This window comes from Lonchura striata, chromosome 26, assembly GCF_050655825.1.
Source record: "Lonchura striata isolate lonStrDom1 chromosome 26, ASM5065582v1, whole genome shotgun sequence".
NCBI lineage: Eukaryota > Metazoa > Chordata > Aves > Passeriformes > Estrildidae > Lonchura > Lonchura striata.
Genome location: NC_140728.1, coordinates 4,655,558 through 4,712,780, shown reverse-complemented (window position 1 = coordinate 4,712,780; position 57,223 = coordinate 4,655,558). Strand labels below are relative to the sequence as shown.

Below are 57,223 nucleotides of genomic sequence, written 5' to 3'. Positions count from 1 at the left end.
CTGGGTGCCACATTTCTCTGTGCACAGGGGCTCTGGGAGTCCCCTGTCCCTGGTTCCTGTGTCACAGGGGTCCTGGGTGTCCCCATTCCTGTGTTCCAGGATCTCTGGCTGTCCCCATTCCTGTGTCCCAGGATGTCCCAGGATCTCTGGCTGTCCCCTGTCCCCTGTCCCCTGTGTCCCAGGATCTCTGGCTGTCCCCATTCCTGTGTCCCAGGATGTCCCACGATCTCTGGCTGTCCCCATTCCCTGTGTCCCAGGATCTCTGGCTGTCCCCTGTCCCCATTCCTGTGTCCCAGGATGTCCCAGGATGTCCCAGGATCTCTGGCTGTCCCCGTTCCTGTGTCCCAGGATGTCCCAGGATCTCTGGCTGTCCCCATTCCCTGTGTCCCAGGATCTCTGGCTGTCCCCTGTCCCCATTCCTGTGTCCCAGGATGTCCCAGGATGTCCCGGATCTCTGGCTGTCCCCATTCCCTGTGTCCCAGGATCTCTGGCTGTCCCCTGTCCCCATTCCTGTGTCCCAGGATGTCCCAGGATGTCCCAGGATCTCTGGCTGTCCTGTCCCCGTTGCTGCTCACAGCTCCGAGCGCTCCCTCTCCCCGCTCCCAGGAGACGCTGCCTGTTCCCCGGCGCCACCTGACGGCCTCAGCTCCAGGAAGGATTTACTTGTTGGACAACATTCCCCAGCCACGGAGGCAGGAATCATCTCCGGGGGTGGAAATGGGGACACCGGGAGCAGCCCTGACCAGCACCTGCCCCGTGCCCACCCGGGACAACGCCGAGCCCAGGGGGTGCCCAGCCGGCTCCTCTCTCCTTCCCAGGACCACAAAAACCCTTCCCAGCCCCGGGGCGGGGGCAGACCCTGCTGTCCCTGCCTGGAGGATCCCCACAGTCATTTCCCCGTGACAGACCTGAGATAAAACCCCAAAACCCCGGGAGCAGCAAGCCCGGGACACCTCCCACGGGGAAATGCTCCCACTTGGCTCTGCCACCAGACCGGGGCTTTGCCACACCGGTGCCACCTCACCTCCCTCCGGTGCCTCCCAGCTGCGTGTGGGGACTCTCCCAGCAGGGGCTGGGTCTCTCCGGACGGACGAGAGGATGTCCTGCAGCACAGCCAGGAGCACAGCCGGGAGCACAGCCGGGCCTCCCCTCTCCCCGAAGGGCAGGGGACACAGGTGACATCGGCCAGCGCTGGGTCAGGCTCCTCTTCCAGCACAAAACCCGTGCAGAGGGGACTTTAACTCTGCCATGGCCCCGTTTCACCGCTGCCCCTCCCCGGGGAGTGCCGGGGGCCAGACTCTCCCAGGGAGAGCCCCTGGATCCTCCCGTGAGCTGACCAGGGATCCCCGGGGGTGGATTTATGACCTGGGATCCCTGGAATGAGGGACCAACCAACCTGGTCATGCCTGGCTCTCCAGAGATGGATTTAGCAGCCAGGATCCCTGGAATGAGCCAGCCTGGCTGTGTCTGGCTGCCTGGGGATGGATTTTCTACCTGGGATCATTGGAATGAGCCAGCCTGGCCACGCCTGGCTCCCCTGGAATGGATTTACTACCTGGGATCCCTGGATTAAGCCAACCTGGCTCCTCAACCTAGCCAAACTTGGTTTCTCAAGGATGGATTTACCAGCTGGGATCCCTGGAATGAGCCAACCTGGCCACACCTGGCTCCTCAAGGATTTTCTACCTGGGATCCCTGGAATGAGGGATCAACCAACCTGGCCGTGCCTGGCTCCTCAAGGATGGATTTACGACCTGCGATCCCTGGAATGAGGGATCAACCAACCTGGCCCTGCCTGGCTCCCCGAGGATGGATTTATCAGCTGGGATCCCTGGATTAAGCCAACCTGGCTCCTCAACCTGGCTATACTTGGCTCCCCAAGGATGGATTTACCAGCTGGGATCCCTGGAATGAACCAACCTGGCCGTGCCTGGCTCCTCAAGGATGGATTTACGACCTGCGATCCCTGGAATGAGGGATCAACCAACCTGGCCCTGCCTGGCTCCCCGAGGATGGATTTATCAGCTGGGATCCCTGGATTAAGCCAACCTGGCTCCTCAACCTGGCTATACTTGGCTCCCCAAGGATGGATTTACCAGCTGGGATCCCTGGAATGAACCAACCTGGCCATGCCCAGGCTCCGGAGCCCACCCAACCCACAGGGACCACCCTGTCCTGCTGCTCTCTCGCTCGCGGAGCACCAAAACCCCCCAAAACGAAGGTGGAGAGGCTGCAGCAAAGTGTCGGTGCTGGGAGGGACGGGGACAGCACGCAGGGGGAGGGGAGGTGGCGGCGCTGGGGAAGATGAATCATTCCGAGGGAGCCAGATTTCCGTATTCCCCCTGCTGGAAAATGCAAGTCTGCTCCGAGTTTGCATCCCGAGCGTGATTGCGCTCGGCTCCCTGCCTCGGCAGGCGCGTACCTGCCTCAGCAGCCGGCCTGGCGGGCTCGGGATCCTTGCTGGCTCCAGGCTCCGCCGTCTGTTCCCGCTGAGCAGCATCTCGGCTCTGCTCGGCCAGGGAGTTTGGAGCTGCAACTGAAGGGCTCGAGGGTGCGGGGGGAGATGGAGCGTGAGAAGCGGCCACCGGCTCTGCCGGGCCGGCTGCTCTGCCGCGGGGCTGGGCGGAACGCGCGGCGTCCTCCCCTCGGCTCCCCCCGGGGAGCAGCGGCCCGCCGGGCGGGCAGGAGGCGCGGGGTTGAAGGGGTTAACCCGGGAGAAGGAGGGCAGAGTTAACGGGTTAACCCGGGAGAAGGAGGCGCGGGGTGGAAGGGGTTAACCCGGGAGAAGGAGGCGCGGGTGGAAGGGGTTAACCCGGGAGAAGGAGGAGTGGGGTTGAGGGAGTTAACCCGGGAGAAAGAGGAGTGGGGTTGAGGTGGTTAACCCGGGAGAAGGAGGGCAGAGTTAAGGGGTTAACCCGGGAGAAACAGGAGCGGGCTTGAGGGGGTTAACCCGGGAGAAACAGGAGCGGGCTTGAGGGGGTTAACCCGGGAGAAGGAGGCGCGGGGTTGAAGGGGATAAATCCTGGGAAGGACTCGCATTATTGAGGGGGACAGCCCTGGGAAGGAGGGATGGACCTGAGTGGGATAACCCTGGGAAGGGGGCGCGGGGTTGAGGGGGGATAACCCTGGGAAGGGGGGGCGTTATCCCGGGGGATGAACCTCAGGGAAAGAGGCGCGTTTTCCTGGGGGATGAGCTCCGGGAAAGGATCCCTTTATCCCACTGGGATAACTCATGGGAGAACTCCCATTATCTCACTGGGATAACTCATGGAAGGACTCCTTCTATGCCGGTGGGATAACTCACAGGATTCCCTCTATCCCGGTGGGATAACTCACGGGAAGATTCCCTTTATCCCACTGGGATAACTCATGGGAATGGCTCCCTTTATCCCGGTGGGATGGGATAACTCACTGGAACATTCCCTTTACCCCGGTGGGATGGGATAACTCACGGGAACATTCTCTCCCGGTGGGATAACTCACGGGAACATTCCCTCTCTCCCGATGGGATAACTCACGGGAACATTCCCTTTATCCCATGGGATAACTCACGGGAACATTCCCTCTCTCCCGGTGGGATAACTCACGGGAACATTCCCTTTATCCCGGTGGGATAACTCACGGGAACATTCCCTCTCTCCCGGTGGGATAACTCACGGGAACATTCCCTTTATCCCGGTGGGATAACTCACGGGAACATTCCCTTTATCCCATGGGATAACTCACGGGAACATTCCCTCTCTCCCGATGGGATAACTCACGGGAACATTCCCTTTATCCCATGGGATAACTCCCGGGAACATTCCCTCTCTCCCGGTGGGATAACTCACGGGAACATTCCCTCTCTCCCGGTGGGATAACTCACGGGAACATTCCCTCTCTCCCGGGGCTGCCCCTCCGCAGCCCGCAGCGGCCCCGGGCAGTCGCGGACGCCGCTCCGCTCCCTCCCGGGGACACGGCGCGGCATATGGTGCCCGAGTTTTTCATTTCCTCGGCAGCGGCAGGCTCCTCACGGCGCTCCACAGGCCTCTGATTAACCCTGGCGTGCCAAGTGTCCGTATGGGCTGAGCAGAGCGCTTCCCATCCCTGCGCTCCCGGCTTCCTGCCCATCCGCGGGGAGCGCTCGGCTGGAGCCGCGGCCGGGAGAGCGGGAGCCGAGTCCTGCCCGCCCTGAGCGCTGCCTCTCCCCGCCTTGTGGCAGCTGAGATCGCGGGGAGAGGGGCCTGGCGAGCCCTCTTTTCAAGCCCTGTCAGGATTTGCCCCGTGAAACGTTTCAAGCAGCAGCGATGGGAGAATCCAGGTTTCCTCTGCAGGGCTGCCCTCCCTGCAAACACAGAGAGTTTCACTGGGAAAGCTTCCACTGCAGCCAAACCCATCATTCCTGAGAAATTTAAGATCCTTTATTCCATGGGAAATTGCAGAATTCACAGAATCACCAAGTTGGAACAGACCTGAAAGGTCATCGAGGCCAACCCAGTCCCAGCCCCTCAACTCAATCCTGGCACCCAGTGTCACATCCAGGATTTTTAATTTTTTTTTTTTTTTAATTAGTGCACCTCTCTGACATCTCCCTATGTGATTCCAAGGCACCACCACTTCCAACAACACAAACCGAGCTCACAGGGCTGCTCATCCCCCGGCGTTAATTCCCAGCTGCTGCTGTCTTTTATATGGTACATTACGTGTGACATGGTTACAGTTTTCCCCAATGCCTATTACCTATATTAAATGGTGATTTTCTATCTTTTATATGGTACATTACATGTTACATGGTTACAGTCTTCCCCAATGCCTATTACCTATATTAAATGGTGCTTTTCTATCTTTTATACGGTACATTACGTGTTACATGGTTACAGTTTTCCCCAATGCCTATTGCCTATATTAAATGGTAATTTTCTACTCTAAACCAATCTGTGAGTGCCAACATCACCAAGAACATGGAGGTGAGGAAGGAGAAAGAGGGAGGACAGGGCAGGCCCAGATCCCAAATCCATCTTAAACCCTCTGACCCCCATGGACAAAACCAAAACCCCCCTGTACAGCACTCAAAAATTCTTCCCTCTACTTTGTGACTACTTCTACTCTAATATCTAAACTTTTGTCACTTCTTGTTCTTCCTGCAAGGTTGGTAACTCATTCCATGGCTCAAACCCAAAATCACAGCTGTTTCCAGCTGTGCCAGGGTCTCAAATGCTTCTGACCGGGGCCTGGAACCTCCAAAAATGTCTGAGGGACGTTTTGGGTTCCAACAATCAGGAATCTCCCAGTGGAGCAGAGGAGCCTTTCCCAGCAGTTCTGGTGCACAATCAAGACAGGGACCCTCTGAGGGCTGTGATCCCCCTCCCTGCAGCATTCCTACGGGACAGGTGAAGCTCTGGATGCCACGAGGTGCCGGGTGCTTCCCAAAATGTTCCCGAGGCTTCTCCCTCTGTGCCCACCCCGCACGGGAGATGCTTCTGTCCCCTGGCAGCTCCGGCTGAGCTCTGCCAGCCCTCGTGTGCTGGGAGGACTGGGAGGACTGGGAGGACTGGGAGGACTGGGAGGACTGGGAGGACTGGGTTTAAGTGGCCATGGGCCCCTCCAGCTCCTCCTGAGCCCTAGGACAGCCCGGCTTACCCGGCGGGGCCGCAGCAGCCGGAGCCGGGCACCGGGCACCGAGCAGCCCTGGGCGAGGGCAGCAGGGCGAGCCGCGAGGGTGGCACGGCCGCTCTGGTGCCAGGCTGGGTTTCCCGGGAGCTCTCGGCCTCTCCCGGGCTCGCGTTTCTGCAGAGGACCACGAGGTGGAAGCATTTTCCAAAAACTGCCGCCATCCCCGCGGGCTGGGGACAAGGCTGGAGCAGGGGACAGGGCGGGGTGGCCGTGGCTGGGGAGGGATCCAGGAGGGACACGGGGGAAAAGCGCCTTCCCCAGGGAAAGGCCAGGGATGGGAACTGCCCCGGATCCAGGGAAAAATGTCCTGTGCCCGTGTGTCCCCGTGTCCGTGTGTCCCCATGTCTGTGTGTCCTGTGTTCTGTGTCTGTGTATCCTGTGCCTGTGTGTCCCTGTGTCCGTGTGTCCTGTGCCCTTGTGTCCCCCTGTATGTGTGTTCTGTGTCCTGTGTCTCATGTCCCTGTATCCCATGTCCTGTGTTCCTTTGTTCCTGTATCCCATGTCCCTGTGTCCCTGTGTCCCATGTCCTGTGTCCCTGTGTCCTGTGTCCTATCCCGTGTCCATCTCTGTGTCCCATGTCCTGTGTTCCTGTGCCCCTGTGTCCCTGTATCCCATGTCCTGTGTCCCTGTGTCCCTGTGTCCCTGTGTCCCTGTGTCCCTGTGTCCCCATATCCCTCTGTTCCATATCCCTGTGTCCCATGTCCCTGTCCCTGTGTCCCTGTGTCCCTGTGTCCCCATATCCCTCTGTTCCATATCCCTGTGTCCCATGTCCCTGTCCCTGTGTCCCTGTATCCCATGTCCTGTGTCCCTCATCACCACTCCAAACCAAGTCCAGCCACCCTGCGCGCTCCTTTCCCTCCCGGCCCATCCCGAGCAGCCCTGGGCCCGCTGCTGTCCCTGGGTGCCGAGGCTTTCCCGTGGGCAGCTGCCAGCCCTGCCAGGCGGTGCCAGCTCCCTCCCGCAGGAATTTCAGTGCCCACCGCCGCAGGGGAGGAGAGGACAAGCTCCTTGCCCGCCCCTGTACAGGTATTAAAAACCCCCCTGTACAGCACTCAAAAATTCTTCCCTCTACTTTGTGACTACTTCTACTCTAATATCTAAACTTTTGTCACTTCTTGTTCTTCCTGCAAGGTTGGTAACTCATTCCATGGCTCAAACCCAAAATCACAGCTGTTTCCAGCTGTGCCAGGGTCTCAAATGCTTCTGACCTGGGCCTGGAACCTCCAAAAATGTCTGAGGGATGTTTTGAGTTCCGACACTGGGGGGGTGAGTTTTGGTTCACAGGGAAAGGGAGCTCTGTTTTCAGGGCCTTGTGGCCTCCCGTGGCCTCCTGCCTCCTCACCTTCCAAACGTTGATGACACCAGAGCTGGGCTGGCACGGGAGTGAGGGTGGCACAGTGCCCACCCCACTCCCAGCTCGGCCCAGAGTTTTCCCAGCCCCATCCTTGCCATTCCTGCCCTCCCAGGGGTTCCTCCACCATTCCCATGTCCAGTCCTGCTGCCCCAACCCATCCTTGGCTCGCTTTTTTGGAAACGTTCTCACATCCAACATCCCTCCAATGCCTGCTGAAGTTTATGCCTGCACCAATATTTTGGGAAGCCGGAGCCGGGCTGGATTCCTCGTTTGGGCTGAAAATAGCTGAGCAGGCTGTGAGTCAAGCTGGCTGAGCATCCCGAGGCTGTGCGAGCCAGCAGTGAGGGGAGTCCCTTCCTGGTGCCACCCAAACTGCTCCTGCTGTGCAGTGCCAGCCTCTGCCACAGCTCCTCCTGCTCCTCCCATGCATCCCTGCAGCCAAAGGCTTGGAAAATCCTGATTACCTCCAGCCAGACCTCCTCCACCCCAGCATTGCCTCTTACGAACAGGGACTTGCTGTTTGGGGCTGGAAATCCCATTTGTGTGGGACTCAGATTCAGTCAAAGAAAGAAACTGAGAGTTTCTAGCCAGGAAAAAAGACTGGGAAAGAGCCGGAGAAGAATGTGAATAATTCTTTATCTCTCTTGTTATTGACATTGTTTATAGTTAAGTTCTATCGCTATGTGTCAAGCACTGTACACCAATGGTGTAGATTGCTTTCACTCCATTGGTCCTCATGGAGCTCTGTATAAAGAGTGGTGTATTTTGAATAAATCTGAGTTTTACTCTCAGTTGTTTTCCATTGGACCGATGAATTTGGTCCTCACAAAGCTCTGTATAAAGAGCGGTGTATTTTGAATAAACCAGAGTTTTACTCTCAGGCTTTTTTCCATTGGACCAATGGAGTTGGTCCTTACAAAGCTCTGTATAAAAGAGTGGTGTATTTTGAATAAATCAGAGTTTTACTCTCAGGTTTTTTTCCATTGGACCAATGGAGTTGGTCCTTACAAAGCTCTGTATAAAAGAGTGGTGTATTTTGAATAAATCAGAGTTTTACTCTCATGCAGCCTTCTGGTCAGTCTTCTCATTCCCGTCCTGCCTCGACAGGACACATTTGTGCTCTGTTCTCAAGGCCTGGGTGTTGCAGGTGCCAGTCCGAGCAGGAATTCCCAGTTTGTGCCAGCAGGAAAGCTCCAAGCCCTTTGCTGGCGTGTGCCCTGGCAGGGAGGAAGATCTGCTGGGTTTCTCAGACACATTTCCCTGCAGGACTTTAGCCCCGGTGCCCGTTCCTCCTGCGAGGGAGCAGCTCCGAGCCCTGGGTGTGCTCCCTCAGCGTTCCCCGCAGCGCTCAGCCCGTGACCCGCCTGGGAAGGGGAAGTTTGGCGGTGACTCAGTGGGAGAGATGGATCATTCCCCTGAAAAAACAGCTTATCTCCTCCCCACGCTCCAAGCAGGGTGACAGGGGACAAGGTTCACTGGCAGGAGCAAATCTGGTTCTTTCGAAACTGCGGAGGTGTTTAACCCCTGGGAAGCAGCTGCTGCAAACGCCTGGGACAGCCAAGCACAGCAGCTCCCGCAGGTGCCAGGGCTGGGGGGCAACCAGAGCTCCCGGGGGTGGCAGCTCCGGTCCTGTGAGCGCTGAGCTGCCCCTTTTCGGGAGGGGAGCCACGCAGTGAAACACCAAAACCAGAGGCCAAACCCTCCAGCGGCACCACAAGAGTGAAACGCGGATGAAAAATGAAACCCTACAATTCTAATAAAGACTTGTAGGGAATGGGTGTGTTTATTTGCAGTGCTGTGGATGCGTGTCAGGACTCATTGCTTTTTAATGTACATGTGTAATTCTGAGAACTCATGATCTTTCTTTATTACCTTTACTAATTTCTATATGTATAGAATTTTACAATAGGTTAATGTATATTTATTTTGCTGATTTTATATTATACTTATAGCTAGTTATATTTGTACTTAGTTTTTGTTAGAAGGTATAGAAAGGACTCTTGGGTTATTTTTCTCTATCTGTTTTAAAGTCTAAGGAGTCTTTTTTAGTTTTTATTTTTTAGTGTGGAAATTTGTATTCCTTTTCTTTAGCTGGGGTAGTTCTGCCAGACTAAACAGCAAATTTAAAGTCGCACATTTTACTTAAATCTAAATGTATTTTTACCCTGTTAACTTTTCACTCTGTCTCAAGAGAGGCTTTGGCACCTTCTGGGGCAGAACTTTTGGGATCTGTGGTGCTCTGGGCGTTTTCCTGGCTTTGCACACCCACAGCAGGACCATGCAGGAAGGACTTGGTACAGAATATTTTTTTTTTTTTTTTTTTTTTTTTTTTACTTTGTTTTGCAATTTGGCAGCTCCTGGTTGCTAAGGGCCTGGATCTCTGGTGTGGATTGGTGGAGCTGTTGTTATGGTGATGCTCCATGGGCGAAATTCAGAGGAGATGCTGCTGCAATCGGTGGTTTGCAGTCGGCCTCGTGGTCAGCAGTGCTGGGGACAGGATTTTGTGTCCCACAGCACTGAGAAAGTAAATTCTGGGATTTCCAGGGGTTTCAGGGCAGTTTGGGGTTCGCAGAGAGCCAAGAACAGTCTGCAGTGATCTCAGCTTAGAGATTGGCAGGGTGTGGGAATGCAGAGCTTCCCTCTGGCTGCCCTGGGACCCTGGCAGGGGTCAGGAACCCCCTGGACAGAGCCCCCAGAGACACTGGCTGTGATCTCTGCCCATGGAAAAGAGTTTTCAATCTTACAGGATCAATTACCAGCTCTGAGGGTTTGATATCAGTAATAATTAAGTGTGGCACAGGTGCAAAAGTGAAATTTTAGGATTCTAGATGAGGGGTCCAAAGGGGACAAGAGGGAGGAAATTGGGTGTGCCTTGTCCTTTTTCTCATTCTTCATGCCCTCCATGTCTCACTGTGGTGTTGGCATTTTTCTGTTGGTTCAGGCTGGGGACACACTGTCCAACGTGGGTGACAGATATTGGCACGTTATTGTAAATGCAGCCCAGGGAGTTTCTGGTATTTAATGTTTGTCACATCCCACTGAGGGCAGAGCCCCACACGCTGCCCTGCAGGACAGAGCTGGGCAGGGCAGCAGAACATGTGAGAGATCAACAGAATAAACAACCTGGAAACCAGCACAGACCAATTATGGCTTCTGCTTTGGCAGGGGGCTGACAGACAGCGACTTTTACAATCTCAGAATCATCAACACCTCAGATTCTGACAGCAGGGAGACCCTGAGGAGCTCCCTCAGCTTTGGGACAGACACAGGGATATCCAAACATCCCCATTTCTCTTGCTCCTCAATTCACCCGCTTTTATAACAATAATAACAATATTCCTTCTGTCCTTTCCCTTCTGGGAGTGACAGCACAAGGGGGAATGGGTTCAGACTGAAAGAGTGGAAGTTTAGGTTGGATAGATGGGAAAAATCCTTCCCTGGGAGGGTGGGGAGGTCCTGGCAGGGGCTGCCCCATCCCTGGAAGTGTCCGAGGCCAGGCTGGACAGGGCTTGGAGCAACCTGGAGCAAGTGGGAGGCGGAATTTTAGACCAGATGACCTTTAAGGTTCTTTCCAACCCAAACCATTTTATGAGCCACATTCCCCAAGCCCGTGAACCCACCAGAGGTGCGGCTGGGGGGGTTGCTGTTAAATCAGGGTGTCCCTGAGCACCTGCACAGCCACACCCCGGGCTGGGCCGTGCCACGGGGCTCATTTGCCCTCTCCAGCGAGGCTGGGCACTGGAGCATGGCCCCGTTTCCCAGTTCTCCTCAGTTTGCAGCCAGCTTTCCCCCAGCCCTGGGGCTGCTGCTGAAGCGCAGCGCTGCTCTCCAGGCAATGATTTCCACATGCCTGCATGTGCTTCACGGGGGGAGCAGCCAGGCCAGGGCAGCAGCAGCAGCAGGAGGAGGAAGAGATGGAGGAGGAGGAGGAGGAGGAGGAGGAGGAGGCATTGAACACATTTCTCTTTCCATGACTCGCTGCCCACGCTCCTGTGGAGTGGCAGGGCAGTGGGGAAGGGATGCAGCGAGTGTGAAATGTTCCCTGCAGAGCCCCGGAGCTCTCCTCGGGAGCTGCACACATGCCAGGCCATGTGAGCCCAGCGCCGGGGAAACGGGGGAACGGGGGCTGCCGAGGGCTCTGCATCCTCAGCCAGGAAAACAGGGGAATGTGACCCCCCTGAGCCCTCCAGGAGTAAAACAGGGGAACGTGACCCCCCTGAGCCCTCCAGGAGTAAAACAGGGGAATGTGACCCCCCTGAGCCTTCCAGGAGTAAAACAGGGGAATGTGACCCCCCTGAGCCCTCCAGGAGTAAAACAGGGGAATGTGACCCCCAAGAGCCATCCAGGAGTAAAACAGGTAAATGTGACCCCCCTGAGCCATGCAGGAGTAAAACAGGGGAATGTGACCCCCAAGAGCCATCCAGGAGTAAAACAGGTAAATGTGACCCCCCCTGAGCCATGCAGGAGTAAAACAGGGGAATGTGACCCCCAAGAGCCCTCAAGGAGTAAAACAGGGGAATGTGAACCCCCTGAGCCCTCCAGGAGTAAAACAGGGGAATGTGACCCCCAAGAGCCCTCAAGGAGTAAAACAGGGGAATGTGACACCCCCAGAGCCCTGCAGGAGTAAAGCAGGTGAATTGACCCCCCTGAGCCATGCAGCAATAAAAAAGATGAATGTGACCCCCCGCCCAGAGCCCTGCAGAAGGAAAATGGGTGAATGTGACCCCCCCAGGGCTGCCTGCAGGAGTCAGGCACATTCCTGTTGCCGTTTCTCCACAGCCTCAGTCGGAGCTGTCAGGTTTCATCGAGTTTCTGCATTTGCTGGCCATTGCCAGGGCTCTCCTGGGCTGCGGATCGAAGCTCTGGAGCTCTCCCCAGGGACACAGCGGTGCCTGCTGGGTACAGCTCGGTTTGGAGGTCGGGATTTTCTTTTCTGGTTCTTACTGGGCCGGGTGTGTCGCTGCTGGTGTGTTTGATCTCCCCCGTGTGTTGTGGGATGAGTCCCCCACTCTGGGGGCAGATATTCCACAGAGGCCAGCAGTGACAGCCAAAACTGGCTGTTCTTACACCAAAAATCGATGGTTTTACACCAAAGCACGCTTGGCATGGCTGTGGCAGGGCTGCTCCCTCCTGCTGTGACACATTTGGATGCTGCTGTCACCTCTGCTCACCCTGAGCTGCTGTGCTCTGCTCCTAAGGTGGCTTTGCCAGGATGTCCCTGCTCCTAAAATGGGTCTGCCAGGCTGTCCCTGTCCCCAGGTGGGTTTGCCAAGTTGTCTCTGCTCCCCAGGTGGCTTTGCCAGGTTGTCTCTGCTCCTAAAATGGGTCTGCCAGGCTGTCCCTGTCCCCAGGTGGGTTTGCCAAGTTGTCTCTGCTCCTAAGGTGGCTTTGTCAGGCTGTCGTCCCACTCCAAAGGTGGCTTTGCTAGATTGCCTCTGCTCCTAAAATGGGTCTGCCAGGTTGTGTCTGCTCCTGAAATGGGTGTGCCAGGCTGTCCCTGACCCCAGGTGGCTTTTCCAGGCTGTCCCTGCTCCCCTGGCTGCCCTGGGCTCTGTCCCTCTGTCCCTCTGTCCCCAGCACTGCCTGCAGTGTCCCCAGCGGGGCCTCTCCCCGTGAGGGACCCGCAGAGGATTTCACAGTCCTGGCCAGGAGCCAGCCTGGGGCGGGCACAGTTTCACAGGGCTGGGCTCCAGCTCCGTGCCAGCCCCTCAGAATTCCCAAATCCCTGTCCTCGGACTGCCTGGGACAGGGACAAGGGGCACAGAGTGAGTGAGGCCAGAGCTGGGGTTGCTGTGCTGTTCCTTTTGTCCCTCTCACATCCCTGCAGTGGGGTTTGCTGGCAGGGAAGGTTCTGGAGAGGAGAAGCCCTAGGAAATCCTGCAGGGATGTGGCTGGAATGCTGCTCAGGGTGCTGCAGCATTCCCTGGTGCTCCTGGAAGTTTCTCCTTCCCTGGATTTGGGAAGGAGCAACTCCTGGTGGGTGTCTGGGGGTGATCTTTGGGTGTGGGGAATAAACAGGATTGCTCCTTCCAGGAGGAAATCCCAGGACTGAGCCAAAGCCAGGAGGAGCCTGGAGCCGTCACAAAGGGTGATGTGGATCCCTGGACACGGCTCCCAGCCAGCCAAGCCCCTTCGGATATCAGCACCCAGGAGTCTGCCAGGACCTTGCAGCCCCTCCTCACCTCCCCACTGCAAAAACCAGGACCACACTCCCGGTACTAAAAGCGATTCCAGCATTTATTATAATTAAAAGAAAGGCCTAAAGCAAGGGGGCTTGTCCGGGATGAGCAGGAGCGATCCCATCAAGGATGCTGCGGTGCCGGCGCCGGTTCTGCTGAGCAGCGATGGCCACGATGTTCCAGGTGGAGCAGCATGGGTTCAGAGGGTCAGATTCCCCTTTTTATCCTGTTTATCATGTTTTTTGTCCCTGTGGATTGGTTTCTGTTTGGATCCCTCATTTGCATGAAGGTTTAAGTGCTTGATTAGCCTTAAGCCCAGCCGAGCCCCATCGGATATCAGCACCCGGTGTCTGCCAGCCCCTGCAGCTCCTCCCCTCCCCACTGTTAAAACCAGGACCACACTCCCAGTACTAAAAGCTATTCCAGCATTTATTATAATTAAAAGAAAGGCCTAAAGCAAGGGGGCTTGTCCGGGATGAGCAGGAGCAATCCCATCGAGGACGCTGCAATGCCGGCGCCGGCTCTGCTGAGCAGCGATGGCCACGACGTTCCAGGTGGAGCGGCACGGGTTCAGTGGCTCAGATCCCCCTTTTTATCCTGTTTTTTGTTCCTTTGGATTGGTTTCTGTTTGGATCCCTCATTTGCATGAAGTTTTAAGGGCTTGATTGGCCCATGACAGTTCTGAGCAGGCTGGCTTGTTTCGCTGGGGGTGGTGCACTTTACTTTAGGTGTATTATGGTATGTAGAGTACCACGTTTCTGACAACTCCCCCTTTAAACCTCTTTCTTTTTATTATAACAAATGCTGAAATTGCTTTTAGTACCGGGAGTGTGGTATTGTTAATGCAGGCAAACCCAATGGGAAGAAATGACGATGTTTGACTCAATTCAGAAAGCTGAATTATTCCTTTATTATATTATTCCTTTATTATAACTAAAATACATTAATACACTATATAAAAGGAGGATACTAAAATTACATACTACTTTCTCTGACTCTATCTCTAACTCTAACTCAACTCGTGACCCTCTCCTGAGAGTCCAGTCCCAGGTGGATTGGGTTGGATTGGATTGGATTGGATTGGATTGGCCACCAAGCTCAAACAATCCTCACCAGAATCCAACCCAGCAATCACCCCAGGTAAAAATTCTCCAAACACATTCCACATGGGAAAAGCAAGGAGCAGAAATATAAATTGTTTTCTCTTTCATTTCTGTCTGTGCACCTCCATGAAAACTCTGGGAGAGAGAGAAATGTGCTTGTCACTGTGTGGTCCCGGATTTAACATCCCCCCCGTGCCGGGACATCCATCACAGCCCGATCCCTCTGCTCCTCTCCTCTCTGGGCTCTCTCCCCCTCACACCCTCCTCCAGAGCCGGGGCTGTCAGGCTTTCGCAGCAATCCCTGGCATGCCCATGGCTGTAATTTGTGTTGATGAGGAATGTTCTGCACCACCGAGCAGCTGGGGTGACACAAGCACCGAGCTCATGGCTCTGTCCCCTAATTACTCTAACATTCCTGCCCTTTGCATGTTGCTTTCTCTCCGTGGTTTCTCTGAAGATCCAGTCTGGGGGCTTCAGCTTGATTTGCTGGAGCTTTTCCTGGGAATCTCATTTCCTTTCAGTTTCAAACTGGATTTACGGAGCTGTGGCGTGGGAGGTGTGGCAGCAGCTGTTGGAGCTGCAGTGAGCTGGGAATGACACAGAAGTGCTCCCGACATCTCCCCCAGGGTGACATCTCCCCTCTAAATGGAGGAGACGGGTGAATGTGGAAGTCAGAGCCGTGCCAGAGACTGGGATGTGGGGAAAAGCCACCCGAAGAGGCCATTTCTGCAGCCAGCAGCAGGAAGGGAGCGGGACGGGCACTCACAGGGCGCTGACTGTGCACCCACATGACCGGGTACTCATTGACCAGGGGTGACGGGAGGACAGGCGTCCACAGGAGCCAGGAGCCAGCCTGGATGTCACATACTGCCCTGGATGTCACACACAGCGCTGGGTGTCACAGACTGTCCTGGATGTCACACCACAGCCCTGCATGTCACACACAGCCCTGCATGTCACACAAGCCTGGATGTCACACACAGCCCTGGGTGTCACACACAGCCCTGGGTGTCACACCACAACTGTGAATGTCACACCACAGCCTTGGCTGTCACACTTAGCCCTGGATGTCACTCACAGCCCTGGATGTCACACCCCAACTGTGAATGTCACACCAGCCCTGGATGTCACACCCAGCTCTGGGTGTCACTCACAGCCCTGGATGTCACACCCAGCCCTGGATGTCACTCACAATCCTGGATGTCACACCCAGCCTGACACCGTGGCCACCACCCCACCCCTGGCCCCACCTTTGCTGCTCCTCCCTGAGCCCTGCAGAGCCGGGGGTGCCGATCCCCGTCAGACGCAGGTGACAAACGAGCTGCTCACCCTGCGTCACCAAGGACGGCGTCTCAGCCCTGCTGCAAAGCCACCACGTCCCCGCCGGGTCACTGTGCCTCAGTTTTGAACCCCCACCTGCTTCTGGACCCGGTTCAGAGCCCACTGGTTCAGCTCCTGCTGCCACCGAAGAGCTGCTGCTGAAGTTTTACCCCACACCCGGGCGCTCAGACATTGCTGAGGGCCTCAGGGAAGATGGCTTGGGCCAGGCTAAAGCGACCAGAGGAGATGGATCCTTCTAGAACATCCCTTCCCTCCATGGGGGCTCGGATTTGATGCTCCTGCGGTGCCATCTGGGAAGCATTTTCGCACTCCTCGAGGTGTCTCCCAGCCAGCCTGGTGGTTCTGAGATGAGAAATGAGAGTCAGCAAGTCCAGCGAGATTCCCTCCTTCGAAAGGAACGAGGGGAAAAGGAGTTCTGGCAGCAAAGCCCAAATTTGTGTCTCATGGACAGTTTTATTTGTGGAATATCCATGTCTGGAAAGAACACCCTAAATGCAGGATTTTCCCCCACAGAACTTGCATCCCCTTCCGTCCTCCTCGCCAGCCCTGCTGTGTCCTCCATGTTCCCACTCTCCACACTCTGTGGAGATGGATTTTGTGCCTCCCCTGCCCTTCCCCACCACCTTAAACCTCCTGCACATCCCTCAGATTTCGGCACTAATTACAACAACTCTGCTGACAGACAGGGCGGTGTGTGGAGGGAAAGCGAGGATTAATATAGGCGAGGATATAAAAAATTAATTACTTTCAGGCAGACAATGTTGGCACCTCCAGTCCGCCTGATTTATTTCCATGGCTGCTCTATTTTTGGCGAAGCCAGAATGTTTGACTAAATATAAGACAACAAGGAGCTGGAATGGGTGGGGGAGCCGCTGCTAAATCCACAACCCCGAGAGGCTGAAACCCCCACGGATGCCGGTGGCTCGGGCTGCTCCGGCTGTGCTCAGAGCCTCAAGGAGGAGCAGGAAGAGCCGCAGGAGGGAGCTCCCCTGACTCGAGTGCGAGGCCGGGATCGCTGCGTGCTCTTTGCGCCTTTCTGTGTTCTCCGTGCGCGGCTCCTGCCCGGGCCAGCGGGGCCGAGCGGGCTCCTTATCCCGGGGCTGCGGCGGGGAGGAGCCAGCGCCGCACGGAGCCGAGCGCCGGCAGCGCTCCCGCACCGCGCCGGGTCCCGCACCGCGCCCGCACCGGCCCCGGCGCCCCGTGCTCCGGCACCGCTCCGGCGCCCCGTGCTCCGGCACCGGCACCGGCACCGCTCCGGCACCGGCACCGGCACCGCTCCGGCTCCCCGTGCTCCGGCACCGGCACCGGCACCGCTCCGGCACCGGCACCGGCACCGCTCCGGCTCCCCGTGCTCCGGCACCGGCACCGGCACCGCTCCGGCTCCCCGTGCTCCGGCATAGCTTCGGCTCCCCGTGCTCCGGCACCGGCACCGGCACCGCTCCGGCTCCCCGTGCTCCGGCACCGGAACCGGCACCGCTCCGGCTCCCCGTGCTCCGGCACCGGCACCGGCACCGCTCCGGCTCCCCGTGCTCCGGCATAGCTTCGGCTCCCCGTGCTCCGGCACCGGCACCGGCACCGCTCCGGCTCCCCGTGCTCCGGCACCGGCACCGCTCCGGCTCCCCCGACACCGGCACCAGCTCCGCTCCCACTCGCCCTGCTCGGTATCGGTACCGGCGCCGGCTCCGCTCCAACTCCCCTCTGCTCAGTGCCGACACCGCTCACCCTCCCCCGGCACCGGCACCGCTCCAACCCTTTTCCTGCTCCGGCACCGGCACCGGAACCGGCACCGGCACCTGTCCAGCTCTCCCGTGCCCTGGCACCGACACCGCACCAACCCTCTTCTGCTCCGGTACCGGCTCCAGCATCCGCCCCGCTCGGGTACCGGCCCCGTTCCCGGCCGCTCTCCGGTGCCGGCCCCGCTCCGCTCGCAGCCCGGCCCCGTTCCCGGAGCGGCCCCGCGGCTCCCGCAGCACCGCCCCTGCTCTGCCCCGCAGGAAGGAGGAAGGGACACGGCAGGAGCGAGAGCGACCTGCTCGGCGGCCGGTGAGTGCCGGGGTGACCCCGCCACGGGCCGGGAGCGCTGCCCGCTCCCCCAGCCCCTCCGGGAGCGCTGCCCGCTCCCCCAGCCCCTCCGGAGTCCCTGCCTTCCCCCCAGCCCCTCCGGGAGCCCTGCCTTCCCCCCAGCCCCTCCGGGGTCCCTGCCCGCTCCCCCAGCCCCTCCGGGAGCGCTGCCCGCTCCCCCAGCCCCTCCGGGAGCCCTGCCCGCTCCCCCAGCCCCTCCGGAGTCCCTGCCTTCCCCCCAGCCCCTCCGGGAGCGCTGCCCGCTCCCCCAGCCCCTCCGGGAGCGCTGCCCGCTCCCCCAGCCCCTCCGGAGTCCCTGCCTTCCCCCCAGCCCCTCCGGGAGCGCTGCCCGTTCCCCCAGCCCCTCCGGGAGCCCTGCCTTCCCCCCAGCCCCTCCGGGAGCGCTGCCCGTTCCCCCAGCCCCTCCGGGAGCCCTGCCTTCCCCCCAGCCCCTCCGGGAGCGCTGCCCGCTCCCCCAGCCCCTCCGGGAGCCCTGCCTTCCCCCCAGCCCCTCCGGGAGCGCTGCCCGCTCCCCCAACCCCTCCGGGAGCGCTGCCTTCCCCCCAGCCCCTCCGGGAGCCCTGCCCGTTCCCCCAGCCCCTCCGGGGTCCCTGCCCGCTCCCCCAGCCCCTCCGGGAGCCCTGCCCGTTCCCCCAGCCCCTCCGGGGTCCCTGCCCGTTCCCCCAGCCCCTCCGGGAGCGCTGCCCGCTCCCCCAGCCCCTCCGGGAGCGCTGCCCGCTCCCCCAGCCCCTCCAGAGTCCCTGCCCGCTCCCCCAGCCCCTCCGGGAGCGCTGCCCGTTTCCCCAGCCCCTCCGGGGTCCCTGCCTGCCCCCCAGCCCCTCCGGGGTCCCTGCCTGCCCCCCAGCCCCTCCGGGGTCCCTGCCCGCTCCCCCAGCCCCTCCGGGGTCCCTGCCTGCCCCCCAGCCCCTCCAGGGGCCACGGCCGCTGCTTTTGGGACTGGCGGGACACAAAGTGCGAGGGGAGGGGAGAGTTGGAGGTACGGAGAAGGAGGGCTCAGCTCGGTACGGATTTGAACCTCGGTGCTCCCTGGTGAGGGAGATTCCTGCGCGTGTCTGGTCCTAAATCTGTTTCAGGGAGCTCGGGTCAGCCCCAATATTGGATTTTGATGGGCAGCTCTGGGTGGGGGGGCCTGGGGGGAGCCTTTCGGTGTGGAAATGCGTGGGGGTGACACGCAGGGTCTGTCCGGTGGGTCCCTGGCTCGGGAGGGAGCCCTGCCCCGGGCTGGCAGCTCGGCATTCCCCTGGCGCTGCAGTTTTTGGCGGCTGTCACAACCAGCCGCATGTCCCCAGTGCTGCCTGTTGCTGTGACAAGTTCCCGGGGCTGTGCCCCAGAATGTGTCCCCTTCTTTGTCCCCACACAGCCCCCTGAGAGCTGCCCTCTGTGCCAGGCCAGCCTGAAAAGCTTTAACAGCCTCATCCCTGGGTGAGAACACCCTGGGGTGTGTGTTGGCACAATGGTGGCATCAGCTCTGAGAGGAAGAACAAATCAGGGTCAGGCCTGGGGCTGCTGGCGCTGGGTTTTGTGCTGTGCATCAAGCAAAGCAGCGGCGCAATGTGACGTGTGCCAGGCTTGGAGAAGGTGCCTGAAGGGGGAAAAGCTTTGAACAAGCATCAGGCAGAAAGTTGGAGCCTCTGGATGAGATTTGTGAAAGGGCAAGAGCCGTTCAACAGGGCCCTGCAAGGAACTGGGATTAATTCATTCCCTCCTCGGTGGTGTGGGGCAGATTTGGGGTGTGGATCTGGGGTGTGGGGCTGAGATGTGGTGAATGCAAGCAGAGTCCTGTTTTCCAGCCTCACGAGGCTGTGACAGCGCCTGTGGGGCAGGGGAGAGGTCAGGAAAAGCAGTTCCCATGATCCTGAAGAGATTCGCTCCAGGAATCTGCCCACTGGGTAATGGACATCGTGTCAGCGGGCACACACAGGGGGCACGGAGATCTCAGAGCATGTGTGGGGTGGAGCATCCTTCCCTCCCTGGAAAAAGGTGGGAGAGGATGTCCAAGAGTCCCAGAAGGAAGAGGCAGGAATAGGAGGGCACCCGGCTCACCCCATCCATGGAACTTCCTCAGTGTGTGAGGCACCCAGCCCAGAGTTTGCTGATTTTCAGTCTCTCTGTCAAGCCAGAAGATTTCCGAGCAAGTTTTGGTGTCCATGCTCCAGGCAGGGCTCGCAGATTTGTTCCCAAGTTCCCAGGCTTACTCACTCACGCTGGAAAATATCAGTACCACGTCCAAGTGGGAGCAGTTAATAAATGAGTAGTGGAACAACCTCGCCAGCAATCCTGGGAGTTCCTCCTCTCTCATCCTGCTGGGATAGAGAGAAAGAGAGAAAAAAATTACAACTAATCAGGGCTCTGGAGGTCTCCCGCTGTCCACGGCCTTGCCACGGATTCTGCCTGGCCTTGGCCACGTCACCGCCGTGTCCCCACGGCCGAGTTCCCCCATCTGTTAACTCTTGACCCTGCTTTGTTCTCAGGGCTTTGCTCCCTGAGCTCTGCAGAGCTCTGGGATGCTGGCAGGGATGGGAAGCACTGAAATCCTCGTCTCCCTGCCCCTTTCACTGAGGCAGCTCTTTGTGGAGGCCTGAATGGGCCCTTCAGAGAGGCTGTGCTGGTGACAGGGTGACAGAGGGAAGGGATGGTGTCACACATTGGTAGCTACAGGTGGCTGAAGTGCAGCTGGCTGCTTTTTATTGGCTTCCAAACCAGCTGCTTTAAATCTTGAGCTGCTGCCTCTCGTGTGCATTCCTTGCCAGTGTCACTTGTCCCCTGGGGACAGGCTGGGGTGCAGAGGGTGCTGCAGGGGACACTTTTTGCCTTCCCTCACTGGACCCAGAGCAGGCAGATGAGAGCAGCTGCATTTTGCACAGGGCAAAACACAGAGGCAAAATGGCTCAGGGAGCTCAGCTGAGTTTTGATCTCCCAAATCCATGAGGATCCTTCTGTTCTCCCTGTCCCACCACCTGATCAGGCAGAACCCTGGGTGTCCACTCAGCACGTGCACTAAAATATCCACGTTGCAGTTTCCACTGAGACCATCATCCCCTTGGTCCGGCCTTCTGGAGAGAAATGAATGTTTGGTCAATGCCTGTAAACCCTGTGACATTCCTCTGGCTTCCACAGAGCTGAGGTCTGGGCCAGGAGGGCTGAGAATCTCCAGAAAAGCCGGGATCTGTGTGTTTGGAGTCATGTCCAAGAAGAGTAAGAGTTTCCAAAAGGGCTTAGGCTCAGTAGGAGCCTCCCAGATTCTCCTTCCATCCTCAGGGAAATTGAGGCAGCTTCTTCAGGCAGCCGACAGGGCAGCTTGGCTCAGCTCAGAGGAGATCCCAAGCCTGGAGTGAGTTCACCTCTGTGTAATTCGTGTGCTGACAGCCCAAAGCTCAGCTCTGCTGGGCCGGGTTTTCCTCGGTGCGGGCAGGGAGGTGATGAGGGCTCTGCTGGAGAAAGGTCCTTTGCTGGCAGTGAACCCTGTCCAGGCAGAGCTTTGCCCTGCTGGCTTTGCTCTCCTCTAAATCCAACTGGCTCCTGCTGTTTGTCCAGGAAACCCGATGGCAGGAAGCAGCCTGTTGATGGATGTGGCCCAGATCCCAAGCTGGTGAACAATTAACTTTGCAGAGTCGCTGTGCAATCAGCCCGAGCATCCTCTGCCCTCTCCTCCCGCTCCCAATCTCCCAGCCCAGCGTTCCTTCCAAGGCTGCAGCATTTTGCCTGCAGCCAGTGCTGCTCATCTGCTGCTTGTTTGCTCGCTCGCTCCCAATCTCTGGCTCCCATCTCTTGTCTGGCTGGATGAGAAAACTGCTGTGGGATGATTCCCGAGGCATGGAGCAGCCCTGGCACAGGGCAGGGGTTCATCCGTGCTGCCATCTCTCATCTGTCTGCTGGTCCTTCACCTCCCTCCCTCCATGCAGCCATCCCCAGCCTCGTGCATCCTTTCCTCCTGCCTTTCCATGCTTTTTTAGGGATGAGCTCTGAGCCGCCGCAGCTACAGCTGGATTTTCCCAGCTGCATTCCCCACGTCTCTCCCTGATCCCTGCTGGAAATCTGGGCATTCCTTCCCACACCTGAGCAGTGGCTGGGCTCTCCTTGGAGCTCCGGGTGCAGAGTGCAGCTCCAGGTGGAGGCAGGACCTGCAGGAATGCAGCTTGGGAAGCAGGAGGATGCTCCAGTGACTTGGAGCCCTCTGCCAGCACCAGCAATTCTGCCCTTGGTTGTGGCTTTTGTTCCCTTTTCTGCTGTCCCTGCCACCCCCAGGATGCTGGGGGCAGAAATAATTTGGGAAGTGTTCAGAGTTTGAGCTGCCATTTGCAAGGATTGCTGCTTTTTGGGATCCAGGAGCAGCTCACATGGGACATTTCGGGGATCTCAGCTGGGTTTGCTTCCCTTTCCTCTCCCTGTGTGGGTTTAAACCGGGGACAATTCCTCCTTTGTCACCGTGGTCCCTCCATCCCCAAGGTCTGCAGGCACTGCCTCAACAAAAATCATAAATTGGGTGGCAAATTCCCAGTCCAGAGCTGTCAGAGCTCAGTCCCTGTCACCTCTGCTGGAACACCTGGATCGCCTGAGCTGCTGCTGAGATGCAGAGAGGGGAAAACAGGATGGAGTGAGGCTGGAATCGCTGCCCTTTCCTGAGTGCCTGGGAAGGCAGAGCACCCGTAGGCATCCTGGAAGGATGCTGTTAATGAAGACACTCCAATTAATGGCATTTTCAGTTCATTATTTGGTTAGCTTTTAATTTTTCATGTTTTCCCTTATTAATTTTATTGGTGACATCCAAACCTTCCACCCTTGCACCGCCCTTGTCGTCTTCATTTATCAGCTGGGAAACTGAGGCACGGAGTTTAATTCCTGGGGTTGGGAAAATCCTGTCACTGGCAGCTCTGGATCTCAAACCTGAGGCCTAAAACTCTCTGCAGGATCCGCTGGTCTGAATCAAACAGCTCCTGTCTCGCCGTGCTCTGGGGTTTATGAATTTAATTCATCTTTTGGGCATCTTTTCAGTGTTTTTATTGTTGAACCCTCTCCATGAACCATCTCCCTCTCTTTTTTCCTCAATCCCTGAAATCCTCAGCCATTTCCTTTAAAACAACCCAAATTTTCCCAGCTGGAGCGGGGCAGGGCACCGACTTTGAGCAGTTTTTTGTGGTGATTTTGCCTTGAATCGCTCCATTTAAAAGGAGAGGCTGCTGAAGCCGACTGTAAACACCGAAACCCCCAAAGAAATCAAAACGTGCCTTTTTTGGGAAGCAGGGAAACATTCCCAGCGTTCCTTTTATTTCTGCTCTTTCTCCATTTCGATTTTAATGGTTTATTTTCTATTTAATTATTTGGGCAGCCTTAATGTGCCGGTCACTCAGGGGTTGGGATTCCTGATCCTGGGGGGATTTATCCTCAAAACACCCCCCAGCTTTCCCCTCTCTCCTGTTGCTCCCAGCACTTCCCACTCTTGGAGCCGTGGCTTTTTTTAGTTGCTAAATCTGACAAGGTTTGTGAGCAGGAGCCTCAATTCTGCACTCGGGAACATGCACAGGAATATAAATTCAGCACTTTGGGGGCTTTTTTCCCTGCATTCCAGCATGGAACATCACCTGGAGCTTGGATCAGCCATCTGTGACTGGAGTTATTGGGTGGAAAACCTTTCAGGTTGGTGGTTTACGGGCCAAGCCTGTGCTGGAGCAAATGTAGATGCAGAGGGATCTTCAGGAGATCCCAGAAACTGAGGATCCAGTCCTGATCCAGTAGATCCAGGATCCATAAACAACAGAACCAAGGAAATGGGCTTGGTGTGCCTGGGGACTCTGAGGAGGAGGAGGAGGCAGAACTGAAGGTTTTGGTTATACCCAGAGCCTGGTTTGTGTCTCATCCAAATTAAAATGCAGGGAGAGTCTCTGTGCGCCCAAACTGAATTTAACAAATCCGCCCAACACCACCCCCACATCCTCTGCCTGAGCAACGGCTCCCAAAGCCCTGGGGAGAGCAGGAGCAGCAGGAGCTGTCCCATGATGTCCCATAGTGTCCCATCAATGTCCCATCTCTGTGCCATGCTGTCCCATCACTGTCCTGTCACTGTCCCATCTCTATCCTATCACTGTCCCATCACTGCCCTATTGCTGTCCCACCACTGCCCTCTCACTGTCCTTTCACTGTCCCATGCCATCTCATCACTGTCCCCTCACTGCCCCTTTGTTATTCCATCACTGCCCCATCTCTGTCCCATCACTGTCCCATTGCTGTCCCATCACTGTCCCATCACTGTCCCATCTCTGTCCCATCATTGTCCCATCATTGTCCCATGCCATCCCTCACTGTCCTATCAGTCCCATTGTTATCCCATCACTGTCCCATCACTGTCCCATTCTGTTCCATCTCTGTGTCCTCACTGTCCCATGCTATCCCTCACTGTCCCATCTCTGTCCCATCTCTGTCCCATCTCTGTCCCATCACCATCCAATCTCTGTGTCCTCACTGTCCCTTTGTTATCCCATCTCTGTCCCCCTCACTGTCTCATCTCTGTCCCCCTCGCTGCCCCATCTCTGTTCCATCTCTGTTTCATCTCTGTCCCATCATTGCCCCCTCACTGTCCCACCACTGTCCCTTTGTTATCCCATCTCTGTCCTCCTCACTGCCTCATCTCTGTCCCGTCACTGTCCCCTGTTGTCCCCTCACTGTCCCCCGTTGCCCCATCACTCCCGTGGGTGCCCTGTCCCTGCAGAACCACCCTGGGATATTCTGGATTTCCCCGAATTCCCCACCCATGGGGATGGGCAGAGCCATTTCCTCAGAAAAGTGCCTGGAAAAGGCCCAATTGGGGCATTTGGGTTCCAGGCAAACACAGCAGAGCATGGAGGGGGAAGGAGCATTTTTATAAATTACCATGAGCAGCAGTGTGCTGGTTAAGCGCTTAATCCCTCCCAATCCCCCCTGATTAACGATTAATTGTGCCACTAATTGCGCTATCATAGCGTGGCAGGCCCAGCCTGCAGCGGGCACAGGCAGCCGCACCAGTGCTGAACCACAGCAAACTGGGAGCACTGGGAGGCCCTGCTGAGAGGGCCAAAATCCCTCATCTATTCAAACCTCGGGTTATAATCCTGATTTATCTCCAGTTTCCTTATCAGCTGGGAGGCAGGAGAAGAGGATTGTATGCACTTGGAACAGCCCTGCTCAATGTCATCCCTTTTTTAGGATGGATTTTCCTCTCTCCTGTGAAAACCACATGGAAATTCTTTTATATTTTCATTTGGAGTTGGGTGAAAAGCACAATATATGAATTTATTTCCAGTATTTTAATATTTCTGATGCCTCTTTAATGCAGAGCAGGCTGCAGTGTCCAAGGCCTCTCCTCTCCCTGACAGTGTCCAAAGCCCTGCTCGGTGTCATCCCTTTTTTTGTGTGGATTTTCCCTTTTTTAGGAAATATATTAATTCATTTCCATTCCTTTTACATTTCTGACACCTCTTTTATGCAGAACAGGCTGCAGTGTCCAAGGCTTCTTTCTCTGACAGTGTCCAAGGCCCTGCTCGGTGTCATCCCTTTTTTTGTGTGGATTTTCCTCCACTTCTGTGAAAACCACATGGAAAATTGTCTATGTTTTGACTTGGAGTGGGTGAAAAGCACAATATATGACTTTATGTCCATTATTTTTATGTTTCTGACATCTCTTTAATGCACAGCAGCCTGCAGGCAGTGCCTCTCTCTTCCTGACAGTGTCCAAGGCCCTGTTCGGTGTAATCCCTTTTTTTGTGTGGATTTTCCTCCACTTCCATGAAAACCACAGGGAAATTAATCTATGTTTTTGTTTGGAGTTGGGGAAAAAACACAGTATATTAATTTATTTCCATTATTTTTACATTTCTGACACCTCTTTATTGCACAGCAGCCTGCAGTGTCCAAGGCCTCTCCTCTCTCTGACAGTGTTCAAGGCCCTGCTCGGTGTCATCACTTTTTTAGGGTGGATTTTCCTCCACTTCCATGAAAATCACATAGAACTTTTTCTATGTTTTGATTTGGAGTGGGGGAAAAGCACAATATTTGAATTTCTTTCCACTGTTTTAACGTTTTTGATGCCTCTTTAATGCAGAGCAGGCTGCAGTGTCCAAGGCCTCTCTCCCTGACAGTGTCCAAGGCCCTGTTCAGTGTCATCCCTTTTTTTGTGTGGATTTTCCTTCTCTTCCATGAAAATCACACAGAACTTTGTCTATGTTTTGATTTGGAGTGGGGGAAAAGCACAATATTTGAATTTATTTCCATTATTTTCCTGTGACAACCACACGGCAGTTTGTCTAGGTTTTGATTTGGAGTGGGGGGAGAAGCACAATATTTGAATTTATTTCCATTATTTTCCGCTTCTGATGCCTCTTGAATGCAATCAGGCTGCAGCACCCATGGCCTCAGGGCTCAGCCGTGATTTTCCTGGGGTAGATCCCTTTTTTCCCCTCTGTTATCTCGCTCTGGGCTCTGTTATCTCTCCAAGGCTTGTGCAGGAACCAGCCTGGTTTGTCAAGGGCTCCCTCCCCCAGCGGGGCTTTTACAGCAGAGACGCAGGGTTTGGAGTGAAGCAAAAAAAAAAAAAATCTTAAAAAAAAAAATTAATAAAGGGATTATTTCATTGTTTTCTTGAATTATTTCACAACAATTCACGATTTTGCTTTGTCTGCGAGCGACGCCGCAGCTTCGAGGACACGGGGCTGGCCTTGGCGGGGTGGCACAGATGGCATTTACAGTTTAACGAGGAGCAAGGTTTATCCAAACACTCCCTGCTCACCCGGCTTCCTAGGCAGGCCTGAAACATTGCCTTCCTCTGCACTCAGGCAGGAATAATCTGTTTATTGCAGCTGGGATCTTCCTATTCTGTTGGCTTGTCTTAACTTAGAAGTGAATTTTGAGAGAATTTTGATAAGGAGGCAACATAAAACTGGATTTTTATTTGAAGGTTTTCAGGGGCAGTTATGGAAAAGTCTAATTTTTTAGGGGAAAAGTTTAATTTTTTATTTTTATCGGTTTTAGGAAATTAGTATAATTCATAAAAAGTACTAATTAGTGGGGTGAATGGTGATGTAATTTTTTTTCAATTTTTTTTTTTCTTTGAGTCTCTCTTTTTGGTATTAGTTATATTTTGTCTATGAAAATGAATTTTGAAACATTGTTCCCAACTTTGGTAGTTCGGAAGAATTAAGATAGTGTTGGGGTCTTGTATTTTCTGGGCTTTGGAGGTAGTTTTGGTTTCTTTGCATAGGGAAAGGCTGTGGGGAATTACTGGCAAAATTAGCCCCTAATACAAAAGGCTACAGAGCTACAAATATATATGAAGAATAGATATGAATAAATATATATGAATAGATATTAATAAATATATATGAATAGATATGAACAAATATATATGAACATATGTGAATATATATTAACAAATGTATATTAATATAGATGAACAAATATATATGAACACATATGTAAATATATATGAACAAATGTATATTAATATATATGAACAAATATATATGAACATATATGAAAATATATAAACACATATATTTGAAGAATACAGAGAACATAGAAAAGAAAAAAGGCAAAAACTCAAAATGGCTTCAATTCCCTATCCAGGAGTGTCTGTGCTGGGATGAACAGGAAAATGCCGAGGTTGTGGTGGTGCTGGGATGGATTTTAGGGTGGATTATAGGGATTTACAGGAAAATGCTGGGTTTGTGCTGGTGCTGGGTTGGATTTTAGGGTAGATTTTAGGGAGGGCTGAGGGATGGAGTATTCCTGGAAGGCAGCGAGTTTGGGATCCTGGAGAATTTGTGTCACCACATCCCCGGGCAGTCCTTGGACATCCCTGTGCTGGGGGAAAAGGGATCGAAGAAAAGGAGGAACAGAACCAGAGCACGAGGCAGGGATGTCCCAAAGCCTGGAATTTTGGCAGCAGCAGGGATCCCACGCCAAGTTTGCTGCCCCAAAGCAGTGCTGTTATCATCCTGGCACCCTGGCAGCCACCTCGTGGGTCAGGAGGGGTTTTCACCCTCCTGCCTTCCTCCAGCAGCTCGGTGGGACAGAAACTCCTGATTCCCAGCGGGAGAAAGGACTGGGATGTCCCTTCCCTCATTTGGGAATGGCAGAGATTCCAAATTCCTGATTCCCAGCGGGAGCAAGGACTGGGATGATCCCTTCCCTCATCAGGGAACAGCAGAAATTCCAAATTCCTGATTCCCAGCTGGAGAAAGGACTGGGATGTCCCTTTCCTCATCAGGGAACAGCAGAAATTCCAAATTCTTGATTCCCAGCTGGAGCAAGGACTGGGATGATCCCCTCTCTGATCTGGGAACAGCAGAAATTCCAAAATTCCTCCAAATTCTTTGCTTTTTATTGTCTCACAATTGTCCTAATTCTAAACTTTATTACTCTAATTATATTATTATTTTAATAACCATTTTATAATCATTAAACTTTTAACATTTTAAGAACCAAGTGATTGGCGTTTTTCACAATTATGGCAGCACCACCCGAGGGGAAATCTCCCCCACAAGCACAGGCCCCTCCAAGGATGGGTGCAGGGCTGGTTTAAAGTTAAATCCCAGCTTAGTGCAGTCAGAGCAGGAGCCTGGCAGGGTTCTCTCCCTCCTTCCCAACCACGTGGCCCTCGCAGGGCTTTAAATAAATCAGATTTCAAACCCTTCAGCCCAGGGGGCTTTGTGCCTTTAATGCCAAACTGTGGCACTGCTGCTCCAGAGCTTTGTCCTGGGGGAAATCCCGGCCATGGATGGGACTGGGAGCGACTGGAGCAGGGATGGGAGGTCAGCAGCACTTTCCCCTCTCATTCCATCCCTGCCTGCAGGAAAATCTGTCCCAGGGTGGTTTGGGGGTGGTTTAGGAGAAGTGGCAGCTCCCAGGAGCTGCTGGAGCAGAGCTGGGATCCTGCTGGGAGAGGAGGCAGCAATAATCCCACGTGAAGTCCCTCCAGGATGTGGAAATCCAGGTGTCTCCAGGCTGTGGAGCGAATCAGGCAGAGATTTCAGGTTTATTTCCAAGTTCTTTTGTCAAGGCAGAGCAAGACAAAACATTTCCAGTCTTCTCGAAAACCCATGGCAAAGAGCCGAGCTCTTAATTGCTCCGAGTGCTCCTGGTGCTGTTTCTCCACAGAAATGTGGGATTTTGTTTAGTTTCCAACTGTTTTGTGGGGGTTTTTTGTTTTTGTTTTTGTTTTTGTTTTTGTTTTTGTTTTTGTTTTTGTTTTTTGGGGGGGGGGGTGAAATTTCATCCTCTCCAGAGCCTTTGAGGCCAAGATCCCTCTGTAAAAGCTCTTCCCAAGGATCTGCCTTCCCCTTCTTCTCTCCACCATTTGTGTGCTGCTCTTTGTCCCCCTCCTTTTCCCTGTGCATTTCCCAAATTCCACAGGGCTATCGGGTGTCCGGGATGTCATTTCTGCTGCTTTAAATATCTTTTTTGGGGCTGGGATCACTGTGCTCAGCTGTCCCTGCCGAGCTGTGTCCCACCCCGGGTCAAACCCGGCTCTTGGGGCCGCTCCCACCCTGCAGCTCAAGGAATTCCTTTCCCAAATATCCTCATTTTGCACCCAAAATAAGGGTTCTCCTGTACCAGTCAGAGGCTTTGGGTCACTTGGAGGAAAATTGCTGTTCAATAGAGAGTGGAAAACGTCTCTGACCACTGCAGGGAAAGTGAATCCTGATTTTCCATGAATTCTTATCTTGCAGACGAGCCTGCAGCTCTGGGAGCTCTGTGTGGGCTGGGGAAGGAAGGAAAGTCTAATTTCTGATTCCCGACTTCTCCTTCTCCTTCTCCTTCTCCTTCTCCTTCTCCTTCTCCTTCTCCTTCTCCTTCTCCTTCTCCTTCTCCTTCTCCTTCTCCTCTCCCGCCCAGGGCTGCTGCTGTCTTTTATATGGTACATTACGTGTGACATGGTTACAGTTTTCCCCAATGCCTATTACCTATATTAAATGGTGATTTTCTATCTTTTATATGGTACATTACATGTTACATGGTTACAGATTTTCCCAATGCCTATTACCTATATTAAATGGTGCTTTTCTATCATTTATATGGTACATTACGTGTTACATGGTTACAGATTTTCCCAATGCCTATTACCTATATTAAATGGTGCTTTTCTACTCTAAACCAATCTGTGAGTGCCAACATCACCAAGAACATGGAGGTGAGGAAGGAGAAAGAGGGAGGACAGGGCAGGCCCAGATCCCAAATCCATCTTAAACCCTCTGACCCCCATGTACAAAACCAAACCCCCCCTGTGCAGCACTCAAAAATTCTTCCCTCTACTTTGTGACTACTTCTACTCTAATATCTAAACTTTTGTGACTTCTTGTTCTTCCTGCAAGGTTGGTAAATTATTCCATGGTTCAAACCCAAAATCACAGCTGTTTCCAGCTGTGCCAGGGTCTCAAATGCTTCTGACCTGGGCCTGGAACTTCCAAAAATGTCTGAGGGATATTTTGAGTTCCAACACACAGGGACAACTCCTTGGATGTGTTTGGATGCTCCAGACCCTCTGCAGGTGACTGGCAGGGAGGGCAGCACAGGACATCACCTCTCCAGGGGCTGGAGCTGATTTTTCTTGGATTCGGGGTGTTAATTGTCACCCAACAATCAGATGAGTGCGGCAAAAGCTGGGACCAGGCTGGTTCCTGCTGCTCCTCCTCAGGAATTTTGTTGATATTCCATTGGCTCCTCAGGGCTTCGAGGCACTCAGGGTGTGTTGGGAAAGGATGACAGGGGAAAGTCGTGGAAAAGCTGAATACTGGATACTTCCAGGAGCATCGCTGAGCTGGGAGCTGCAATTCCAGCATAGTTCTTTGTCCTGGTTTAGGGCAAATTTGGGAGAAAACCTCCAAAGGGGTTCCTCTAGAAAGAAGACTCGAGCAGCCCCTCCCCAGCTGGTTCAGAAAAATACCTCCCTGGAGAGAAGTGGAAAAATACTGTTTATTTAACAGGCAAAGCGTTCACCAGCACAAAAAATGAGCAATAATGAAAGATAAAACCTCTCCCTCAGTCAGGTCCCCGCCCAGGTGCCCTGGGTGCTGCCACAGCCCTGTGGGAGCCAGGCAGTGCTGCTGTCACCTGAGCCCCCAGGTGACTTCAAATTCAGTCCCAAAACTCAGAGAGACGGGAAGGGCCCTGAGGGGAAAATTCCTGCTTGGAGTTTTGCTGAGAATTCCCACTTCCAGCCCTTCCAGAGTGAACCAGCAGTGAGGGCATCTGCTGAGGCAGGGACTGTGAATCCCTGAGTGCAGGGATCCTCAGAATCCTCAGAATCCTCAGAATCCTCAGAATCCTCAGAATTGTGTCTGAGGGGGAAATTCCCAATGAGTTTTGCTGAGAATTACCCACTTCCAGCCCTTCCAGAGTGAACCAGCAGTGAGGGCACCTGACTGTGAATCCCTGAGTGCAGGGAACCTCAGAATCCTCAGAATCCTCAGAATCCTCAGAATTGTGTCTGAGGGGGAAATTCCCCATGAGATTTCCCACTTCCAGCCCTTCTGGAGTGAATCAGAAGTGAGGGCACCTGACTGTGAATCCCTGAGTGCAGGGAACCTCAGAATCCTCAGAATCCTCAGAATCCTCAGAATTGTGTCTGAGGGGGAAATTCCCGATGAGATTTCCCACTTCCAGCCCTTCTGGAGTGAATCAGAAGTGAGGGCACCTGACTGTGAATCCCTGAGTGCAGGGAATCTCAGAATCCTCAGAATTGGGTCTGAGGGGAAAAATCCCAATGAGTTTTGCTGAGATTTCCCATTTCCAGCCCCTCTGAAATGAACCAGCAGTGACGGCACCTGCTGAGGCAGGGACTGTGAATCCCTGAGTGCAGGGAACCTCAGAATCCTCAGGATCCTCAGGATCCCCAGGATCCAGGCTGCTCCCACCCTGGGGATGCTGAAGGTACCAGGGAAGCACTGACACGACCCCGACAGGGTGGGGACAATGCCAGCCCTGAGCTCCCCCAGCACCGGGGTGGCCAAACTGGCCAGCAGTGGCCCCATTGTTGTTGCAGCTGAGCACTGGCCACTTCTCCCAGGTTAGGGAATAAGTGCCCAGTGTTCTTGGCTGCTGGAATAATGGCTGGCATTGGGATGCCTTGCTCAGAGCTGCCCTGAGCTCACCAGGAGCCGAGGGAGAGCTGAGAGCGCAGAGAAAAGCAAAATATCCCGGGGCAGAACAAAGGTCCTTTGTGTGCTCCCGTTACTGGGCTCGTTGTCAGCTCCAGAGCGAGCGGGAATGTGCATCCAGCAAAGGGCTTCCCCTCCTGCCATCCCTGCAGCGGGCACAGCTGGGAATCCCATCCCTGGGAGTGCCCCAGGCAGCTTGGAGCAACCTGAAAGTGTTCCTGCTGGTGGAGATGGGATGAGCTCCAAGGTCCCACTGATGGAGATGGGATGAGCTCTGAGGTCCCGGACATGGAGATGGGATGAGCTCTGAGGTCTCTGAACATGGAGATGGGATGAGCTCCGAGGTCCCACTGATGGAGATGGGATGAGCTCTGAAGTCCCACTCATGGAGCTGGGATGAGCTCTAAGGTCCTTGACCATGGAGATGGGATGAGCTCTGAGGTCCCTCATGATGGAGATGGGACGAGCTCTTAAGATCCTGGTCATGGACATGGGATGGGCTCTGAGGTCCCACTCATGAAGATGGGATGAGCTCCAAGGTCTCTGCTGGTGGAGATGGGATGAGCTCTGAGGTCCCACTGATGGAGATGGGATGAGCTCTGAGGTCTCTCCCAGGCCAATCCATTCTGTGCTTCCATGTGTATAAATGAGCTGACAGGAAGTTTTCCATGGATCCACCTTTCCCAGGCTATCTCTGTGTTCTCCTGACTGTGAGAACGTGTCTCGTTGTCTCTTAACAACCAATTCCCAGCTGGAATTCTGCAGAGGATGGATGGGAACACAGCCCAGGGTCTCACATCCCAAGGGAATTCAAACCAGCTGAGGGGGGGTCTCACATCCCAAGGGAATTCAAACCAGCTGAGGGTGGGGAGGATGCTTTGCCATCATTCCTGATTTATCCCTGTGGCATTCCAAGAGAGCCGGAGTGGGAGCCAGCCCCAGGCATTTCCCGGGGGATCATTTGTCCTCCCGAGCCTCCTCCCAGCTCCAAAACTGGGACGAAGATGAAATCCTCTCCCAACTCCTCCCAACACATGGAGGTGTCCTACCTGCCACAACTGCATTTCTGCATTTGCTGCACAGGAGGGTGAGGAATTGCAGCGTGAGGATGGATTGACTCCCTGGGGATCCCTTCCCAAGCATTCCCAGGATGGAGGCACTGCCCCAGGGCTGCTGGAGATCCTCAGGAATTGCTGGCTCTCCCTTCCCTGCGGGATCCTGGCAGGGAAGGGGGAATGTCAGAGCTCTGAGGGTGGGAGGTGAATGTGAAGTGTCCCTTTGCTGTGTCCCTTCATCCCTCAGCTTTTGGGATGAATAATTCCTGCTCCAGGAATTCTTCTTGAGAAGCCTCTGCAGGATTGATCCACGGGGGCTGTGCTGCGTTGCATCCTCCCAGGGAGGGAGTTTGGTACCCCAGGGAGGATTTCTCCAGCAGGGAGATGTTCGTTTGGTGATCAGGGTAAATCCCTGAGGGAATTCCCAACTGCCACAGAAATTCAAGCCTCGTCCCCGCTGTTATTTTGACCAATTTCCCTCCGAGTCCCCCCAGAGCAGCCCAGAATCGTTCTGGGGAATGCCATCCCCTTTTCCACATTTCTGAGGACCTCAGTGCAGTGCTGCAGAGGAAATCCGGAGTGGAGGAGGAATCTGGGAGGTGCTGAGCTCCTGTTTGCCCAGGAATGTGCAGCACAGCCGGAATCTCTCCCATCTCAGGAAGCTTTTCCCTGCTCCCTTTCCGTGCTGGAGATCGGGGCAAGCCCGGAGGGACCTGCCTGACCCTGAGGAGCCTCTGCTGCCCCTGGCTCTGTGTCCAGGCCTGCCCACGTGAGGAGGTGTTGAAGCCCACCCTAGGTCGGGGGTGGCTCTGTGTGTTGGAAAATCTTCTCCTCCAATCCATACTTCCCAAGAAAGGCTCAGCAGTCTCTGTTGTTGGGTCTCAAGGCAGTTTATTGCAAGTTATCTAAAAGATTTTCTCCTGGGGCTGCTGTGGTTTGCTCACAGCTCAGGCAGAGGCACACACACACCCTGACATCCTCTCTGACCCCGACTGCTTCTTCTCTCCCACCCAGGGCTGCTGCTGTCTTTTATATGGTACATTACGTGTGACATGGTTACAGTTTTCCCCAATGCCTATTACCTATATTAAATGGTGATTTTCTATCTTTTATATGTACATTACATGTTACATGGTTACAGTTTATCCCAATGCCTATTACCTATATTAAATGGTGATTTTCTATCTTTTATATGGTACTTTACATGTGACATGTTTGCAGTTTTTCCCAATGCCTATTACCTATATTAAATGGTGATTTTCTATCTTTTATATGGTACATTACGTGTTACATGGTTACAGTTTTCCCCAATGCCTATTACCTATATTAAATGGTGATTTTCTACTCTAAACCAATCTGGGAGTGCCAACATCACCAAGAACATGGAGGTGAGGAAGGAGAAAGAGGGAGGACAGGGCAGGCCCAAATCCCAAATCCATCTTAAACCCTCTGACCCCCATGTACAAAACCAAACCCCCCTGTACAGCACTCAGAAATTCTTCCCTCTACTTTGTGACTACTTCTACTCTAATATCTAAACTTTTGTGACTTCTTGTTCTTCCTGCAAGGTTGGTAACTCATTCCATGGCTCAAACCCAAAATCACAGCTGTTTCCAGCTGTGCCAGGGTCTCAAATGCTTCTGACCTGGGCCTGGAACTTCCAAAAATGTCTGAGGGACATTTTGAGTTCTGACAAGGAGGGACACGTATTCCGGCGGGTTTGGTTCGGTCCCGCAGCCACACACACAGCGCTGCAGGATTGCCGTGTTTGCTGAGCAAATAAAAGCTGCATGAGGAGCAGAATTCCCCATTTCTCCGGGCCTTGCAGCAGTGAATCGATGCCACCTAATAGCCAGGAGCACGAAGTGCTGAATAGGGCTTTTCAAGTTTGCCTTGTAAACACAACTGGTAATCTCTCTGGGGATTAAAAAATAAATAATTAATTGAACAAAACCTGTTTCAAGCAAGCAAACTTTTCCCTCCGAGCCTTCCTCTCTTTCAGCTGGGAAATGGGGGCAGGAATCTGGTAAAATGATAAAGAAAAATAGAGAATTTTTCCTGTCCCACATGGATCCTGTATCCATGTGGGACAGGGTGAATTCCTGTCAGGAAGGAGCCAAGGGCTGAGGACAAGGATAATTTTTGAAGGCAATAATTAGCGCTGGAAAGCTTTGCTCCCAAACCCTGCTGGAGGAGGGAGGGGACAGTTCCATACCCTGGTGATGCCGAAAATACCTGGCTCAGGAATTCCAGTGTAGAAAACCAGGAGAGCTCCATTCCCAGCTGGAATGCCAGCGGGAGCAGCTCAGCGAGGAGCTGTAAAGGTGATTTCTGGACACAGCCTTGAGGGCAGCCTTTAAAGGATGGTTAACTCCTTGTCTGGCTCCCGTGAGGAGCTTTCCTGCTGGGATTCAGCTTTGGGGCTCTTTGAAGTGTTTCAGCCGGGTATTCACTCTCCACCCGTGATCCAGTAAACGCGGATCACTCGCCCTGCTGCCTTTAATCCTGGTTTTTGGCCGGGCTCCAAGCCGGGTGATTTCATTTTTTTGCCCGTGGATGCCGAAATTCCTCATTGCCGTGTGAAGCTGCTCCTTCCCTTCGTGTAACGTCGTGTTCCTGCCTGCTGGGAATTATCCATTCCTGCCAGGCTGTAAAACCAAGAGTGATGCCACGGCTTTGCTTCAAAAGTGTCACTTTCCCTCGGAAAGTCAATAAATGCCACCGCTTCCTTTAGGACACTGAGGCGGGGGGAAAAAACCCAACAGAATTCAACAAAATTCAACAAAATTCAACGAAATTCAATGGAATTCAACAGAATTCAACAAGATTAAACAGAATTAAACAAAACAAGAGGCGGCCGCTAGGAGTTTTCCCTTTGAAATCCGTGTCAGGGAGAGCAGCTGTAAAAAGGGATTATTTTTCTCCCACAAGGAATTCAGCTGGAGGGTGGGTGAAGCTCCTGGAATGCTGAAGGGCTCTGGGGCACCCCACATGGCCTGATCCTACGTTCCCCCCTGGAACACCACATTTCCTGCCCCAGCCTGACCCTACATCCCCCTGGCACGAAGGTTGTGGGTGCTTTGCTCCCTGCAAATCCCAGCTTTGGGATCCTGTATCCATGTGGGACAGGGTGAATTCCTGTTCAGGAGGAGCTGAGAGCTGAGGACAAGGACAATCCCATAAATCCCAGATCACAATCCTATAAATCCCAGCTCACAATCCCATAAATCCCAGCTTTGGGATCCTGTATCCATATGGGAGAGGGCAAATTCCTGTTCAGGAGGAGCTGAGGGCTGAGGACAACGACAATCCCATAAATCCCAGCTCACAATCCCATAAATCCCAGTTTTTGGACCCTGTATCCATATGGGACAGGGTGAATTCCTGTCAGGGAAGGAGCCAAGGGCTGAGGACAAGGAAATCCCATAAATCCCATAAATCCCAGCTCAAAATCCCATAAATCCCATTTTTGGGACCCTGAATCCATATGGGACAGGGCAAATTCCTTTTGGGGAAGGAGAAATCCTTTCAGGGAGGAGCCAAAGGCTGAGGACAAGCACAATCCCATAAATTTCAGCTTTGGGATCCTGTATCCATATGGGAGAGGGCAAATTCCTCTTCAGGAGGAGCTGAGGGCTGAGGACAAGGACAATCCCATAAATCCCAGCTCACAATCCCATAAATCCCAGTTTTTGGACCCTGTATCCATATGGGACAGGGCAAATTCTTTTTGGGGAAGGAGAATTCCTTTCAGGGAGGAGCCAAAGGCTGAGGACAAGGACAAGCACAATCCCATACCCAGCTCAAAATCCCATAAATCCCATCTTTGGGATCCTGTATCCATATGGGACAGGTCCAATTCCTGTCAGCGAAGGAGCCAAGGCATGAGGACAAGCACAATGCCATAAATTTCAGCTTTGGGATCGTGTATCCATATGGGACAGGGCGAATTCCTGTCAGGGAAGGAGCCAAGGACAAGAACAAGAACAATCCCATAAATCCCAGCCCACAATCCCATAAATCCCAGATCAAAACCCCATAAATCCCAGATCAAAATCCCATAAATCCTAGCTTTGGGATCCTGTACCCACATGGAACAGGGTGAATTCCTCTCAGGGAGGAGCAGAGGGCAGAGAACAAGCACAATCCCATAAATCCCAGCTTTAATGTCAACTCCCACAGCAGGTCCAGGTGTAGCTGGAAAAATGAGCTCGGGGATGCGAGGCCACGAGTGGGGAGCAGCTGGGGCGTGGCAGGAGAGGCTGCAGCGATCCTGGGGATATTTTTACCCCTAGCTCGGTTCCTCTCCACTCCCAGGTTTCTATTTAGAGCCTGGAGCTGCTGGCATTCCTGCAGGAAGCAAGGAGGGGAAGGATTTGGATTTGTGGAGCAGTTTTGTGTCCGCGAGAAGCTGATTCCCTGTAAACCATCCACAGCTTTTTGGGGAGGGGAAGGGAGATGGAGACGCCACTTCTCATTTTCCTCGTTCCCTGCATCTTTCCTGACCCAGATTTGATCCTGATCAAAGGATCAAAGGAGGTTTTGGATGGGCTCGGTGGGGGTTTGTCAACCTTCCCGAGATCCCAATATCCTGCTTGATGTCCTGATTATCTCATTCCATGCCCTGCCAGGCTGGGACTTTGTCCCCAGTGCAGGACCAGGAGCTGGACTCAATTCTTTCCTCCAGCCAGCATCACTAAATCTCCTTTGGAGCCCAGATCTGCCGCTTTTCATTGTGTCCAAACACGTTCCTGCAGGGCTGGGAAAACATTCCAATGCCTGAAGGTGTCTGGAGGTGCCTAAAACGCTCCCACCTCCCTTCCCACCCCCAGCAAACCCCCCAGCCCTGACCCCAGGCACGGCCGAGCCTTCAGCCTCAGGAATTGGAAGGTGCGAGCGGAGCGGGGCGGCCGCCGCGTGGGATTCGGGTGAATCCCCGGGATTTTCTGGGGATTCACCCACTGCAGGGTGCCGAGCCCCGCCGCAGAGCCTGGCAGGAGCCCAGGCGGAGTGTTTATATTGCTGACGGATAATCTTTGAAGTTGTCAGAGGCAGGCGCGCCGGGCCGGGGGTTGTCCTGGCGACGGGGATGCGCCGGCTCCCGGTGCGGGGTGAATCCGTCTGGAATGCTGCGCTCGCCCTTGGGCGGTGCTGATAAACCTGGGAAGGGGCTGGGGGGGCTCTGGGGACAGCCAGGGAAGAGCAGGAGTGGGGACACACCGAGGAGGAAGGGGCCGAGCCGCTCCGGGGGTCTGCGATGTGCGGGCAAAGAGCCGCTCCCTGTGGGGAAAAAAACATCCCTGAGAAGTTTTGGGGTTTGTTCGGTACCAAGGGGTGAGAGATTGGGTTGGGGGCTGAGAGCAGCGTTAAAGTCCAGGGCTGTTCATGGAAAATCGCCTGGCGGGGAGGTTGGAGCGTCCAGAGGATGAGGGATGCAGGAGGAGCATCCCCACGCTCCTGGGATTGGGAAGAGGAGAGGGACAGACCCAAAACTCCTCAGGCCTGAGGCTGGAAGGGGCAGAGCTGTGACCGCCCAGGGGTGGGACACTGATGCCCCATTCCTGCCAGCGTCCGAGGCCAGGTTGGACAGGCCCTGGAGCAACCTGGGACAGTGGAAGGTGGCCAAGCCCATGGCAGGGGGTGCCATGAGATGATTCCCAAGGTCCCTCCATCCTAAATTGAATTGGGATTCTGGGATTTCGTGTCTGTAAATCCAGGGAGTTCTGGATCCGTGCTGGATCCATGCTGGCCAGGTGGAATTGCAGCAGGGCTGGAGCCCAAACCCAGCCCAGGCAGCACTTCCAGCCTGATCCCAGCTGAGCCTGGGAAGAGCCAAAGCAGGAAAGGCAAAGCCGCGTTTGGGGTGAGCTCCCCACACGAGGGTTTTCTTCCTTTAAGGGTTTTATTGCTTTAATCTCATCTGCAGTTAGGGCGATTCTGACACCCAGCACGAGGAGGCACCCGGAGCTGGGATTGAGCTGGGATCGGGCTGGGGTCAAGCTGGGATCGAGTTGGGATCGGGCTGGGATGGGGCTGGGATGGGGCTGGGGTGGGGCTGGGATCAAACTGGGATTGAGCTGGAATCAAGCTGGAATCGGGCTGGGATCGAGCTGGGATCGGGCTGGGGTCAAGCTGGGATCGAGTTGGGATCGGGCTGGGATGGGGCTGGGATGGGGCTGGGGTGGGGCTGGGATCAAGTTGGGATCAAGCTGGAATCGGGCTGGGGTCGAGCTGGGATCGAGCTGGAATCGAGCTGGGATCGAGCTGGGATCGAGCTGGGTTTGAGCTGGGATTGAGTTGGAATTGGGCTGGGATCGAGATGGGATCAAGTTGGTATTGGACTGGGATCGAGTTGGGATCGGGCTGGGATCAAGCTGGGATCAGGTGAGAATCAGGCTGGAATTGGGCCAGGATCGAGTTGGGATCAAGCTTGGATTGAGCTGGGATCGAGCTGGGATCGGGCTGGGATCGGGCTGGGATCGAGCTGGGATTGGGGTGGAAATTCAGGTTGAGATGTTGCCAACCCCAAAGAAGAGTATCTGTGAGGTGGAAATTGGGGGTCAGGATGTTCCAAACCCCAAAGAACAGCAGCTGTGGGGTAGGAATTGGGGTGTGGAAGATGCCAACCCCAAAAAGCAGCAGCTGTGGGGTGGAAATTTGGGTTGGAATGCTGCCAACCCCAAAGTGCAGCAGCTGTGGGGTGGAAATTCAGATCGAGATGCTGCCAACTCCAACAAGCAGCAGCTGTGGGGTGGAAATTGGGGGTCAGGATGTTCTGAACCCCAAAGAGCAGCAGCTGTGGGGTAGAAATTGGGGTGTGGAAGATGCCAACACCAACAAGCAGCAGCTGTGGGGTGGAAATTCAGGTTGAGATGCTGCCAACCCCAAAGAATAGCTGTGAGGTGGAAATTGGAGGTCAGGATGTTCTGAACCCCAAAGAGCAGCAGCTGTGGGGTGGTAATTCAGGTCAGAATGCTGCCAACCCCAAAAAGCAGAAGCTGTGGGGCTGGGGACCCATCGTGGTGCTGTCCAGCCCTCTGAACCTGCTGTCCCCTTCCCCGCAGGGCTCTGCCGTCCCTGGCAGCACGAGGGAAGATGAACAAGATGAAGAACTTCAAGAGGAGGTTTTCGCTCTCGGTGCCGCGCACGGAGACCATCGAGGAGTCTCTGACGGAGTTCACGGAGCAGTTCAACCAGCTCAACAACCAGAGGAACGAAGGTGAGGGGGTGAAAGCCTCCCCAGCCCTGCCCCAGCCCCTCGCGGGCTGTGTGGGAGGTGTCTGCCCCTCGTTCTGTGTTGCTTTCCCCCGCGGGGCTGACAACACCTCGGCATTAAAGCTGCAGAGAGATTTATCCTTGCACCAGGGAGGGAAAGGAATCTGCCCGAAATGGGGAGCTGTGGTTAAGATGTAGAGTGGGAAAGTGTGGAGACAGAGCTCAGCCTGGTTCAGGGGCTCCGTGTGGTGGAAAATCCCTCCTCCAACCCGAGCTTCCCAAGAAAGGCTCAGCAGTCTCTGTTGTTTGGTCTCAAGGCAGTTTATTGCAAGTTATCTAAAAGATTTTCTTCTGGGGCTGCTGTGGTTTGCTCAGAGCTCAGGCAGAGGCACACACACACCCTGACATCCTCTCTGACCCCGACTGCTTCTTCTCTCCCACCCAGGGCTGCTGCTGTCTTTTATATGGTACATTACGTGTGACATGGTTACAGTTTTCCCCAATGCCTATTACCTATATTAAATGGTGATTTTCTACTCTAAACCAATCTGTGAGTGCCAACATCACCAAGAACATGGAGGTGAGGAAGAAGAAAGAGGGAGGACAGGGCAGGCCCAGATCCCAAATCCATCTTAAACCCTCTGACCCCCATGTACAAAACCAAACCCCCCTGTACAGCACTCAAAAATTCTTCCCTCTACTTTGTGACTACTTCTACTCTAATATCTAAACTTTTGTGACTCCTTGTTCTTCCTGCAAGGTTGGTAACTCATTCCATGGTTCAAACCCAAAATCACAGCTGTTTCCAGCTGTGCCAGGGTCTCAAATGCTTCTGACCGGGGCCTGGAACCTCCAAAAATGTCTGAGGGACGTTTTGAGTTCTGACAAGGAGAGATCTCCTCCTGCCTCCCCAAAAGACGGAGGTGGCCCCTCTGGGGGCTCTGGGCTGATGATCCCGAATCCAAAGGGGCTGTTCTGACCTGGGCAGCACCCGGGGCTCGCTGGAGCAGCCTTTGCTCCTCCCTGCGTGCTGGTTTTCGGCACTCAGGGAGATGAGGGGTTAAACCCAAACCAGGGCACAGCCCCTGTGTGAACACAGACCCCGGGCAGGGCCGGGGCAGGGCCAGGGGTGCTGCGGGGCTGCCAACAGCCCGGGCAGGGCAGCCGGGTTCGGGCAGAGCTGGGCAGAGTTTGGGCACAGCCAGGCAGAGTCTGGCAGAATTTGGGCACAGCCGGGCAGAGCCTGGCAAAGTTTGGGGAGCCTGGCAGAGTTTGAGCACATCTGGGTGGACCCTGAGCAGAGCTGGGCAGAGTTTGGGGAGCTGTACAGAGTCTGGGCAGATCCTGGGGAGCCGGGCAGAGCCTGGGGAGATGGGCAGAGCTTGGCAGAGCCTGGGCAGAGTTTGGCAGAGTTTGGGCAGAGTTTGGCAGAGTTTGGGCAGAGCCAGGCAGAGTTTGGGCGGAGCTGGAGCAGAGTTTGGGGGGCCAGGCAGAACTGGGCAGAGCTTGGCAGAGCCTGAGCAGAGCTGGAGAAGAGTTTGGGGTGCTGGGCAAAGCCTGGCAGAGTTTGGGGAGCCGGGCAGAGCTGGGCAGAGCCTGAGCAGAGTTTGGGGAACTGGGCAGAGCTGGGCAGAGCTTGGCAGAGCTTGGCAGAGCCTGGCAGAGTTTGGGGAGGTGGGCAGAGCCTGGGCAGAACTGGGCAGAGTTTGGGGAGCCAGGCAGAGCCTGGTGAGTTGGGCAGAGCTGGGCAGAGCCTGAGCAGAGCCGGGCAGAGTTTGGGGTGCCGGGCAAAGCCTGGCAGAGTTTGGGGAGCCAGACAGAGCCTGGCAGAGCCTGGTGAGTGGACAGAGCTGGGCAGAGCTGGGCAGAGCTGGGCTGGGCTCACGCCGGGGCGCATCCCAGCCATGCCCTGGTGCCTCCTGCCAGCTGTGCCGCAGCCCGGCCCCTTCCCGTGCCCTCCGCTCCCGTTCAGGCTGTTTGCCATCGCTGAAGGGCGGCTGAGTCCTGATGCCAGCGCCTGGCACCGGCGCTGCCCGGCGGGGAGGGCCCGGCTGTGCCAGCCAAGCTGCCCCAGGATGCTGGAAGCTCCTTCAGAGCCGCCTGCCCTCCCTCCCACAGCTCCCCAGGCTCTTCCTTCTCCCTGCAGACACCCGAGCAGCACCCCCGGGGCTCCCGCAGCCCCCACTGAGGGCTGTAATTAGACCCGAGCCCTTAATTAGCCGTGCAGGATAAGATGGGGCAAGGCTGAGGAAGTCCTGGGCACTGCTCCTGCTGTGGGATGTGGGATCTGGGCTCCTTATCTCCTCCTCCTTGTGTCCTCTGCAAACCCCAGAGGTGATTTCCCTCTTATTCTGCTCTAATAAGCCACCTCAAGGTCTTCCTCTGCCCTTGGGTGGCAAAAAGCGCCAGTGGCACCTGCCAGGCTCCCCCCGGGCTTTTGGGCTTGATCCTGAGGGAGCCAGGAGAGAACAGGAGCAAAGTGTGGCCAGCAGCAGGGCTGGGTCCACGATCCGAGGTGGGCACCAGCCTCTCCCAGGGCTTGTGGCAGCTTTGGAGCTGAGTTTGAATCTCTCCCAGCGCTTGGTGCCTGTCTGGCAGCTGGAGAACCAAAGTGCAGAGGGGAGAAGTGACTCTGGGGAAAAGCTGTGGGGAGCAGAGCTGAGCCTGCAGCCACGGCTGGGCGGCTCCTCTGCCCCACAGAACAGCTCTGCTGCAGGTTTTGCCCTTCTGGCCAGGATCTCTGGGGCTGTCCCTGGGCTCTCGGTGTCCCCAGGGCTCCAGAGCCCATCCTGCCTCTGTCCCTGGGCTCTCAGCGTCCCCAGAGCCTGTCCTGCCTCTGTCCTTGAGCTCTCAGCGTCCCCAGAGCCTGTTCTGCGTCTGTCCTTGAGCTCTCAGTGTCCCCAGAGCCTGTCCTGCCTCTGTCCCTGGGCTCTCAGTGTCCCCAGAGCCTGTCCTGCCTCTGTCCCTGGGCTCTCGGTGTCCCCAGAGCCCATCCTGCCTCTGTCCCTGGGCTCTCGGTGTCCCCAGAGCCCGTCCTGCCTCTGTCCCTGGGCTCTCGGTGTCCCCAGAGCCTGTCCTGCCTCTGTCCCTGGGCTCTCGGTGTCCCCAGAGCCCGTCCTGCCTCTGTCCCTGGGCTCTCGGTGTCCCCAGAGCCTGTCCTGCCTCTGTCCCTGGGCTCTCGGTGTCCCCAGGGCTCCAGAGCCCTCTTGGTGTCCCCGGGGCTCCCAAGCCCATCCTGCCTCACTGGTGGCAGCCGGTGGCACCTCAGGCACCGTGGTCACTGCGCCAGGGACGAGAGCTGAGCCCAGCAGGGATCAACTCCTCTCTTCCCAAACACCTCCAGCCTGCTCTGCCCTCCCAGTCCAGCCAAAATTCAGTGTCTGGGCTGGAAAGGGATAAACCAGAGCCAGCTCTGGCCTGGGGAGCAGCAGGCCCTGCAGGAATGATGATGAGGGGGAGGAAGGAGGATGAAAAACCCGAGCTCAGAGCAGCACGGAGCCTGGAGAGGAGAGCTCACACTCAGCAAAGTAATTAAAAGTTCTAAGCCAGGCAGGCAGAGGAGGGTCCTGGCCCCTTTCCTTGCGAGATCAAAGCTTGTTTTGGCAGAGGAGCAGTTTAAGTATATTTATAAAAAGGGCTGCCTGTGTCTGCCTTCGTTCTCTTTGATATGGCAGCAGCCTCGTTCTTTCTGTGTCAGGGCTCCCCAGAATTCACGGAATTCACGTGGAATGAATCCTGGCCACCCACAGCTTCTCACGGAGCTCCCAGCAGGGTCCTGCCAGCCCCGAGGGCAGCTCCAGCCCTCTGGGATTGGGAATCTCCCGGTGGCAGGGCAGGGTGGGCTGGGCTGGCACATCCCAGGGCGGCCCAACCCCTCTCCCCCACCTCTGCGAGCCTTCTGTGAATTTTTACCTCCTTTTTCCATCCTTTTGGATCCACTGGAGTGTCCAGGTTGTGGATTTACCTCTGCTTTTACATCTAACATGACAAAGAGGTTGTCTCTGATCCACTTGGTGCAGTCAGAGCTGCTGCTTTGCAGGTTGCACTTTTTACCCAGCTTTAGGTTTGTTTCACCCGTGGGAACCAGCATAAATTCACCCCAAAATATCATTTCCAGTGGGTTAGTCAGGCTCCATTCAGTCAGACCTTAAATGACCTTTGGTTTCCTTGATTATAATTTGCTTGGAAAACAAGGAAGTTAAAAAGATTCGGTCCAGTTGAATTAATCCACATTATTTTCATACCTGTGGTTAGCTCAGTGACGTTTCCTGATTGTTGCTGTAAACACAGATGGAGGGAAAGGGACAGGGGACAGAGGAGGGGTTTTACCCGTGTGCCCAAAAGCCCTGGCACCACTTCAGCCGCTCTCCAGCCCCCTGGCACGGGCTGAACCCACCCTCAGGTGCGGGCTGGGCACCCAGGAGCCCGCAGTTCTCCCCTCCCCGCTCACCCGCTGCCCGTGGCACAAACCCACGGAGCCTTGCCAGGTCACTTGCCTGCCACCTCTCATCCATCAGCCGAGCAAACTGCAGCCAGGTCCCAGCCCTGCGCAGCACCGCGTGAAAATCCAGCCCTGCCTCCATCCCTCCCTGCCCGCTCCTCAGCCATGAGATCATCCCCGGAGCCGGGATTGTCGCCTGAGCCCCGGGGACAGGGCAGGGACAGGGCAGGGACAGGGGACAGGGACAGGGACAGGGACCGGGACAGGGCAGGGACAGGACAGGGACAGCGCAGGGACAGGGACAGGGACAGGGACAGGGCAGGGACAGGACAGGGACAGCGCAGGGACAGGGACAGGGCAGGGACAGGGCAGGGACAGGGATAGGGACAGGGACAGGGACAGGGACAGGGCAGGGACAGCGCAGGGACAGGGACAGGGACAGGGACAGGGACAGGGACAGGGCAGGGACAGCGCAGGGACAGGGACAGGGCAGGGACAGGGCAGGGACAGGGACAGGGCAGGGACAGGGACAGGGCAGGGACAGCGCAGGGACAGGGACAGGGACAGGGACAGGGACAGGGACAGGGCAGGGACAGGGCAGGGACAGGGATAGGGACAGCGCAGGGACAGGGACAGGGACAGGGCAGGGACAGCGCAGGGACAGGGACAGGGACAGGGACAGGGACAGGGCAGGGACAGCGCAGGGACAGGGACAGGGCAGGGACAGGGACAGGGCAGGGACAGTGCAGGGCTCAGCCTGGGGCACTCTGGGGGAGTCTCGCTGCTCCCCCTCGCTCTGGGGAGCGTCTGCAGGGAGGGCACCGGGGATTTTTGGGGTTTTGGGGGATTTTGGAGCGTGGCTGCAAAGCTGAGAGAAGAGAGGGAGCAGGGGGGTCAGACCGCCTGGTCCGTCCTGCTGGACCTTTTCTCCACCCCAGCGCGTCCAGTGCATCATCCTGGCTCCCAGCACGCCCAGTTTGCTGCTGCCTCCTCCTGGAGCAGCCCCAGGAATCATTATCCATGGATTCCCCAAGGGAATCCTCCTTGGGAGCAGCCCCTGGAATCATCATCCATGGATTCCGCAGGGGAATCCTCCTCCTGGAGCAGCCCTGGAATCTTCATCTATGGATTCCCCAGGGGAATCCTCCTCCTCCCTCCTGGGAACAGCCTCTGGAATCATCCATGGATTCCCCAGGGGAATCCTCCTTGGGAGCAGCCCCTGGCTGTGTTTCAGGCTGTTTCAGGCCATGTTTCAGGCTGTTTTACCTAAAACATTTTGGGAAGATATCTGCAGGAAGGCGAATCCTCATCCCTGCCAAACCCCGTGGTGCTGCTGCAGGGGGCAGAGCACTGGGGTGGCATTTGGGATTTCTGTCACGAGCACTGGGGTGGCATTTGGGATTTCTGTCACTGGCCCTGGTGGCAGGCAGGCTGTGCTCTGGGAACACTGAGGGTGGCAATGCCCCAGGAATCCGGAGAAAAGCTATGTCAGGGAAGGTTTAGGGTGGATATTAGGAAAAAATTTTTCACTGGAAGAATAATAAAATACTGGAATTGTCTTCCCAGGGAGGCGGTGGAATCACCATCTCTGGATGTGTTTAACAAAAGACTGGACATGGCACTTGGTGCTATGGTCTGGTTGTGGTGTTGGGGCATAGGTTGGACTTGGTGATCTTAGAGGTCTCTTCAACCTCATTATTCTGGGATTCTGTGATTTCCGTGATTTCTGTGATTTCTGTGATTTCTGTGATTTCTGCGATTTCTGTGATTTCTGTGATTTCTGCGATTTCTGTGATTTCTGTGATTCCTGTGATTTCTGTGGAAACAGAATTCCCTGTGCACAGAGAGAAGGAAAAAGAGATTCCCGTGTTCCCCAGAGCATCACCCCTTGTCGCTCCTGCCACCACTGCGGCAGCTCACTCTGCTCTCTTTTGTCCCCAGACCTGGCTCAGGGACACCTGCAGCTGGCACAGCTGGGCAGGGAGGTGGCAGCTGACGGCAGCCCCGTGTCCCCGCCGGAGGGGCAGGGCCGGTCGCCGGTGGCCGCCGTGCGCTACCGCAACCACGGCCAGCGCCGCTTCTCCATGGAGGCAAGTGCTGGGGACAGGGTGGGGACCTGGGGGCACCTCTGGGTGTCACCTCCTCGCTGGCTGGGTGCGGTCTGGGAGGTGGCAGTGTCACACACGAGCCCTCTGCTGAGAGTCCCCGCCTGGCTCTGGGGTCCCGTGTGGTGGTGAAATTTCTCCTCCAACTGAGCCCTGAGCTTCCAAAGAAAAACTCCGCAGGCTCTTGTTGTTTGGTCTCAAGGCAGTTTATTGTGAGTTTTCTAAAAGATTTTCTTCTCGGGCTGCTGTGGTTTGCTCACAGCTCAGGCAGAGGCACACACACACCCTGACATCCTCTCTGACCCCGACTGCTTCTTCTCTCCCCGCCAGGGCTGCTGCTGTCTTTTATATGGTACATTACGTGTGACATGGTTACAGTTTTACCCCAATGCCTATTACCTATATTAAATGGTGATTTTCTATCTTTTATATGTACATTACGTGTTACATGGTTACAGTTTTCCCCAATGCCTATTACCTATATTAAATGGTGATTTTCTATCTTTTATATGATATATTACGTATTACATGTTTATAGTTTTCCCCCAATACCTACTACCTATATTAAATGGTACTTTTCTACTCTAAACCAATCTGTGAGTGCCAACATCACCAAGAACATTGAAGCAAGGAAGAAGAAGGAGGAAGAAGAGGATCAGCCCACTTTCCTCCATCTTAGAACTTCTGACCCCCATGTACAAAGTAAAAACCCCCCTGTACAGGTGTTAAAACCCCCGTGTACAATACTAAAGAATTTTCCCCTCTGTTTTATAACTACTTTTACTATAATATCCAACCCTTTGTGACTGCTTGTTCCACCTCCAAAGTTGGTAACTCATTCCATGGCTCAAACTCAAAATCACAGCTGCCTGCCAGGGTCTAAAATGCTCCTGACCAAGGCCTGGAACCTCTAAAAATGTCTGAGAGACATTTTGAGTTCCAACATGCCACCACCCAAATTCCCTTGAGCAGCATCACTGCCAGCTCCGTGACAGAGATTTTCCCCCTGGAAGTCCTGCTGTCACCTCCCTGTCGTCTGTCCCCTCCCTGCAGGACGTCAGCAAGCGCCTCTCGCTGCCCATGGACATCCGGCTGCCCCCCGAGTTCCTGCAGAAGCTGCAGATGGAGAGCCTGGAGCTCCCCAAGCCCCTGAGCAGGATGTCCCGGCGGGCCTCCCTCGTGAGTGGCACCGACAGAGGGGACAGTGCCGGGCACGGTGCCCCCCGTGTGTCCCTGACCTGCTGTGCCAGCTCCCCTGGCTGGCACTGAGGTCCCCTCATGGCCCTGCCCATTCCCAGCCCTTCCTGCACAGCCCCAGCAGCACCGGGAGGAGCTGAGGGACCTGGGGAGGGTTTGGAGAATCCTGAGGAGCTGGGAAGGGTTTGGAGAGTCCTGAGGGAGCTGGGAAGGGGCTCAGCCTGGAGCAAAGGAGGCTCAGGGGGAATTTCTGGCTCTGCACAACTCCTGACAGGAGGGGACAGCCGGGGGGATTTGGGATCTCATCCCAGGGAACAGGGACAGGAGGAGAGGGAACGGCCTCAGGCTGTGCTGGGGAGGCTCAGGTTGGACACCAGCAGGAATTTCCTCATGGGAAGGGTTGGAAGGGGCTGCCAGGGGGTTTGGAGTGCCCATCCCTGGAGGTGGCACTGAGTGCTCAGGGTGGGGATTGGGCACAGCCTGGACTCGATGATCCCACAGGGATTTTCCAGCCCCAATAATTCCACGATTCTGGGCTCTGCATCCCTTTCCCAGCTGCACCTGCTGGGCCATTCCCACCTTCCTTCACCCCCCTGGGCACACCTGGCTGCCCTCCCAGCCTGGCTCCTTCCCAAAGCAGGAGAGGAAAACCCTCCTGCAGCTCAGCCGGAGCCTCTTGCCAGTGGAAATGCAAATGAGGATAAATAATGAATCAGCCTTTGCTCCAGTGGTGGCATTTCCGTTTCTCTGCTGCAGCAGCAGAAATGGGAGCAAAAACTCTGTGTACAACCAAACAGCCAAAAATCTCCGTGTGCAGACACCAGAGGTGCCCAGGTGCCACAGCCAGGCCTCAGGAGCATTTTGGGGCACGAGGTGCCCATTCAGGAGGAGGGAAGGGGGACGGAGAGCTGGAATTTACCTGCTGGTGCTGTCTGATCAATAAAACAAACTCAGGATGATATGTCATTAATATTCATGAGCCCCTCATAAATAAGGAATGTGGCTCTGGGGGTTGTGCAGCAACCTTCACTCCCCTGCTCGGGACAGGGCTTTTCCCAGGATCCACAGAGGGTTTGGGCAGTCAGTGGAGTAAAAATCCCAGTTGTCACTGCCCAGCGTCCCTGGAAAGGTTGTGGAGGTGAAGCCACCCCCGGATGAGGTTCCCTCCTCCCCAGTGATGCTTTCCTTTCTCTCTCACAGTCAGATATCGGCTTTGGGAAGCTGGAAACCTACATTAAACTGGACAAACTGGGAGAGGTGAGTAGTCTGTCAGACCCCTGTAAGGAATCCAATGCAATTCAAAGGGCAGCTCGAAGCACAAGGGGCAAAAATCCTCAATATCCAAGAAGGAGCAATTCTTTCTTGTGGAGCTCAGAGCTGTCACCTCAAAGGGTCCTTCCTCCAGATGTTTTGGGGACACTGGTGCTGTGCCACCCTGGGAAATGTCCCCTGTCCCCTGCCAGGGCACCTACGCCACGGTGTTCAAGGGCCGCAGCAAACTGACAGAAAACCTGGTGGCGCTGAAGGAAATCCGCCTGGAGCACGAGGAGGGGGCTCCCTGCACGGCCATCCGGGAAGGTGAGGCCGGGAGGGAGGATTTGGGATGGCTGTGGCCGCGCTCAGCCCCGGCTCCTGCCGCCCCAACCCCGCTGTCCCCGCAGTGTCGCTGCTGAAGAACCTCAAGCACGCCAACATCGTCACCCTGCACGACATCATCCACACCGAGCGCTGCCTCACCCTCGTCTTCGAGTACCTGGTGGGTCTGGGGGCTTCTCTGGGGCCTGGGGGGGACGAGGAAGGACAGACTGACGCGTCCTTCCCGCCGCAGGACAACGACCTCAAGCAGTACCTGGAGAACTGCGGGAACCTGATGAGTGTGCACAACGTGAAGGTGAGTGTCGCTGTCGAGGCAGGACGGGAGTGAAGAGACTGATCAGAAGGCTGTGAGAGTAAAACTCCGATTTATTCAAAATACCCCGCTCTTTATACAGAGGGCCAACTCCATTGATCCAATGGAAAAAACTGAGAGTAAAACTCTGATTTATTCAAAATACACCACTCTTTATACAGAGGGCCAACTCCATTGATCCAATGGAAAAAAACTGAGAGTAAAACTCCGATTTATTCAAAATACAATGTTCTTTATACAGAGCTCTGTGAGGGCCAACTCCATTGGTTCAATGGAAAAAAACTGAGAGTAAAACTCCGATTTATTCAAAATACACTGCTGTTTTATACAGAGCTCCGTGAGGACCAATGGAAAAAAAACTGAGAGTAAAACTCCAGTTTATTCAAAATACACTGCTCTTTATACAGAGCCTTGTGAGGACCAACTCCATTGGACCAAAGGAAAAAAACCTGAGTAAAACTCTGATTTATTCAAAATACACCGTTCTTTATACAGAGCTTCGTGAGGGCCAACGCAAAAAAAACTGAGAGTAAAACTCCGATTTATTCAAAATACACCGCTCTTTATACAGAGGGTCAACTCCATTGGTCCAATGGAAAAAAACTGAGAGTAAAACTCTGATTTATTCAAAATACAATGCTCTTTATACAGAGCTTTGTGAGGACCGAATTCATGAGTCCAATGGAAAGAAAAACTGAGAGTAAAACTCTGATTTATTCAAAATGCACTGCTCTTTATACAGAGCTCCATGAGGACCAACTCCATTGGTCCAATGGGAAAAAACTGAGAGTAAAACTTTGGTTTATTCAAAATACACTGCTCTTTATGCAGAGCCGTGTGAGGACCAAATTCATTGATCCTGAAGTGAAAACAACTCATTCCATTGGTGTACAGTGCTTGACGCACAGTGATAGAACTTAACTATAAACAATGTGAACAACAAGAGAGATAAAGAATTATTTACATTCCTCTCCAGCTCTTTCCCAGGCTTCTGCCTGGCTGAAACTCTCAGTTTCTTTCTTTGGCTGAATCTGAGTCCCACAGATGAGGCCGTACCTGGGACCCCCATGCTGTCCCCCACCCTGGTGGGGCTGTTTTGGGGCTGGGGGAGGCTGGAGATCCCTTCACCGTCAGTTCTTGCTCCCTTTCTGAGGCTCCCCCAGCGTTCCTCGGGTCGCCACCACCCTAAATAAAATCACTCCATGTGCACACTTGGCTCATCCCATGCTGTGGCACTTCCCCACAGCGTTTCCCACCCCAGCCCAGCTCTGAGGGGTTTTTTCTGCCCACAACATCCAGATTCCTCAAGGCAGGTTGATTTTTAGTCCTAAATGCACCCCCTCCTCCTCCTCCTCCTCCCCGCAGATCTTCATGTTCCAGCTGCTCCGTGGCCTGGCTTATTGCCACGGCAGGAAAATCCTGCACCGAGACCTCAAACCCCAGAACCTGCTCATCAACGAGCGAGGGGAGCTCAAGCTGGCGGATTTTGGTAAGTGAAGCCCCCCGGGGACGGCGCAGGATCAGGAAAAAGGGGCAACTCCCTGATGCGCGCCCCTCCTGCCCTCAGGATTAGCCAGGGCCAAGTCGGTCCCCACAAAAACCTATTCCAACGAGGTGGTGACGCTCTGGTACCGGCCCCCCGACGTCCTGCTGGGATCCACTGAGTATTCCACGCCCATCGACATGTGGTGAGGCCCCGAGCGGCCCGGGAGCTTCCCGGGAGCTGCCCGGGCTCTCCAGGATGGAGCCCAGCGTTTCCATCCTCATCCTCACCGTGTTGGGTACAACAGAGGCTGGTGGGCTCTCCCAGGGCTGCTTTCCCCATCCCCAGAGCTCTCCCAGTGCAGATTTCCCTGTTCCTTGGGGCTTTCCCAGAGCAGATTTCCTTGTCCCCAGTGCTCTTCCAGAGCAGAATTCCCTCATCCCAGAGTTCTCCCAAGACAGTCTTCCCTGTCCCCTGGGTCTGTTGATGCCAGAGTTTTGGGGACTTTTCCAAATCTGTTCTCCCTGTCCCCAGAGCTCTCCCAGTGATTTCCCTATGCCCAGAGCTCTCTCAGACCTGTTTTCCATGTCCCCAGTCTCTCCCAGTGCAGATTTCCCTGTCCCCAGAGCTCTCCCAGAGCAGAATTCCCTCATCCCAGAGCTCTCCCAGTGCAGTTTTCCCTGTCCCAGGGGCTATCCCAGTGCACATTTCCCTGTCCCCATGTCCCCAGAGCTCTCCCAGAGCAGTTTTCCCCGTCCCCTTGCACTCTGTGCCATCCCCATCCCACCGGGAGCTGATCCCGCTCCATCAGTGCCACCCGCCGGGTTTGTCCCCCTGATCCCAGGATTTGTCCCCCTGATCCCGGGGTTTGTCCCCCACTGATGATCCCTGGGATTGTCCCCACCGATCCCGGGGTTTGTCCCCCCGATCCCGGGGTTTGTCCCCGCTAATCCCGGGGTTTGCCCTCCCGATCCCGGGGTTTTTCCTTCCTGATCCTGGGGTTTGTCCTGTTGATCCCAGGGTTTGTCCCCCCCAATCCTGGGGTTTGTCCCCGCTAATCCCGGGGTTTGTCCCCCCTGATCCCAGGATTTGTCCCCCTGACCCCGGGGTTTGTCCCCCCTGATCCCAGGATTTGTCCCCCTGACCCCGGGGTTTGTCCCCCACTGATGATCCCTGGGATTGTCCCCACCGATCCCGGGGTTTGTCCCCCCGATCCCGGGGTTTGTCCCCGCTAATCCCGGGGTTTGCCCTCCCGATCCCGGGGTTTTTCCTTCCTGATCCTGGGGTTTGTCCTGTTGATCCCAGGGTTTGTCCCCCCCAGTCCTGGGGTTTGTCCCCGCTAATCCCGGGGTTTGTCCCCCCTGATCCCAGGGTTTGTCCCTGATGATCCCGGGGTTTGTCCCGCCGATCCCGGGGTTTGTCCCTGATGATCCCGGGGTTTGTCCCTCCGATCCCGGGGTTTGTCCCGCCGATCCCGGGGTTTGTCCCTGATGATCCCGGGGTTTGTCCCTCCGATCCCGGGGTTTGTCCCGCTGATCCCGGGGTGTCCCCTGCGCTTTAGGGGGGTCGGGTGCATCCACTACGAGATGGTGACGGGCCGGCCGATGTTCCCCGGCTCCACGGTGAAGGAGGAGCTGCACCTCATCTTCCGCCTGCTCGGTGAGCGCCGCTGCGCCGAGCCCGCGTCCCCACGCGGGGGCAGCGGCTGCCCGCGGCACCGGCAGCGCGGGGAACGGGCGGGACGGAACGGCGGGATCGTGGGGCGGGATCGTGGGGCGGGATCGTGGGGTGGGATCCGTGGGGTGGGATCGTGGGGTGGGATCGTGGGGTGGGATCCGTGGGGTGGGATCCGTGGGGTGGGATCTATGGGGTGGGATTCATGGGATGGGATCCATGGGATGGGATGGGATGTGATCTGTGGGATGGGATCCACGGGATGGGGTGGGATGAACAGGGATGCGGTGGGATGTGGTAGGAAGGAGGGAAAAGGGATGGGATGGGATGGGATGGGATGGGATGGGATGGGATGGGATGGGATGGGATGGGATGGGATGGGATGGGATGGGATGGGATGGGATGGGATGGGATGGGATCCATGGGATGAACAGGGATGAACAAGGAAGAGGTGGGATGTGGTAGGAAGGTGGGAAAAGAGATGGGTTAGACTGGGAAGGGGGTGGGATGGGATGGGATGGGATGGGATCTGTGGGATGGGGTGGGGTGGGATGGGATCTGTGGGATGGGTGGGATGAGGTAGACAGGAATGAACAGGAATAGGCTGGGGTGGGCTGAGATAGGATAGGATGGGATGGGATCTGTGGGATGGGATGGGGTGGACAGGAACGAACAGGGATGAGGTAGGATGGGATGAACAAGGATGGGGTGAGATGAGGTGGGAAGGAGGGAACAGGGATGGGGTGGAGTGGGATGAGGAGGGATGGGGTGGGAAGGAGGGAACAGGGGTGGGATGGGGTGGACTGGGGTCAGAGGAAGGAAGGAGGATGGAATGGGGTGGGCAGAGGTGGGCACACATGGCTGGGGTGGGCAGGGCTCAGCTGGCACGGACAGAAGCTGCCTGCAGTCCCCTCCAGGCTGGCACAGGGGCAAGGATGAGAGGCTCCTTTCCCCCCTGGGGACATGGGTGCCCTCTGCCAGGGGCAGGGCCCCTCTCTCCTGCCGCATTTCCATCCTTCCTGCTGCATTTCCATCCCTCCTGCCGCGTTTCCATCCCACCCAGTGCCCATGGCAGGTCCCCTCTCCCCTCACAGGAACCCCCACAGAGGACACCTGGCCTGGCATAACGTCCAACGAGGAGTTCAAGGCTTACAACTTCACCCAGTACCGAGCCCAGCCGCTGATAAATCACGCCCCGAGGTACCCCAGGAGCAGGGACGGTCGAGGACTGGGGAGTTTGAGGGGTGGAGAGGGCAGCCTGGGCAGCCCAGGCTCATTTGCTGCTCGTGGTGCCCCTCGTCCCTCGCTGGGGTTGTTGGAGCAGCCTCGGGGCAGTTTTGGTTTAATTTCCCCTCTCCCCCAGGCTGGACTCGGAGGGCATCGACCTGCTGGCAGATCTCCTCCTGGTGAGCGCGGGGGCAGCCGGGGGCGGGGGCAGAGGGGCTCTGGGGCAGGGAAGGGGCACCTGGGGCAGGGCAGTGCCACGAGGTGGGTGGGGGGCACGGCCGGGATGGGCAGGGGTGCCCAGATGTGTGAGACAAGTGTAGCGAGGTGCCCAGGTGTGTGAGGTGAATGTGCAAAGGTGCCCAGATGTGTGAGGTGAATGTAGAGACGTGCCCAGGTGTGTGAGGTGAATGTAGAGAGGTGCCCAGGTGTGGGAGGTGGATGGGCAGGGGTGCCCAGATGTGTGAGGTGAATGTGCAGGGGTGCCCAGATGTGTGAGGTGAATGTAGAGACGTGCCCAGGTGTGTGGTGTAAGTGTAGAGAGGTGCCCAGGTGTGTGATATAAACGTGCAGGGGTGCCCAGGTGTGTGGTGTAGGTATACAGGGGTGCCCAGATGTGTGAGTTAAATGTACAAAAGTGCCCAGGTGTGTGGTGAAAATGTAGAGAGGTGCCCAGATGTGTGGTGTAGGTGTACAGGGGTGCCCAGGTGTGTGGTGTAAATGTACAAAGGTGCCCAGATGTGTGGTGTAGGTGTGCAGGGATGCCCACGTGTGTGGTGTAGGTGTGCAGGGGTGCCCAGATGTGTGGTGTAAGTGTGCAGGGATGCCCAGATGTGTGGTATAAATGTGCAAAGGTGCCCAGGCGTGTGGTGGAAATGAGCATTGACGGCTTTTCTCGGGGCTTTGTGCAGTACAGGGCCAAGGGCCGGATCTCAGCCGAGGCAGCCCTGCAGCACCCCTACTTCAAGAGCCTGGGGGAGCGCGTGCACCTCCTGCCTGACAGTAAGTGCTGCCCGGGCCCTCGAAAAGGGGTGGAAAAGGGGTGGAAAAGGGGTGGAAAAGGGGTTCAGGCACCTCTCTGCTCCCTTCTGCAGCAGGGTGGGGCAGGAGGTGATGGCTGTGGGAGTGAGGAATAATAAATAATCTAATAATAATAATTAATAATCATTGGGGTGGGATGAGATGGGGTGGCAGGCTGAGGGAAGAGCTCCGTGGAGGTGCCACCCTGGGACAGGACTGACCCTTCTCTGTGCCCTCTCTGCCCAGATGCCTCCATCTTCTCCCTGAAGGAGATCCAGCTCCAGAAGGACCCCGGCCACCGAGGCTCGGCCTTCCAGCACTCAGGTAGGGCTGGGCAAGGGCTGGGATCTCTCCCAGCTGCTGCCAGGATGGGCAGCAAAACCCCAAACCTGCTCCCTGTTACCTCTCCAGTCCACAAATCACCCCTGGGCACCTTTGTTGTCACATCTGGGCATCCTGAGGCACAGCTGGCTCCTCTGGGAATGCCCCAGCGCCATGCAGAGCCACCCCCGAGCCCCGTCCCTGTCTCCCTTCCCCAGCCCGCGGCAAGAACCGGAGGCAGAGCATATTTTAAACCCGGAGCTCGCGTTCTTCCCCCGGTCGCCATGGAGATGGAAGCGCTGGGAAAGGAGCGGCTCCCACCCGACCCTCGGCAGAATTCCCGGCTCCAGCAGGACCCGAACCCCCGGGAGATGCCCTCCATGGACCTGTGGCCTTGTCCCCTCCTTGTTTTGGTGTTGTCCCCACCGAGAGGTGCTCCAGGGAGGAGCTGCCGGCCCCTGTGCTGCCCCGGGAGGGTCTGGGGGCTCCGGGTGGGGATTTGGGGGGTTTGGCCGGGCAGGAGCTGCTGGAAATGCAACTTTGCTGAGACCAGCTGCTCTGCACCCCCTGGTTTTTGGGGAGAACACGTTAGGACTGCTGGGCACAGCCTGGCCTGGCACTGGGAGCACCTGGAAACACCTGGGGCACAGCTGGGCACAGCTGGGAGCACCTGGGAGCAGTGGATGGATGGATGATGGATGATGGATGATGGATGATGGATGGATGGATGGATGATGGATGGATGGATGGATGATGGATGGATGATGGATGGATGGATGGATGATGGATGGATGGATGGATGGATGATGGATGGATGGATGGATGGATGATGGATGGATGGATGATGGATGGATGATTGATGATGGATGGATGGATGGATGATGGATGGATGGATGGATGGATGATGGATGGATGATGGATGGATGATGGATGGATGGATGGATGATGGATGGATGGATGATGGATGGATGATGGATGATGGATGGATGGATGATGGATGGATGGATGATGGATGATGGATGGATGGATGGATGGATGGATGGATGGATGGATGGATGATGGATGATGGATGGATGGATGGATGGATGGATGATGGATGGATGGATGATGGATGGATGGATGGATGATGGATGCTGAATGGATGGATGGATGGAGGATGGATGATGGATGGATGGATAGATGGATGGATGGATGGATGGATGGATGATGGATGGATGGATGATGGATGGATGATTGATGATGGATGGATGGATGGATGATGGATGGATGGATGATGGATGGATGATGGATGATGGATGGATGGATGGATGATGGATGGATGGATGATGGATGGATGGATGATCGATGATGGATGGATGATGGATGGATGGAGGATGGATGATGGATGGATGGATAGATGGATGGATGATGGATGATGAATGGATGGATGGATGATGGATGCTGGATGGATGATGGATGGATGGATGATGGATGCTGGATGGATGATGGATGGATGGATGATGGATGGAGCAGCCCCTTCCCCATCCCCACAGCCCCAGGGAGCAGGAGGGCATCCCGGAGGTCTCTCAGGGCACATCTGCCCCTGGCAGGGCTCTGATCCCCTCCCCATGGCACCACCCCGACCCCGCTGCGCTGCTCACGCTCACCTGGAGGGAAGGGACAGAGGTGCCAACCTCCCCCAGCTCAGTGTGGGCACCAGGACATCCCCGGGGAGCAGCGCAGCCCCCCCAAACCCCTCCGTGCCC

At 55.5% G+C, this 57,223-nt stretch overlaps 1 protein-coding gene across 2 annotated transcripts; it reads left to right on the top strand.

The window, feature by feature from the left end:
- Positions 1-17,172: 17,172 nt before the first annotated feature.
- Positions 17,173-56,030, top strand: CDK18 (cyclin dependent kinase 18). 2 transcript variants are annotated; one of them, XM_085561243.1, is made up of 16 exons: positions 17,173-17,672; positions 39,954-40,108; positions 46,487-46,635; positions 47,704-47,829; positions 49,048-49,104; positions 49,311-49,425; positions 49,509-49,603; positions 49,676-49,738; positions 51,122-51,245; positions 51,324-51,444; positions 52,801-52,898; positions 54,008-54,113; positions 54,277-54,319; positions 55,049-55,139; positions 55,404-55,481; positions 55,697-56,030. In XM_085561243.1, the coding sequence occupies exons 2-16, from the start codon at positions 39,985-39,987 to the stop codon at positions 55,729-55,731; spliced, it is 1,425 nt and encodes a 474-aa protein (XP_085417369.1). In that variant the 5' UTR covers positions 17,173-17,672; positions 39,954-39,984; the 3' UTR covers positions 55,732-56,030. The 2 variants fall into 2 exon arrangements, with proteins under 2 accessions (XP_085417369.1, XP_085417370.1); XM_085561244.1 differs by lacking the exons at positions 17,173-17,672; positions 39,954-40,108; positions 46,487-46,635 and adding an exon at positions 47,232-47,352.
- Positions 56,031-57,223: the final 1,193 nt, after the last annotated feature.

Coding starts and splice junctions, on each gene's coding strand:
- CDK18 (XM_085561243.1), top strand. CDS start 39,985: ATGAACAAGATGAAGAACTTCAAGAGGAGGTTTTCGCTCTCGGTGCCG. Junction 49,604..49,675: donor CCCTCGTCTTCGAGTACCTG/GTGGGTCTGGGG, acceptor TTCCCGCCGCAG/GACAACGACCTCAAGCAGTA. Junction 54,320..55,048: donor TGCTGGCAGATCTCCTCCTG/GTGAGCGCGGGG, acceptor GGCTTTGTGCAG/TACAGGGCCAAGGGCCGGAT.